The 72,089-nt window shown below is 40.9% G+C and overlaps 1 protein-coding gene across 3 annotated transcripts; it reads left to right on the plus strand.

The window, feature by feature from the left end:
- Positions 1-5,262: 5,262 nt before the first annotated feature.
- On the plus strand, positions 5,263-55,235 carry mlec (malectin). Of its 3 annotated transcripts, none has more exons than XM_041202872.1 (6): positions 5,566-5,704; positions 12,016-12,108; positions 14,371-14,549; positions 33,585-33,764; positions 42,429-42,486; positions 49,487-55,235. In XM_041202872.1, exons 3-6 carry the CDS (start codon positions 14,385-14,387, stop codon positions 49,711-49,713), a joined length of 630 nt encoding a protein of 209 aa, XP_041058806.1. In that variant the 5' UTR covers positions 5,566-5,704; positions 12,016-12,108; positions 14,371-14,384; the 3' UTR covers positions 49,714-55,235. The 3 variants fall into 3 exon arrangements, with proteins under 3 accessions (XP_041058805.1, XP_041058806.1, XP_041058807.1); XM_041202873.1 differs by lacking the exon at positions 5,566-5,704 and adding an exon at positions 11,817-11,834; XM_041202871.1 differs by lacking the exon at positions 12,016-12,108 and having other exon boundaries at positions 5,263-5,704.
- The last annotated feature ends 16,854 nt before the right edge of the window (positions 55,236-72,089 follow it).

The raw sequence follows: 72,089 nt of genomic DNA on the forward strand, positions 1-72,089 counted from the left end.
TAACTTTGGAACTCTCTGCCTCAGAAGGTGGTGGAGGTGGGGCCATTGAATACTTTTAAGGCAGAGGTAGTTAGATTCTTGTTAGGCAAGGGAATCAAAGGTTATTGGGGTTAGATGGGAATGTAGAAATTGAAACACAAGAAGATCAACCATGATCTTATTGAATGGTCTACTCCTGTTCCTATTTCTTGTGTTATGATCATAAAAAAATAGCATTTTTTGGGAAAAATAAACACACTGTTTCTGAACTTCATCTGGCTAGATGACACATTTCACCCCTCCTTTGAAAACAATCTAGTCTGGTTTATTCAAAAATGCAAATGTTCTTTTACACCTTACATTCTAAACTTCCCCCATGTTTACCATATTTACATCAAAACCCTCAGACCAGCTACCTTTAATCCAATTAAGTCTCACATATACACACAGACACAGATACCATTATTTTACGACGACTGCAGTTGTTATGGTGTAGGTACCCGCACAGTACTGCTAGGTAGATAGTTAGGATTTTGACCCAAGGCAGGGTGATGTGTGAGTGTGACTTCGAGGGGAACAAGGAGACTATGGTGCTCCCATGTGCCTAATGCCCTTGTCCTTCTAGATGGTAGACTTTGCAGGTTTAGGTGTTTGCTAATGATTGCACAGTGTTCAGTACAATTCACAATTCCTCATGATTTGGGCCCTAATTTCCCTTGAGAAGGTGGTGGTGAGCAAGTAAGGATGGACAATAAACGCTGGCCTAGCCAGCAATGCGGACAACCTAAAATGAATAAAAAAAATTAACTGGGTAGTGGCGAGCCTTTTCTGGGATCAAGGACCTGGGGGAATTAAGTGCTAGGAGCACTTAATTCAGCGGGCCATCCCAAAAGGTGATGCAGAGATCTTGCAGCAGGAGTTCTTCAGCCGGCGAGTGAGACTGCTGTCGCCACTATTAAATTCCGCCTGATGTTCCTATTGAAGCCGTGCCCAAGCAATCCAATAACACCAAAAGCACAGACAGTAAAGTGTACCCCACAACATCTATAATTAATCCCCTGCTTCAGTCTTCAGAATTAACTTTTTTTTTGCATAGGGAAGAAGAGTTTGGATCAGAAACTTGTAGAGAGTGTTTTGTTTTGGATAAAATTAGATATTATGCACTGAGAAAACATTTACTTCTGAATTTATGGTCAGTTCTAAGACAAAAGGTTTGCACAAGAATTAAATCATTCTGGTACTAAAATGAGCTGAAAGGCTTTTACAATCTCTGCAAGCAATCATGCATAATTCTTTTATGGCACGGAAACGTAAGTTTTATTTTTTTTTACAGAATTTGGGCTTACTATGCTTTTAGCATTAGCAAACATATGAATGCATAGAACTGTGAAAGACCACTCAGACGATTTACTCAGTCCCAGTGTCCTATCCCATGCTATCTCTTTTACCCTTCAAAAACGTTTTCTTCAGATACTTATCCAAATCTATCTTGAATTTCCTGTCAAAATCAGCTCCTGCCACCTTCCTTAAATTTGCAAACCTCCCTGGAAAATAGTTAAAGAATTGTGTGCAAAGCAGTCACGATAATCATCAGGGTCTGCAGCGTCGTTTGGAAAAGAGGAAAGGCATAGTTTTTATCTGTTTGCTCAGGAATGCCCACACCAATTTATAACAGGGCAGGTTTAGCATCATATGAACAAGCTGTCTTTTTGGAAAATTCTCACACACATCTGCTCTTAAAACCTTTGTGGTAAAATGTGACAACAAGATGTGGCATGAAGCCATCTTGTAAAAAACACTATAAAATTCAGCAGAGTTCCCAGAAGGAATGGCAATGAATTTAGTGGGTCACAGCAGGAATTTGGAACAGCCAGGGAATGAACAGATGGCTCCTTGAGAAGGGTCACACTGTAGCAGGATTTTTTTTTTATTTGCACAACCACTTCCCTCCCTCCACAAAATATACTTTCGTATTGATTACTATTTCATTTCTTTCTCTGGTGTTCCATTATGGATATCATTTGAGAGTGGTGTGAGGCAACAGAATCTCTACACCATTGGCACCAGACCCTTCTGTAGTCAGAAAAGAAACAGAACATGGTGATTTAAAAGCTCAGAACTCCATTAATCGATGTCTGAATGCCTGGAAAAATTCCAAAGGTTAGCATCGAACCAATGGGGAAGGCCAATGAGAGGCCATACCTATCAGGGAAGACTGAACAGGCTGGGGCTCTTTACTATCAAAGGGATGAACTAACACTGGTCTTTAAAATTATGAAGGCGTTTAAAAGTGTACATATAGAGAGATGTTTTTACATGTGGGGGAGTCCACAACTAAGATTAACTAATTTCTCCTGTACTATTTCTTTACAAAAGCTAATTTCCTTAAATTCCTTATTTTCACTAGATCCTGGGTTCCGCACTAAGTCCAGTGTTTTTTGTATCTTCCACCATGAAGACCAATACAAAGTATGCATTTAATGTCTCCACCATTTCTTTATTTGCCATTGTAATTTCTCCTATCTCACCCTCTAAGGAACCCTTGTTTTCTCTCGTGAATCTCTTCCTTTTTGTATACCTGTTACAATCTGTTTTTAAAGTCTTTAGCTAGTTTACTTTCAGAATCCTATTTTCTTTCTTTATCAATTTCTTAGTTATCCTTCACTGAATTTTAAAATCGTCCCAATACCCAGGCTTACTTCTCTTTTTGACAACAGTGCTAGCCACGGTTCTATTCTGACCTTGATGAAGTCCTCACCGCTATCTCAAAAGATCATCCTTCTGAGGAATTTTAATGCTAGGGTTGGCTGTGATTCTGATAACTGGAACTGAACCATTGGGAAAGACTGAGTGGGAAAAGCCAATCCAAAGTGTGCTTAGCACGGCCTCATGATAACAAATACTTTCTTCAACCAGAAGGACAAATACAAAATCACATGGAGGCATCCTAGATCAAAGCACTGGCACCTCCTGGACTATGTCATTGTTCAGATCCTGAAGAGACATCATCCTTGAATTGAGGGATAGCCTACGATATTTCCAAGTCAGGATGGTATGGTACTTGGAGGAACTTGCAGGTGATGGCGTTTCCATGAAACTATGGCCTTTGTTCTTCTAGGCGATGGGTTTGGAAAGGGCTGTTGAAGGAGCCTGGCATGTTGCTGCAGTGCATCTTTGGATGGTACCCACTGCTGCCATTGTGTATCAGTCATGGAGGGTGTGAATGTTTAAGATGGTGGACAGGGTATCAATCAAGCAGGCTGCTTTGTCCTGGAGGGTGTCAAGCTTCTTGGACGTTGTTGGAGCTGCACTCAAGCTGGCAAGTGGAGAGTATTCCATCACACTCCTGATTTCTGTCTTGTAGATGTAGAAGGAAACAAATAAATTGGTTATATAAAAGCAAAACACTGCAGATGTTGGAAATGTAAAATAAAAGACCAGGAAATGCTGGAAATACTCAGCAGGTCTGGCAGTATCTTACAATTGAGGAGGATTAATTTGCAAAATAATGGAGAAAAGCTGGAGTGTGGGGTTAAATTGCTCTTTCAAAGAACTGCTATAGGCATGATCAGCCAAATGGCCTCCTTCTATGTGTTAAGATTGCATGATTTACATCTGTGGGCAGAGAAACAGAATTAACTTAAGGTCAATAACCTTTCATCATAACTGGCTGATGAAAAGTCACAGACATGAAACATAGGCTCATGACGTCCACGCTCCCCAGCGTCAGATTTGGGGGTACCCCAAAGATGTGCAGGGGAATCCCTCTGGGAAGTTCCCAGGTAAGGGTTCGCATGGCAATTGCTCAGAAGTGCACACTTTCTCTGGGCAATTGCTCTGTGCTGGGAACCATCCAAAAATTAGGTTTAAATTGCTAACTTTGGATGGTTCTGCAGGAGTTATGCCAATAGTTACTCAGATAAAGTTAGAAGAATTAGAACATCTAACTTCTGAGTAACTTTTAAAGGCCCAGACTGACCCCACGGGACTGACCCCACAGGGACTCCCCCCACTTGTCCTTGACAATCCCCACCCCAGACCTCTTGCACTCCTCCCCGACCTCTGACACACCCCACCCCCCCGACACTCCTCCATCCAGACCTCTGACCTCCGACTGACCACTCCCAGAACTCTGACCAACTCCCCCCTCAACACCCATGGACTTCTGACCAACCCTCCCCCCCTCCCCCACCCCCCCCCAACCATCTCCAGACCTCCCACCAGCACCCGTAGACTGCCCCCAGACACCCTCACCCCACAAATCCTATGCACATGCCTTAGACATTTACCTTCTCCCTGGCCTGTCAATTTCCTTTGCCCTTTAAAACGTTAAAAACGACTCACAGGAAGATTCAATGAGGCATTCAAAAGGAACTAAACTGTTATTTGAAAAGGAACAATGTGCAGGGTTATGGGGATAAGGTGGGCGAATGGCACTGCGCAGTAAATGTTCTGTGATTCTTTGGAACGGTTCCGAAGGAGTCATATTGGACTCGAAACGTTAACTGTTTCTCTCTTGACATTTGCTGCCAGACCTGCTGAGTTTTTCCAGCACTTTCTGGTTTTATTGCAGATGTCCAGCATCCGCAGTGTTTTATTTTTATTCTAATTAGCAACTTCCGCAGCTGAATTTGCATTAACAATGTAACCCTATTTATTTGACAACTGAAAGCAAAAACAGGCCGATTTGTTGCAATAGGTTTTCACCCAGCCTGTCCCAGTGGTGCTGCGGAGACAATGCAGCCAGCGGGCCCTGTATCCATTGGACCTCGCAGCAGCAGCCAATCCCGCCCTCGCCCGCCGATAGCCCACCTTTCATTCATTCGCTCCAGCTCCCACACTGCACCGCGACAAGTGTGCGTTGGATGGCTCTGATTGGTGAATGGCGATCGATTCATTTCAGGCAGAGGGGGAAGAGTCTTTACCACATATATATTAAGCTCTGCGTGCAATGTCATGGAGCTACTTCAATATGATAAAACGAATATTTAAAATAAAATATCACCTACTTTCGAAACAAGTCATCTTTAGCAGAAGAAGTTCTAAGAGAAGCATTGCTTAAATCCCCCTCCCCCCTTTCCACCAATGGAACCGGTTAACCTACTTCCGCATTCGGTTGGCACTTGCCACCTGAACAGGCTCGCGCTCCCACACAACCGAACTTGACTAGCTCAAGACCCGCCCCCCAAGGCGTCGATTGGTCGCTCTTCCCCGGCTAGCCGTGTAACGTTCAAGGGATCACGCGTCCTATTGGTGAATCGCCTTGTCAATCTCCCGACCCTGGCTTCCATCAGGTTAGGTTGACGCTGGCCTTCTTCCCCCCCCCCTCCTCCGGGTGCTCTGCGAAGAGGGAGAAGGTTTATTTTTAAATTTAATCTTCGAGGGGGGGAGGGCTTTGCTTCTTTTAACAAAAAAAGGGGTAAATGTGAAGATTTGTTTTTCTGAAGTGAAAGTGGATTTTGTTTGATTTTTGGATGGTGGTGGAGGCCGCGCGGTCCAGTTTGTGGAGCCAGTGAGTGTGAGATGAGGAGAGGGAAGCCGTGCGCCGGCAGCCCGCACTGCCTCTGGTTACTGACGGCGGCCTTGGTGACGGCCCGCTGCTGCGGCGCTGTCGGCGGCCAGGGCGACAAGGTGATCTGGGCCATCAACGCCGGCGGGGAGGCTCACACCGACATCCACGGCATCCACTTCAAGAGGGACCCGCTGGAAGGCAAAATAGGCAGGGGTAAGCCTTGAGGGGGAGGGATCAAGTATTTCAGTCTATTTAATGTATGTGTATCATTCGCTTAAATCAGTGTTCAAAATACCGTAGACTGTGTCGGGGCCCGAGCAAAAAAGAACTTGGCTAAAAAAAAACTTACTTTCACCAACATAATTTGGTATGGGGGTAAGGCATGATAGTCAAGGGTAAGACAACTTCCATTTGCACAGATGGGTGGCCAGTCACGTTTTTTTCTTTCCCACCGACTGCTGGAGCACATGTAGGAATGAGTTGGTTGTTTAAATATAAGTTAGTCAGAAGACACATGGATGTTCTGCTCTTGCCCTACACCTCCCCCCGCCCACACTCTCACCCACACACACACTCTCACTCTCTCGCACACCCACACACACCAAGTGTGATCAAGTTACCCAAAGGTTACCACATTTTTGTCTTTTACAAAAATTCTGGATGCCACCTGACTGCACCCTTCCATATTGAGCATGGGCACATTATTGCCTTAACAGCAGCTATCTACGAACCACAGAGGTGCATCTGATCTGATATGGGATTACTTGATGCTACCATGGTTGCAGGGTAAAATGTTTCATCAAAGAAAAGTGCCATCTCGGCTCATTGAATTACTTATTTTAACTCTATTATGAAACATTTGTACACCATAGCTGTTCTGTAGTGTGTCTTTCCCTTCTCCCAGTGAAGCATGGCATATCTGAATGGAATGTAGGTAGGTGACTTGCTCTCACACCTGTGGTATTTTACCACCTGCACATGAGCATTGCGCAAGAGGAGTGGATTAACATATTTTGGCATCCACTTTTCTTTCTCCCTCATGTGAGGAATCGCATCTCCATGGAGCAAACGTCAGGAACTTGGCAGTGGGGATTTGTGATATGAACTTGGGGCTCAGTGCTTCACAGTACATTAGTACATTTTTGTGTGTTTGTTTGGACATGTACATAGAATTACAAATCTTCATAGATTGCTAGTTATTTGAGTTTGATCTGGACTATAAATTCATCAAAAGGCCAGTGCCAAATCACTGTGTTAACATATCTCAGTTATGGTGTTACTACATTTGATCTTCAGCCTTGTTTGGAGGGCAGTAGGGAGGAGGCCACTACAGTGACCAATGGTTGGAGTATGTATGTTTTTGTGAAAGTTTTACTGATAACAGGATCAGTCTTGGCTCTTGAGTTGCTTGCCAACATTCACTCACTGTCTGGGTTGATATGTAAAGATTGGATGCTTGAGTGAGTTAGTTGCACCTGTGAATCCATATTCAGTATGAGTTAGCACCATGTGGGCCAAATTGGAGGGAAATAAGTGGCTTATTTTTGGCTCACTTGTTAATTACAAACGTTTGGCAAATTATAACTTTGAAAAAGAGAAGAAAGGCAGACTTGCCTTTATATCGTACCTTTCACAATCAGAAGACATCACAAAGCACTTAACAGATAATGCATCTCTTTTGAAGTCTGGTTACTGATGTAATATGGAACTAATGTGTGGTCAGACCAGGAAGAGGAATGGCTTTAGTTTAATTTTACTGAGTACATGGCGCAGATAAATGTTTGTCAAACAAGACATTTCTACTGTAACATAGTTGGGTTAGGGTAACCTGAAGAATTACATAGAGGTGAGATTGTGCTGTGAAGAGAGACTGAATTAAAGGCCTCATTATTTGGATCTTAATATGATATTACATTTGTTAACAGTTTTTGTGTGAAAAATTTTATGTCACTCTAATAATGCACATCAAGAAAAACTCTGGATTAATAAACCTCTTTTCATCTCTCATGAGTGGCCACAGGGATACTTAACAATTCAATCTGTTTGCACATTGAAGTTCGCAGTCTTGAATGTGTGTTTTAAGGAGAGTATTTGCTGCAGGAAAATAAACTTTTTAATTTTTGATGCATCTGTTTGAGCAAAGGCATATCCAAATAACATGTGTATTTGATTTAGCTGACTGCTCACTGCTCTCTTTTTTTCCCCTTCTACTTTTGTATCCACTTTATTCATGGCTGTTGATATAATTTCTCTGGCCAAATATGTCTGCTTAGCTTGAAGTTAATGGGGTGACAGCAGTTTTTCATTGAGGGTATGGAGCATGCTCTATTTTCATTATGTTTGGGCTATCCTTCTTTGAAATGCAAACGTGATGCATTCATGATCTTTTCACAGTCAGTTAAATTGGAATGGCCCAAAATATTTGTTACTAATAACAAAATAATACTTCCATTTAAAGATAGCAATGTGGAATAGCATTGCATGGGAACTGAATTGCTGGTGCTTTTTTAACCAGACTCCTGGTGGAAATGTCCTTGATACAAAAAGTAACTAGGTTAAATTCTGTGTTTGAGCTATTCAGGGCATTACCAGTTCATAGATTATTTGTTAAAGCTTTTGTCACAAAATTTTATATTTCTGTGAGGGAGAGTTAGTTGAGGGATGTTGGTGTTAGATAATAGAACAATTTTCTACTTCAAGTAACAAGTATGCATATAAAATGCTTTTAGATTGGATATGGCACATTCAGCTGAAGAGTAAAGATCCATCTGCCCTGCTTGACCCCAGTCTCAAAAGATTCCCAATTAGTGCACTAGTGTGACATTTCCCACTTACTGCAACAACCATATTGGAATGAAATTGCTAATTTGGGCACTTGTGTTGAAGGTCTGTGGCCACTATGAACTTGGTTGAGACTAACCCAAACTCATTTCACATTAGATTCCTCAGGTGGAGGAGACATTTATACCGTTATTGACATTGGATTAGAACCCAAGTCCTAGAGATGCCAGGAGGATGTTAGAGTTTCACTGTGCAACCTAGTATCTCTCTCTGTATTTACGTTTGATTGGACAAGTACAGGCAGCTGATGTTTGTCACCCACGTTACATTTCGATCAAGTTAGGGACGCAGCTACAATTCAAGCCTGTTTAGTGATTATGAACAGGACCTTGGAAAAGTCCTGGGGATAGAAAAGCTGATTAGATCTCCCTTGTTACTGTACAAAAATACATTTTTTTCTCCTTTTGCACAACAGGTAAAGCTACTTGAAAAGAAATGTAACTCTAAAGAGGATACATCATTTGAAATTTGGATGTCCAACGCTGCAGTTTTTTGTGATCAGAACACTTTGTATTTTACTTTCAAAAACTCAGTTCCTTCCTTGCAAATTTTGTTTTCAGTATTGAAAAGACTGCATTGAGTAGGCAACCCTCTGATCCACCAAAATATATTGAACATTATGTATCACCTAGTACATACAATAAAGAATAAGTTTATTTCCCTGCAAGATACACTATAATAAAATTTTACAACTCGCCAGTTCAAATCATGTGGTTCAATTCCAGGAACCTGCTATCCCATCAGTGAAATTAAAAGCCGTTCCCCCAAATTGAGCTATATATTAGTAATGCAGATTTTATCTTGAAAGCCCACCTAATGGTTCGCAGATAAAGGTGCCACAATGTCTGAGCTATACAGACTTTAATTCCAGTTTATGGCCCAGGTTCAATCTTGGTGTGTGAGTTATCTGATTTTTGGCTGGTGCAAAGATTGGCCACAGAGTACTTGGATTAGCAACTGGAAAAATTAGCCAGGGTTCCCAGCATTGCTGGAAATGCATGTTTGTTGGGCCAAGACAGAATTAGACTCTGTGAAGTAAAGAGTACTTGGGTAAATAGCCTCTGACTCTCACTGTCACTTCAGTATTGGCTACTTATGTCAGGTACAAGATGTCAGCCAATGGAAATTACTGCAATTAAGCATATACCTATCTCTTGAGGATGTGACAAATAGAAATGATGCAGCTAATTGCTGCATCTGAATTCCAGGATGTTATTGCCTTGTAATATTCAGCTATATGTCTTTTACAGATGAAAGAATAAAAAAAACAGATTAGTATATAGCAGTATCAGGCAACAATTGACTACATGACATGAATTTTAATTTTCGTACTGTTTTAACTTCCCTAAAAGGATGTTTAATGTAACACATTGGATAAAGTTCTAGAAATAACTTAAAATGGAACCTGAGCTGGTTCCATATTTTCATTAAGCTTTATTTGTTGGTATGTTAATATCATGACACTGTGGGTGAATATTGAACTTTTGCAAAAACGCTTTAATGTTGTGATATGCATCTTGCGTAACAATTTTAATTCATCCTCTCAAGTGTTCTCACCACAATTATGACAGACCAAAATCAGGAGTACACAACCAATCTCCAGATTGCAGGATGTTTCCCCACAGGTTTAGAGACAAACATTTCTCCCATCCACCATGATTTCCTCCGACAAATGGATTGGTAACCAGACTTTGCAAATTTAAAATAACTGGCAAAAGAATTATAGGGGAAATTGGAAAAATTTGCTTTTATACAGTGGTGGAACCATTTGGAACGCACACTTGAAAGGGTGGTGGAAACTGATTCCATAGGAACTTTCAAAAGGCAACTGTATATTGTTTGAAGAGAATTAATTTGCAAGGTTGTGGGGAAAAACTGGGCTGTGGAATTTAATTGCACTACTCTTTCAAAGAACTGGCACAGGATGATGGGTGGAATGGTCTTCTTCTATGCTGTAAGATTCTATGATTTGCATTTATTGAAATCCTCGTAAAAAGGTGCCTACGTGGCGCTATGTAGAAGTATGTTTACTATTGTGCTTTGTTGGAATCAATGGCAAAGCATTTATCAGTTTATAGCCCATAATCTGTCGCAGGTCTGGTTAGTTACTAGTTGAGTATGGCAACTGATTTTTCAGTCAAACTGAAAACATTCAGAATCTATTGATTTCACACCATTTTGCGTGTCCCTTTGCAGACTTGTGCTTTAACCTTATTTTTCAAAAATGTGAAAATTGTGCACTTACACTTAAATCCTGTAGGAAATTGGAAAAAAATAGTCACTTATAGCACCTAAGACCGCTACTTTTTTGTATGGGTGGTGGGGGTTGATGATGTTGACTCAACTTTTCTTGATTAATCTCACCATTCATTTTGGGATTCTGGCAGATCTTTCTTGTTCGTCATCTTATAACTGTCAAAACTTCTTGCTGGAGGCACCAATTGCTGTTTTTCGTCCTTCGCTTTCAAAATGCACTACCACTTCCCCTTTACTTAGCAGTTAAGACAATATTTCTTTAAATACATATATTCCAAAAAAATTGCTTGTGGGTGTTGTGCAGTATAACCCCTGAATATCTGAAATGGGAGCAACAACCAGTAATGTGATTTCAAAACCTGCTCCACAGGTTTGGAAGTTAATTGTGTGATATCGCTCTCCCTCCCTGTTTCATTGCAAAAGATTCTTCCATCATTGTATCTACTTTCATAACATGGACTGTTTGGTTCTCAAATGATTAAGGTTCATTGCTGGACATTTGAGTGAATTTTACTTTGTTCTAATGTGAAGTGCAGTTTTAAGATTTCAGTATTTGCATATTATGGTGCTAATATTTTAGAGGGAGTTCTCTTTTAGTTCCACATAAATATAAATGCAAGTTAACCTTTTTTATGCAAATAAAAACCCTCTTGTTTGTTTTCCTTTCTGGTTCCTTTTTTAATTTTTTTTATTGATCGCCCTCACCTTTTCAATGTGCTGATTCTTGCTGGAGTTGGCTTATACCTACTAACTGTCTGCCAATTCACCGAAATGGCTGCTTTTTATGCACCAGTGTTGGCTATTCTACTTATTGGGGTAGGGGGACACCAAATCTATCTTCAGCAATCTTATACATGATTTTTTAAGTGGGGCCACTGTATAGTGCTCAGGAGAGAGAATCCTGTTGGAGGCTACTTTTAGTGTCCTCATCATTGTCTTGGCAGAAATCGGGAGCAAACCTATCTTCAGGGTTAGCAACATATATGTTGTATTTTTTTATTTATTTGTTCATGGGATATAGGCATTGCTGGCTAGGCCAACATTTATTGCTCATCCCTAATTGTCCTTGTGAAATTGGTGGTGAGCTGCCTTTTTGAACTGCTGCTTACAGAACCTTCAGGGAGTTGGCAATTATAGTTGTGAAAATCAAGTTGTCTTTGCACACTAAGAAAACATTGAAGGATGAATTGGGCATTTGTGAAAGATGCCCTAGTTAGCTAATGGTTTAGTAGGTTAACTCTGAAAGGTATACCTAGTAGTTTATCTTTTGTTGAATATTAAGTGTGCTGGAAGCATATTAAAATGTAATAATTTTGGTAGAAGCTCTAGGTCTGCAATGAATATTTGGATATTCAAATATTCATTTGTTTGAGGAAGTACTTCAATAACATTGCCTCTGAATGTTTTGTCTCTTGGCTTTGATCCAGACTCGGCTCCATATAAATTCTGTAGAGGATACACATCGGGGACGAGTGGTTTACCGAAAGTGGAGTGGCGCCGGTTGCACAGGCATGACTGAGGTATGGCGGCTGCAACACGAGTGGTTTATTTTCTGTAAACCACATTGTCCCCAGTGTGTATTCTGTTTATGCAACATGTATAGTGCACATTTATACAGCCAATGAATGTTTATTTGGTATTTGAACTTAATATATATTCGAATGGATTTAAGCAGGTTCAGTTATTTCTTCTCTTCAATTCCTGAAGGCACTGACTTATACTGAGGTATTATTCCACATGTACCCTCTGGGTACCTGAGCCAAGCGGCTATTATTCGTTTGCGGGTTCAGATAAAGGCAGACTCTCCTGTTATCTGTCTGGGCCTGTTGATTTACCGCTGAGTAGCGGAAAATTGGGGGGAAGAATTGCATACCATGGAGGGAGCCGGTCCAATCTAGATCCATTAACTTGAATGGACATAAAATGAGATGGGCTGAGGAGAGACATGCAATCCTCCCCATATGATAGCTCTGACTGCTCAGATGGTCCAATACACCCAGTCACAGGAGAGTATACTTTCCCCAGTGACTGCCTCACCACAGATAAGCAACGCCTAAAATTTATATCGCCTCCCCTAATGGACCTTAGGCTGCTTTGTTCTTCAATTGTAAATATTTGGTTGTGATAAACAGACTTCTTGAAAGACAGGAGCTTATTGCTATAATGTTGAGAGAACACAAGATTATTCTGGTGTTTCACAAAGCGCTGTAACTAATGTTTTTAATATTTACAGTTCATGTTACACACTGTAGTCAGAACCCTGAAAATCACAACAGATCAAACATAGTTATCATTAACTCGGCGCCATCAATGGCAATGATGCTGGTCTGGTGGCAGCTTCATGGAATCATCAACCAGTACCTTACACAAAACGTGTGCCATATAAAATGATTTTTTTATTTGCTCATGGGATGGGGGCATTGCTGGTAAGGCCAGCATTTATTGCCCATCCCTAATTGCCCTTGAGAACCGAACGACTTACTAGGTCATTTCAGAGGGCATTTAAGGGTCAACCACATTGCGGTGGCTCTGAAGTCACATGTAGGCCAGACCAGGTAAGGAAAACAGATTTCCCTTCCCTAAAGGACATTAATGCACCGATGGGTTTTTACAACAATTGACAATGATTTCATGGTCATCATTAGACTTTTAATTCCAGATTTTTTTTTTATTGAATTCAAATTCCACCATGGCAGATGGGAAACCTGGGTCCCCAGAGCATTACATTGGGTCTCTGGAATACTAGTCCAGTGACAATACCACTACACCACCACCTCTCCTAAGGGAACTTGTGCTCCCTTGTTCTTCAGTTGTAAATATTTGATTGTGATGAACAGACTCCTTGAAAGACAGGAGTTTATTGTTGTAACATTGAGAGAACACAAAATTGTTCTGGTGTTTCACAAAGCACTATAACTTTAATTTTGTGAAATTTACAACTCAATTGCATCTAAATTGTAAACAGAGGAGGATATTTGCCTTGTCTCGCCTCCTTCCCAATTTTTATTGCTGCGGCAAAGCATGGTCCTTTTCAGGGTTTCAGTTTTCTTCCTATTTCTTAAAACCGGATTTAGAACAATTGCCCAAAAAAATTTGGTATTGCTTTTTCTACTGGGAGGTGTATGTATAATGCTAGCCATTGCTTGGTGATAGCCCTCTCTCCTCTAAACCAGATTATTGTGGGTTCAAATCTTGCTCCAGAAACTTGAGCAAATAATCGACGCTCACACTTCCATACAGTGGTGCTGTCTTTTGGATGGTACATTAAACTGAGGCCCCTTCTATCCTTACGGGGTGTGGGAAGTGGGGTCTGGGGGGTGGCGGGGGCTGGTGCGTAAAAGATCCCATTGCATCATTTGAATGTCAATATTTTCCTCATAACCAGCATCATTGAAAGATTATCTGATCATTATCTCACTTTGGTTGCAAATTTGTTGCTCCTGCATTTCCTAAATTACAACAGTGATGACCGTTCAAAAACGTACTCAATTGGCTACAAAATGCTTTGGGAGGTCCTGAAGTCGTGAAAGGCACTATATAACTGCAAGTTTTTTCCTTGACCATGCCTACTATTGGTTGCCTAATTGAGCTGATTTGGAACCTCTTTTAGATTTTGTTATTAATTAGATGCCATAAAACTCAAGTTCACATCTGAAGGAAGAGGAAATCAATGTCTCAAACAGCTGCTTAACAGGTAGTAAGCTAAAACCTGGTGAATATTTCCCCGAACTTAATGTAACTTGCTGCGTTTTTCTCTCTCTCTCTCTCTCTCTGTTTTCAAGCATCGGACTATGGAATGAGGTTGCCTATTTTTCGGTCAGTGCCTGAGGATCAAGTTTTGTATCAAACTGAACGCTACAATGAAGAAACCTTTGGATATGATATTCCAATTAAAGAGGAAGGCGACTATGTGTTGGTTCTGAAGTTCGCTGAAGTATATTTTGCTCAGTCTCAACAGAAGGTACTTTTAGTGAATTTCTTTTGGATGGGGGTGAAGTTTAGGTGTTCTGCTTCCAGGAAGTTTCAAAATAGTTTTAAAATAAATGTATCCCAATACTAAAATCAGCAGCACATCTGCTCTCTAGCAGTTAGTATTTTGACTCCCCTCATCCCTAGCCTTTCTTCACTGAAGGAACTGATGCATGCTCTGTGCCTCCAGTGGTACTCTTTTGGTACCTAATCTAAGTGACTGTTCTTAATGTGTGAACCAAGACCACTGATACCTGTAAATTATTCAACTGCTGGGTAGTTTCACGACTAACCCTGATCCTCAAGTGCCATCCATATATTTATCAGCAAGAGTCACTGCATGGTGATGACAGCTATAGCTGACTTTTCCTTAAACGCTGGCAAGATATTTATGATGGGGAATTTTGTAAGATGAGATCAGTGCATTGTACCTTCATTGTACTTTAATGGCCTGGATTGAAGGTTTATGCACTGGTATGTAAAATAAATAATGACATGGCTTTTCGCTGTAGAAGTAATTTGTGTTGTAAGCTTGTATCCAAAGGGAAGCAGTGCATCATTCAGTCATGTATGATCTTTCCAGCCAGCAGAAAAAAGACTTTCAATCATTAGTCTGAGCCAGTTTTGAACTGAGTTCCCAGCTGTAGTCTCCTATGTTACATAGCTCATCTTTTGCAGAGATTAAAGTAGAATTGAATTATGCCAAATTAATTTTTTAAACATTGTAATGTGTAGTAGAAAGTTGCAGAGTGGTGATTGGCACAACCATTTGAAAGCTGTGCAGTCAAAAGAAAACTTGTATAATAGAATCAGAAAATGCTGCAAACACTGGAGTCAGACAGCATCTGCAGAGAGAGAAACAGAATTAACATTTCAGGTTGATGATGTTTCAGCAGATAAAATTTTTACTGGCCAATGGAAAGGGTGTTTCAGGCATTTTAATTGTGTAGTTTGTGTGTGCAGCGTTCCTCCTCCTGTTACTTTTATCACTGGGTATTTCCCTTGTGTAGGAAACTAACTCACTGCATTTACTTGGCTGAAATCAGCAGCACCCTCTACCACGGAATCCTTACACCCACATCTTCTTCATGAGTCTACAGTTCCTTCGTGTCTCTGAGTACGGGGGCATTTCCACCACACAGTACAGCTGAGGCAGGGAGTTCTGCAGGTCCGCTGTCAAGTCTCCATTCTTATAATGCAAGAGCACATTTTCTTGTTCAGTAGCAGTGGGAGTCAGTCATATGCAAACTATATGAAATTAAATTAGATTGGCTTTCTTTTTTGGCTCACTGTGACCGTTGAAGAGCAACAGCTGGCAAAAGAGAGGCTCAAATCTAAAAATTCCTGACTTCTGGCCTACTGATTATAATTTGCAGATCAAATGCTCCTCAGCAGAGAGAATTATGTCTTTTGGATTGTATCACTCCAAAAAAAACTATTTTTCTAGTGTCTTTTTAAGGAATGCTAGATGAGAGCAGTCATCCAACATCCATTTGATTTCTATCAAAAGTCTTCAGCAGTGATTGGAAATTACAAATTTTTAAACCAGTACTCACTCCCTGAAAAAGCCATTTCCAAATTTTTCTCAGAATAACCTTGGGTTATCTATGGACATTAATAAGTTGTGGCTTATGTAACATTTCAAATATTACATTAAATTCACATTTTGTCATTTCTGGCAAAATCATACATTTTATTACAGACACATACCATTTGAATTATGCTATAGATGACTGAGAAGATTGTGGTAGACAATCAGAGCCAGCAACAGGTTTTTTAATTTATTTAATTAAACGCAGAGTTTGTGGCTCAAGATTTATTTTTGGTCGATCTAATGCAAGCCATCTGTAACAGATTTCAGGTGATGTAGCACAGAAGCTCCTCATTTGTAGGGGTTTGCTCGTTGTGAACCAGTGTAGTTTTGTTGCTTTTTCTTTTTTAAAACCCGGCCCTTCCAGTAGCTGTCCTTGACACATCTGAAAAGTTAGAGTTGGCAGTGCTTTTAATAAATTTTCAAAAAAATCTTAACTCCTTGGAGGTGCTATTAAAAATAAAACATTCAGTGGCCGCTATTGAACATAAATGCCAAATGGCTAACATAATAATTGGGAGCGTTTATGGTGTCACTCTAACCTGGTCGTAATGCAGTGCAGTTACCATCAAACTTGGTATAGAGGCATGGGCCACAAAACTTGGTTTCATAGTGCTGGTGGTTTTGATGCTCCGAAAGCTTGGAGTTCAAAAAAAAGCCCAGGACCTGCTCCCATCAATCTCTGATGAGGCCCATCCCCATCACCATTTTAGGAAGGGTGATACCATGGGCATCCGTGTGCGCGCTGAAGCATGCAGGTTGGGCAGATAGTTACTGCATATAATGCTCACTTGACACCTGACTTGCTAATTTCAAGCTCATAGACCCTGTTAGAGTTCTTTCTTACACATGCACGGTTGAAGATGCATTCAATGCATAAGGGACCCACCACTAGTGTTATTTAAAAAGATTACCGTAGAACTTGCAGGTGAGGTGCTTTTTATTGTCCTATTGCTGCTGCTGAGATAGTGGAAGTGCAGCTTACTGTGTTGTTGGAGGAACTCTCACAAGCTCTTTGAGTCAGAGGAGAGTGGTGCTGAACCATTGCAAGCAGAGTGGATTTGAAAGGCCTCTGAGAAGAAAACTTGCTCTCAGTCATGAGGGCCATATTTGCAGATTCTCTTGAGCTGCAGCATGATTTGGCGATGGACACCTTGACAAAGTCAGACCCTATCCTCCTACTTAAAGATAGAAGACACTGAAGTCCCCATGCCTCGCAAACAGGGCTTCAATTACCTCTCATTTGCAGGGGTGCAGTGAACTGAGAAATGTTGGCAATGTCACCAGCTCCAGCCTGGAAGATCCTGAGGTGTAGAAATTGAGAGCAACGGTGACCCTAAAGGCACTGGCAGCATCATATTCATCCTGCTCTGTGGCCACAGGTCAGTTGGAAATGTTAGCACAGTTCAACAACCACCTTGTTAATGTAGCACAGCTGTCGCAGAGAGGGGAAGCTAGATGCAGATGGAGGAGGAGGAGGAGGGAGGTTCTCAAGAGAAAGCCGTACTTGGATTTTGTGAGAACATTTCCACCGCCACCTCAATCAGTATCTGAGACAGCTGTGCTACATTAAGAAGGTGGTTGTTGAACTGTGCTAACATTTCCAACTGACCTGTGGCCATAGAGCAGAGTGAATATGATGCTGCCAGTGCCTTTAGGGTCACCGTTGCTCTCAATTTCTACATCACAGGATCTTCCAGGCTGGAGCTGGTGACATTGCCAACATTTCTCAGTTCACTGTATCCCTGCAAATGAGAGGTAATTGAAGCCCTGTATGCAAGGCATGGGGACTTCAGTGTCTTCTATCTTTAAGTAGGAGGATTGGGTCTGACTTTGTCAAGGTATCCAGCTTTCCAATGGTGCATGGCTGCTGAAGAATGGCTCTGTGAATATCAGAACTCCTTGAATATGCTTGATTTGGTGAATGCCTGTTATCTTGGTGACTTTTACCCATTGCCAGTCAACCATTCCCACCATCTTCAAACCACCATGTCAAAACCAGAAGGTGGCTGATTGGTAATAAGGCTTGCACCAGCTCTGGGAATGACCAGTGCTTATTCCCATGTCTTCTCCCCGTAACCCTGCGCATTCATCCATTTCAGATAAGTCTAATTCCCTTTTTGAATGTCTCAATTAAGCCCATCTCAACGACACTGTCAGGCAGTGCATTCCAGACCTTAACCAATCACTGCATGGAATTTTTTTCCCTACAAAAACTTCAATGAGTTTATGAAAAATTGCCACCTTCATCCATTATGTGCACTTTCTAGGCCATGATCTGCTTATGTGATGCCTTGCAGAGTTGACTAACCCACCAGTGTTTATTGTCTCATTTCACACATGAAGAATGCTATTTGTGTCAAGTAGCTAAGGGGCTGCTGGGATTTTGGGATCATATTTGAGCACAAGCTGACACTTCTGAGAGAGGAGTGTGAGAAAACATGGTGCGTGTCTGGAGAGTATGTAACCACATTTTTTTTTCCGGTAACATCGCTGGAGAGAGAATTATAGTTATGTTTCAACACAATGACCTTTCGTCTGAATAATCTGATGAAAAGTCACCGGGTTGAAACGTCAACTCTGTTTCTCTCTCCACAGCTGCTGCTTAAACTGCTGAGTATTTCCAGCATTTTCCATGTTTTTCTGATTTTCCTGCGTCCACAGTATTTTGTTTTTGTTATTTCTTAGGTCTGTCTGACTGGACTTGTGTCTGAGCTTTCCACTTGGTTCAAAGTAGAATGTTGTCCTGGTTTTCTGAATTCACTTTCAGCCAGCATTACACCTTTTCCATTTCTTTTTGGTCACTTACACTAACTGTACTCCTGCTCGCTGGTTGATTGTTTTCTAAAGAGTCTTGGAATGTTTTGCAAATTGTTGTTTTGCTGTCATCATCCACAGAAATGGAAAGTAGAGAGAAATCCTAATTTACTTCAGCAGTTGGCCTGCAGTCTGCATTACTCTAGCATAGCCTGCCATTTGTTCCCTGAGCCTTCCATCACTCACTGCCTGCAGTTGCTGCTCTGACCCTTGGTCCCCGCCTGTCATTTGCACCCTGTCTTCAGCAACCTGCCTTCCTCTTAATCCTGGACTTTTGACCTTTTGAAAGGTGTACTATTAAGTTTTAAAAAAAAAATGTTAAAAGTAAAAACAATAATTTTAAAATGTGGAAGATTGCAAAATTGGCTTAATGAGGCTTTGGTGCTTAGATGGTTTCTGACACACAGAAGTGAAATATTCAGTATCACTTCCCCTACCTGCCCTCACCACCTTCCCCTGGTCTCCCCAAGGGGGTTTCCTGATTTTATTGCTGTTGGCAAAGAAACAACGAGCAGTAGCCGTTCACTTTGACACAGCAGGACAAGGTAAGATGCTCCAGGCATCTCTAGTAAACTTTGTGACAGCTGGTTATGAAGGGACACTGTTAGAGGCTTGGGAATACATTGTCATACTGGCATTTCTGACCTGGAGTAAAGTACAACGTGGGGCGAAAAGGCAAGTTAAGAAGCAAGTTAAATGAGAAGTTATTTATTGTGAAGTTGTATTATTGAACATAGTCAACTCTGTTTCTGGCTGGTCTTGTGCCTTACTGGAGTGTTTTATCAACCACCCTTATTGGATGGTCTCATGTCTAAACAAGCTACTTATTTTTTAGTAAGTTAACTGCACTTGCATGAATATGTTTTCATGCATGACAGTTGTTGCTGTTGAGTGTGGAATACTTGTGGCTTGTGTTAATTCCCTATAGACTAACAGATGTTTCCTTTAGCAAGCGGTCAGCAGACTGTTTTGTTCACAAATTTTAAATACTTCCAGACATTACCAAGTTTTCAAAAAAGTGACTGTTCCAATTTCTGAAATGCTTGATTTAAAATTATTTAACAAAGAGCTGAAATGTATGTTTGCTTAATGCTTTTTAAAAATATATATAATTTAATGAATTATATTTCTATATAGTACTATTTAGTGTTTTATCAGCGCAGCTGCCTCATGGAACTAGCTCTGTATTAAGTTATTTAACCAAAGTATGGTCTGATTAAAATCTCCAACTATTTGGATGGTATTCTATTGATGGAGTTTGATTATCACTAAAGACTCAAGTTAAAGGATACTAAAACTAATTAAGATTCAAACACTTGGTTTGCAAGAAGTCTAAAGTAGATATGCTGTTGTATTCTTTTTGCTTCTGTGTAATTATAAGTCTTGTAAATAAATTTGACTAATTTTAGCCTAAATATATATTGTTTGATAGCAAGCTGTTTTCACCTGGAGGTCATAGGTGTGTTTGTTGGGCAGCCCATGTATAATAAGTCTGAGGGTAACTGGTAATACTGTTATAGATTACTTCCGTCATGGCACACACAAGATTGTATGTTTCAATCATAAAGGATGTATAAGAAAATACAATTACATTGCTGTTTGTGGGAGTTTGCTGTGCACATATTAACTGCAGCATTTCCTACATTACAAGTGACTACAGTTCAAAAGTACTTCATTGGCTGTAAAATGCTTTGAGAGGTCCAGTGATTGTAAAAAGCTACTTTAAATACAAGTCGTCTTAATCCCAATGCTAAAATGAAATGAGAGGACAAACTCATTGAACATTTGTGGACAGTACTCTATATTTCAAAATCATCAGAAAATATGAGGCTACTTAACAGTTTCATTTTTCCATCCTATAGGTAGCACCACTATCTGCCATGCTTCAGCCATTTTCACTCCCAACCAGGAATTTCTGTGCCAACTCAAACATGTTTTATTTGAGGGAAGTCCTCTGCATATATATGGCTTGAGTAATTGGTGACCTATCAGACTTGGTATTCAGGAGGCTCAATTCTTCCCAAGGAAAAGATTTTGGGCTGGGGATTTTTTCAGATCTTGTCTTCTGCACATCTACAATGTTTGTATTAACAGTTAAGTGCCACAGCTTTTGTGCTAGACATTTTCTTAGGTTCAGCAACAACATCATTTTTCACATCAAGGAATGCAAGGAAGTTGATTGTGAGAAATAATTCACTAAATTCTCTGAATATACTCTCCCCTCTTCTAAGTAAGCTTTATTAGCTAAACTAGTTCAGACTTTCAAAGCACACAGCTCTTTGCTGCTGCTGCAAAATCACAACTACCCATTGACTTGAGAGAATTTCTGTGGATATCCTTTTCCTTAAGTCTGAGATGAGGCGTTTGGCTCAATGAGCAGTCAATCAGTGTTTCTGCTCTGGCTGCTTAGCCTTTTGGTGTGAGAGTAGAAAACTCTTCAGCATTTTTCTAGCTAAAGCCCATGCTGTGTGAATGGAATTAAACGATACCTTGACTCTGGTGTCTTTTCACAGAGGCTCAAAACGTTTGTAGTTTTTTTTAATTTAATCTATTGAATGATTAACTAAAGCTTAACCAGGTTCCAAGCTGCTAGCTTATTGTTGTGATAAAATGCTGAATACAATATCAATGAAATATTGTCAGGTAGAGAATTCAGTTCAGGTAACAGGCAAAATCTAATTTACCATATTAAAACTGCTGAAAGATGGTATCATTGGAAAGCACACTGTATTTATTACTGATTCCAGGTGTCAGATTGTGTCACAGCTTTATGATCCAGTATTCAGGTAGCTGATGGGTTGCCTTTAGGAAGAGCATTTTTGAAGAATGCAATCTGTTATAATTTTGGATTTATCCCAAACCTTTTTATTAATTCTTACAGATGAACTACACTTCTGATAAAATGCGAGTTTTTAACCTTTGCTGTGTTCAGATTGGTGTGGCCATGTAACCTTGTAGAACAGTAAATCACTGGTGAACAGCCATTTGTCGCTTTAGAACAGTGTTGCCCGATAGAAATTGCTGACTTGCCATGTGTGAGACTACAGTGACACTGCTTTAGCCACATGCATTAATTTTTGTTTAGCAATTAGAAATACAACTCACCACCTCCTGTATTCCCAGTTAGCCCCATCTGTCTGATGTGTTGGACAACAGTCAAATAATATGCCACTAGGCTGTGTACAGGATAGACTTACTAGTCAGGCATATATGTGTGAAACAGGTATTAGAAAAACGTGGCAAAATGCCACGGGACTTAATCAGATTTATACAGATATGAAGTATTCTAACTGTCTAAAACTCTGAAAGACACTAGTCAGAAATCCTTGTACTCTTCTGCACAAGTTCTTAGAGACACAGTTTCTAAACATATGATACATGGGAAGATTCCTTATGGAGGGAATTATTTGCTTTTGGCAGATATTACTGACCAGGATAAAAAAGGAACTAAAGCCCCTGAGAGGGTCCGTAACTTAGCTTAGTTAATATGAATCTCCCATTTAAAGTTCAATTAATACAAAACTATGTCTAAGGTTTAACTAATGCTAATTTCATGTTGAAGGCAGTTACAGATTCAAGTCCCATTTCTAGATTTAAGCATGTAATATAGGCTGACACTTTTAAGGTATTGAAGGACTGTGGAATTGTTGGAGATGCTGCCCTTCAAATGACACTGAAGCCCTATTTTTACCTGTTCTGGTGGAAGTATATGAAAACTTCCATGATGTTATTTGAAGAAGAACAAATAGTTCTCCTGGTCTCTTGCCCAGCATTCTTTTCTAAACCGATACCACAGGTCATTTAAGTGTATTTCACAGTCATTCATTTTATGTCAAATGTGTCGAGATATTTTCGAGAGACATGACATGGTGCCATAGGAACACAAGTTTGCTGTTTTCTTTCAAGTTTTACAGTTAATGTATTTCATAACAAGCGCAAAGTTTAATGATTCAGGAAATATTAATTTGCCTGCTTCTTGATTCCAAAGTATAATTTAGACTGACTCCTACAAGGTACTTGAGAAACTACTGAATAGTTGAGGATGCTGCCTTTTGATTCAGTGACTATATACCAACTTTATCACAAGGCAAAATAAAGTCAACCCAGATTGGTAGCCATTTTAAAAAATATAGATATACTTCAACTGTCTAAATCACAAGGGAAAAAGAAATCCACATTTCTAACATCAAGTACTTTGGAAACCTTTGCCATTTTTATAGTCCCTCTAGTGCCTCCCATTGAGATGAACAGGCAAACCTTTATTCCCTCCCAGCTGTTTATTGAAAAACAATTAATTGAAATACACTGAAAGGTGCCCTATTTGTAACTGAGTATTAGAAGTGAGCACTAAGTCCCCCATCTATATATTCATTAATTGTATACATTTGACTCTAAGCAGCATAATCACTTACTGGGCTTCATAGCTTGCATGGTGCATGATATTCTAGAGCAATCCCAAGGCTTAAATATTGAGCAAGTACTTAATTTGGTATTTATAATGAAGGCCACAGTTGTAGTTAAATAATAATGGATAGGCTGACTATAATGTACCAGGGAACTGAGATCCTATTGAAGGTTGAGACCACACAATTAAGCCATTTGGAATGCAGCATCCCCAGTTGCTGTTATTGAATTTAGGATCTCATATTCTGGAATTATTAAATGGATCTTTTAGAAAAATTGGTCTTTTGTTTAGGAGTGAATATTTTGGTGAAAGTAAATTTTCCTAATTTTTTGAAAGCAAATTACTGCAGATGCTGTAAATCTGAAAAACAAACATAACATGCTGAAATATTCACCAGACCAGAGAGTATGTTCTGTTTATATTTCAAGTTTCCAGCACCTGCAGTGTTTTGCCTTTGTAAGTAAGTAGACTCGGGGAAAGTGAAGGAGATGAGAGATAAGGGTGAAGGCAGGAGTGATTTAATAAACAGCAGAATCATTAGCATCACCTGCGGTCTAAAAATAGGGAAGCAGCAACAGATATGCTCGCAAAATGTTGAACTCCAATGTTCCTCGAGCTCCTGCTGAATTTTATTTGAAAACAGTGTAAGAGGCCAGAGAGAGAGAGAGAGATTGAAATGGGTTGAAGAATTAAAATGAAAGGTGATTGGAAGCTTGGGGTTCCAGTTGTGACCTGAATAGAGATATTCAACAAAGTAATTACCTAATCAGTGTGTGGTCTCCCCAATGTAGAGGAGAATGCATGGTGAGCAGCCAATACAGTACATTAAACTCTTCCGTCACAGCGGGTTATGGAGATACACAGTTGCTTGCCCTGTTCACTCGGATCTTGGATGTCCAACCACACTGCAATGCTTTCAGCTCACGCTTTCAGCAACTCGCAGTGCAAACTATCGTTATTATATATGCAAGGGCAATCGTAGCTAAATGGTGGATGCTGTTTGCCCTGCTACAGCAATTTATGGCCCATTAAGATTTAAGGTTTGTGAAATAAGTAGAAGGATTGTCAGATCAGGTGAAGAAATAAGGAGAGGGAAACAAAAGGTTGGATTAAGAGAGAAGGAATAACAATAAAGGAAAAGTGAGATTTTTTTTAAAAAGTTGTAACATTTCTTTAAATACACTAAAACAATTCGCAGCCTGAAGGACTGAGACTTCACTCTTAATGGTTAATTTTGAGTGCCAGAGAGGTGATTGACAGTAATTAATAATTGTCACATCGTTAAAAGGTACTTGTGCTTGTGTTTATCAGCTGTAACTCTTATAGAGAAGTTTGCTGTATTAACAGCAGCACATGGGAGGATGTTGCTCAATGGCACACATTTCGGTTTATATGTACACCACTTTTTTGTTTCAAACTATTTTTGCAACTAAGAGAGGAACATTAAATTCCCTTTAGGAAGGGAACTTAGCCACAGGCTCCAGCGAGAGTTGGAACTCATGACCCCTGGTTTACGAGACCAGCGTTCTGACCACTGAGCTGTGGAGCCAATTGAACCATGGGATCAATCATATCTATTGTTCAAGCCACACCAGTATTGAAATGAGTGTTTGATCTCCTCCAATACAGACCACCTTGTGTGTCTTTCCCATTTTAGAGTACCAATGGATGGGACATAATTAATCTGGTAAGCTATAGAAACTTTCCTCAAGAAAAAAAAACTTTCATTTTGACAATGACTGTTATGTCCTCAGGAAGTTCCAAAGCACTTCACAGCCAGAGAATCATTTTTGAAGTAATGTTCTGTTTTTGTTGAGACAAATGAGGCAGTTAGTGTAAGCAAGGAGACCCACAAACAGCACATGAGATGAATAGCTAATTGATCGGTTTCAATGGTGTTGGTTGAGGGATGAAAGTGATTGAATCATGAAAAACAATTCCCTGTGCTAGACAGGTATGTAATGGGATTGTTGACATACACCTGAATAGGCAGGCAGGGTCGTAATGGTTCATTTAAAAAAACAGCATCTTCAATAATGCAGAGGCTTGGCCTAAATAGCCAAGTGGTTATGGTGCTGGGTTTGTAACCCCAAGATCAAGAGATCAAATCTCACAATGGCAAACTATGAATCAAGAGATCAAGAGTTCAAATCTCACAATGGCAAACTATGAAACAATGTAACTTCATCTGAATAGGAACAGATGGAAATGTGTTTGTACTCAAAAGAGTTACAATCACAGGGGGCTGTGCTGTCTGGTGCTTGTAATAAACAGGTACAGTGGGTAATACCTTTCAATAATGCAGAGGCTTGGCCTAAATGGCCAAGTGGTTATGGTACTGGGCTTGTAACCCCAAGATCAAGAGTTCAAATCTCACAATGGCAAACTGAAACAATGTAACTTCATCTGAAACAGATGGAAACAGGTTTGTACTCGAAAGAGTTACAAAAAGAAAGAGATGCTAAACCACGAAAATCACATCAAGAGTTCAATAATGCAGCATGCTTGGCCTAAATAGCCAAGTGGTTATGGTACTGGGTTTGTAACCCCAAGATCAAGAGTTCAAATCTCACCATGGCAAACTATGAAACAATGTAACTTCAATAATGCAGCATATCAGGTTCTGCACTGAAGTGTTCATCCTGGAGTGTGTCTTAAACCCACAGTATTCTGATTCAGTAGCAAGATTTCTACCAGTTGAGCAAAGCTAACTAAATAGAATTGTATTTTTAAGCAAACCTTCATAAAAAAAGATCAATTTAAAAGTCCAATCTTTCTAAAGTTCAATTTTATACTGTAAGTGTGGAGGGTACTTTTAATACTATTGATGATAATTACCAGAAGATAGCTTTCACTTTACAGAGCTGCAAATGCTACAATCACAAGTGAACCCTCAATTCCATGAATCTAGATGTCCCAATCTCTTTTAATGTATACAGTTCCATTAACCACTTTATACAGCTGCATACTTCCAACCCGCACAGTTTCTCAGGTAGTTGGTAACATTACCAAATGTAAAATAATCTCATATAAACTGTGTGGTGAAACCTCTTTTTTCCTTGCATGTTTAACATTGTGTTTCACAAATATGAGAAATCCATTTGTTGGGAGAATAGAATTCATTGTTTGTTTGTCTAATTTACTGAAAATAAACAAAAGATTATTGGTTTCTGATCTGAAGGTGGTTGTTTAAGAGAATATGTACATTATAAAGTCATAGAGGTCTACAGCACAGAAAAAGACCCTTCGGCCTATCGAGTCTGCGCCAGTTAAACAAGTACCTAACTATTCTAATCCCATTTTCCAGCACTAAGCCCATAGCCTTGTAAGCCATGGCATCACAAGTGCACATCCAAATACTTCTTAAATGTTATGAGGGTTTCTGCCTCTACCATCCTTTCAGGCAGTGAGTTCCAGATTCCCACCACCCTCTGGGTGAAAAAATTCTTCCCCTCATCCCCTCTAAACCTCCTGCCCCCAACCTTAAATCTATGCCCCCTGGTTATTGATCCCTCCACCAAGAGGAAGAGTTCTTTCCTGTCTACCCTATCTATGCCACTCATAATTTTATACATCTCAAGATGTCCCCCTTCTCTCTCCTCTGCTCCGGGGAAAATAACCCCAGTCTATCCACACTCTCATAACTAAAACTCTCCAGCCCAGGCAACATCCTGGTAAATCTCCTCTGCACTCTCTCTAGTGCAATTACATCCTTCCTATAATGCGGATTCCAGAACTGCATGCAATACTCTAGCTGTGGCCTAACCAGGGTTTTATACAGTTCCAGCGTAGCCTCCCTGCTCTTATATTCTGTGCCTCGGCTAATAAAGGCAAGTATCCCATATGCCTTCTTAACCACCTTCTTTACATGCCCCGCTACCTTAAGGGACCAGTGGACACGCACACCAAGGTCTTTCTGATCCTTGGTACTTCCCAGGGTCCTATCATTCATTGTGTATTCCCGTGCCTTGTTTGTCCTGCCCAAGTGCATCACCTCACTCACTTATCTGGATTAAATTCCATTTGCTACTGATCAGCCCATCTGACCAACCCATCTATATCCTCCTGTAATCTAAGACCACCCTCCTCACTATTTACCACCCCACCAATTTTCGTCTCATCCGTGAACTTACTGATCAACCCTCCTACATTCAAATCTAAATCATTTATATATACCACAAACAGCAAGGGAACAACACCGATCCCTGTGGAACCCCACTGGACATAGGCATCGAGTCACAAAAACACCCCTCGACCATCACCCTCTGCTTCCTGCCACTCAGCCAATTCTGCATCCAAGTTGCCAAATTGCCTTGGATCCCATGGGCTCTTACCTTCGTTATCAGTCTCCCATGCGGGACCTTATCGAAAGCTTTGCTGAAGCCCAAGTAGACTACGTCAAGTGCATTGTCCTCATCTACACACCTGGCCACATCTTTGAAAAATTCAATCAAGTTGGTCAGACATGATCTCCCCTTAACAAAACCATGCTGAATGTCCTTGATTAATCCCTGCTTTTCCAAGTGTAGATTAATTCTGCCCCTCAGAATTGCCTCCAATAGTTTCCCACCACTGAGGTTAGACTGACTGGCTTGTAGTTCCCTGGTTTATCCCTTCCTCCCTTCTTGAATAACAGTACCACATTGGATGTCCTCTAGTCCTCTGGAACCTCTCATGTGGCCAGAGAGGTATTGAAAATTGCCAGCGCCCCTGCTATCTCCTCCCTTGCCTCACTCAGCAACCTGGGATACATTTCGTCTGGGCCTGGAGATTTATCTACCTTTAAGCCAGACCACTTAGAACATCCTCCCTTTCTATGCTAATTTATGTAATTATATCTCAGTCCTTCTGCCTGATTTCCATGCCCACGTCGTCCCCCTCACTTGTGAACACCGACACAAAGTATTCATTTAGAACCCTACCTACATCTTCTGGCTCCACACAAAAATTACCACAGTGGTCCTTAATGGGCCCTACTCTTTCCCTAGTTATCCTCTTACTCTTAATGTACTTGTAAAATAACTTTGGATTTTCCTTTATTTTACCTGCCAGTGTTTTTTCATGCCCCTTTTTGCTCTACTAATTCCCTTTTTAAGTCTCCACCACCCCCCCCCCCCCCCCCCCTCAACACACACACACACACACACTCACTCACTCACTCGGCAACCGCCCCCCCCCCCCCCCCCCCCATTCTATACTCCTCTAGGGCTTCTGCTGTTTTGAGCCCTTGTTATCTGCCATAAGCCTCCCTTTTTCCTTATCCGATCCTGTATATCCCTTGACATCCAGGCTTCCTTGGATTTGTTGGTCCTACCTTTTATCTAACTGGAATATGTTGGCCCTGTACTCTCCCTATTTCCTTCTTGAATGAGTCCTACTGCTCTGATGCAGATTTACCTAAAAGTAGCTGCTGCCAATCCACTCTGGACAAATCATATCTGATCTTATTAAAATCGGCCTTCCCCCAATTTAGAACTCTGATTTCTGGCCCATCCTTGTCCTTTTCCATAACAACCTTCAATCTAACAGAGTTATGACCACTATCTGCAAAATGTTACCCCACTGATACCTCTACTACTTGCCCAGCTTCATTCCTTAAAACTGAGTCCAGGACAGCCACTTGTCTTGTAGGACCTTCTATATACTGGCTTAAAAAGCTCTCCTGGATGCATTTTAAGAATTCTGCTTCCTCTACACCTGTCACACTATTACTAACCCAGTTAATGTTGGGGAAGTTGAAATCCCCCACTATTACTACCCTGTTATTTTTACACTTCTCTGAAATTTGCCTACATATCTGCTCTTCTTTTTCTCTCTGACTGTTTGGGGACCTATAGTACACTCCCAGCAATGTGATTGTTCCTTTTTTGCGTTTCAGTTCTACCCATATGGCTTCATTTGAGGAGCCTTCTAAGACGCCATCCCTCCTTACTGCTGTAATTGATTCCTAGATCAATATTGTGATACCCCCTCCTCTTTTACCTGCTTTCCTGTCTTGCCTGAAGACCGTTATGTACAGTACAGGCAGTTTTAATGTTTTTGTTGGACTAGTAATCCGGAGAACCAGGCTAATGTTCTGGGGACATAGGTTCAAATCCCAGCTGGTGGAATTTGAATTCAGTTAATAAATCTGGAATACATGAAACTGGAATGCATGAAACTATCTTCGATTGTCGCAAAAAACCATTTGGTTCACTAATGTCCTTTAGGGAAGGAAATCTGCCATCCTTACTCCAGACCCACAGCAACATGGTTGACTCTTAACTGTCCTCTGAAATGACCTAGCAAGGACAGTTAGGGATAGGCAACAAATGCTGATCATGCCACACCCCATGAAAAAGATGTAAAAAAAAAACTTTTGAGATGTGATGCCCCCAACAGTTGAATGGCCTGGCTATTCTCACTTTTGATGAACAATGACCATTTGGATGAGTTAGTACAGCATGTTTGACAGCATGGGACTGAACAGCAAAAGTTAATGCCTTCAGGGGAGAAAAAAAATTGGTGAGGGTCAAAAGAGGAAATCAGCAGATGTGCATTGTATGTCTGGCAAAATGTGCCCCAAGATCCAGGTTAATGTGCTTACTAACTACTGAGGGATCTGAAGCACACGACTGCTATAAGGTCAATGTCCAGATTGAAACTGCATCATCAACAGGTTGATACTCAAATGTAGCAGTAGGATTGATTATTACATTGTTCGATTCGAGAATTAAACAGTACTTCATCTGTCAGATGGTGGAGCGATAACTTGTTTTGTGTTACCAAGGCACTGTGGACTAATCTGTTCACAGAAAATACATTTGGCACTTTAGTGTTAGTGTTTTTCATTAACTTGGAACTTTATTATTATCATTTGTACATGTCTGAACAAATTACAAAAACTTTTGACAGATCAGATCTTTACATATGAATGTTAGGAGAGCATTTATCATTGGTGTGTAATGTGGCTTTCTCAGGGAACACCATATAGAGGATAAACCTTGAAACCTTATTGGAAAGGAGGTTTTCAATTTGTCCTTTTGAAGGTTGTCCTATTTTGTCCCCAACATTGCTGTTCTTGGAACGGAGATGTTTGCAGATAGATTAACAATTACCTGGGGGTGGTGGTTACTGCCAGCCCTTTGATTGTTGAAAGTCCTTAGTGGTTCCCATTAGTCACCTGAATGCTGCATAACCTTTTGTGGAGTAACAATCTTTTTTTTGCCTTTGTATTAAACATTTACAGAGAGGTACAGTATTGTGAAAGAAAACCAGGATTTGTTTGATGCAATAGCTTTGCAATCAAGAGAACCTATTTTTAATAAAATGGATTTCTGTATTGTGAACAGTAAAATAATCAGTTTTAAGGGATTTTTTTTTTAAGCTACCCCCCTCCTCCCCCAGTTCCTTTCCCTGGGTTACTCATTCATGGTAGGGTGCAGTTTCGTGGGTGCTAGTGGCCCTCTAGTACCTTGTAGTTTTCATATGAGCCTTGCCATTGAGTGTGGCAGACTTTTCAACCATGGGAGACTTCACAGTTAATCTAATTATCAACCAGTATCATGCATGCACTTTTTCACTGGGGTCACACTGCAGCGATCATAAGTGGGAAGTCAGGCTGGTTTTATTTCTTGCTCTGTCTAAAACATTGCAGCCATTGCCCTCACTAATGTGCAGGACTATCTCCACTAACTCAGCACAAACCTGAACCAGGGACTGAACCTGAAACTTAACAGTTATATCTTCAGTTGCGTTTACCTCCTGAGCAATCAGGAAATCCATTTCTCACCCCTGCCATCTCACCTCCCCAACTTGTTTCTCCTTTTAACTCTCCTGAAGAGGCTGACTCAAGTTGGGTTATGGCACTGCAAGGACCATCATTTATCTGGGACTTCTCCTAAGTGACTATTCAGCATGTGGGAACCAAAACAATTAAGTGTCAACAATTTATTTTACAGTGGGTTTCAACCATTGGCAGTCCTAATCCTGACCTCGCCTTGCACTCTCCTGCACGCTCCCTCAAGGACCTAGCAACAAGAGTTTACTAATTCTTCCTCTCAATTGTAGAAGGACTTTGAAGATAGTTGTGTTCCAATTATTCCCCAGGTACAAACTTCTCTCTCACACACAATCAAGGCCACTTTAAGAGTGAGATAGATATGATGAGTAAAGTGCCAGTAAGAAAATTATGGTACCAATCAGCAGGGCTAAAGAATAGCTAAAGCTCCATGGAAGGTGATTTGGCCTTTGACTAGTGATTTGACTAGTGATCAAGCCATTTATAGCTGATGACTATTTGGAGACCATTAGAGAGAACATTGGTGAGAACAAAGAGAATATTGTTGAGGAGGAAATTTGGCTTTGATTAAATCAAATTTACAATTTGAAAGTATAAGTTTTTGGGGAAAACAGTGGTGAGGTTGCATCCATTGTCCAGACATGAAACAATTCTGTCAATAAAATTTTACATAACTTTACTGTTTGCATAAAATAAAGAAACTCCCATTTAACTGCCTCAGTATTTCAAGTAGGCTTGTTTTAAATATTATTTGAGATAGTCCATTTTCCATGTTATATTTTGTTCTGTCCACAGACAGTGTTATGACACAGTTACACGACAGGTTTCATCAGCAATGCATAACAATAGTATCACTTGGGAGAGGCCAAACCCAAGGCATATCTCATTTTGAAGTGTCAGATCACTTCAACAGAGTGATCGTCCACTGTGCTGTAACTGCATCAGGTGCAAAGAAAATTTCAGGAAGTTCTGAACCTGATTTTTAACTTAGTATCTTCACCTCTTTTCTAATGTCAAAGATGTAAGCAACATTTGGATGCTAATATGTGGAGCTCTGCACAGACATGTAAATACACATTCACAGATTTCTGCATGCATGTGAATACGCATTCATAGAAAGTATGTCTCAGGGTTATTGACTGTGCTATTAGTAACAATTTATGTTTTCATTTAAATCTCCTTATCTAGTCAATGTTAAGCAATTTTTAATGAGCCAAGTCTTAATCATCAGCAGTTTCTGTGACAGTAGAAAAAAAATCTCGGGCTGGCCTGGAATCATGTGGCACTGATGTATCCTCCAAATACACTGTCAGGAAGGGATATTAATGTATATAATGCTATTGGAAATTATTTTTTAAAAATAGGGATTTAGCCTGTGTGTGTTAATTGGGTTAAGTCCAGCTAGTCTGTGTGCTTTGATGTATAATAGTTTTGAGGTGTAAACAGTAGGTAGAGGGTACATTTGCATTTTGTTGAATAGTGCATTCAAGAGTGGGAGTGAAATCTTGCAGCTAGCTAGGAGACACCAAGCAATGTTTATATTATTAATAAAATTGGTACGATGAAAGGGGTTTTATTGTTAGAAGAGGTGGAGCTCAAAGGGCCTGGTGAATACCATGAAAATTTGCATTCAGAGGGAAGGCTAGGTATAATCCTGAGAGGAGTTTGGGTGTACAGGTCAGAGGCATGTAAGATCTAAGCCTGTAAGCCAAAACTGTCTACAAAGGAACCTCCTTTTGAATTTGTAAGGTGAAAAATGCTTTGCCTGATGTCTAAGTGTATTGGTTATTGTTGCCTTGGTGGAGATTAAATTGGGAATTTATTAAAAATTATGATAGCCGTAATTTGTAGCCGTGTGTATGTGTTTAATTTGTTGTAAATTAATAAATGTTTCATTCAGTTTGATAGCAAAACCTCTCGAAAACTGGTGGTCTTATTCCTGAATTTAGAGCTGCAACTCAAAACATACCAAATGAAAATATAGGTTATGACAGTTGTTTAAAATTTCCCTCTGGGATTTTAAATAACTCAGCCTTTACCAAACTGCTGTGTCATAACAGCGCCCTTTCATCTACTTCTTGAGAAAGAACCTTGGGCTTAAATTCAGCAATGTTTCAGAAATTTTTGCAATCGTGCCATTATGGGAGCATTCATAGGGTGTGTAGATTGTGGTGTGGTTGTGCCTGAATAGGAATGTTATATTATTAATGAGTAATGAAAATAGTCTACCTATAAGTTGTAACCTTACCCACTTTGGTAACTCACATAGAAGCTGCTTTCCCAAAAGCAAAGAAAATTGTTTTAAGTTGGGGTGTGGCCCATTTGTGTGATATACATGTTTCCATCTTAGCATGGCTGTGCAGGTGTCAATATGATAACTGGGCCTTCAGAAGCCTGTGTTACTTGTTTTGTGGTTTGCTTTTTACCCCTTTAGGTCTTTGATGTGAGACTAAATGGACAGCACGTAGTAGTGAAAGATTTGGACATATTTGAAAAAGTGGGACACAGCACAGCACACGATGAACTGGTATCTTTCACTATTAGAAAAGGAAAACTCAGCGTTCAAGGAGAAGTGTCTACATTCAATGGGAAACTACTCGTAGAATTTGTCAAGGTAAAGAAACATTCTAATGTTAATTGAACAATTTTTTTTCAGCTACCTGGAGCAACAGTTTTCCGGTGTCTTGGGCTAACCAATCTTTAAAAAAATTAATATTTAACTCAATACTAATTTGAGGATTGGTGCCGTGAAATTGGCTTTTGTATATGTGGGCTGCTTAGATAAGTACCTCAAGAGTAAAACCTCAAGAGCCACATATAAATCAATGTTTTACTTAATTTCTATTTACCTCAAGTGACTGATGCTCACAGGTCTTGGTGTTCTGTTTTACAACATAGCATCAATAAGGCAACACTATTAAGAACAGCCCTTTCCAAACCTACAGGCCTAAAATTTCAAACAGGAAAAGGCAGTGATTAGAAATAAGTACAAATGGGCCTGCTTTGCATGGACTTCAAAGAGCATGTTGTCAAAGTCGAGGTAGTATTTGACATAGTTTTCACTTGGAACTTCCTGTTGTATAGGTGCTATTGAGAGTTTGGGATCATGGCATGTTTTTGGGGTAGGGTTGAGGAAACTTTACTTTGTATCTAATGGCTGTACCTGAGCTAAGATTGCTTGATGCTGACACTGAATTGTGAAGAGTAAAGCTTTCTATTCCCAACCCTCACCTCCCTCATTTTGACAAATACAGTTTTCTGCGACCTACAGAATTGATCTATAGTTCTGGAATTGTTCCATTGCTAGCGAGTGCATTGATAACTTGGTGCCACTGGTGCAGTCCCACCCACTTATTTCAAACTGGCTTTTGTCAGTATTACATTTGCGTCAACCAAAAGAAATGATACCATTGACTGCGTGGCTCTCCCTCAGTACTGCACTGTTATGGGCTCAAGTCCTGGACTGGGGCTTCAAACCACAACCCTCTAACTCAGAGGCAAGACTACTCTCAACTGAGATGAAGGTGGAAAGAGCCCTCTCCACTCTTCTGCTATCTCCCTGTGTCTGTTGAGGGTCCTGGCATATTCTTTGGCACAATTCTGTGGGTGCCAGTAGCTGCTTAGTGCTTTCTCCAAGTAGCCACTTTTTATGTTTGAGATCAGACGAAAGTATCAGACGCCTATTGAATGATTTGGAACAGCAAAGCTGAGGCCAATTCTGCCCTTCCCAAAAGCCAACAAGTTCAGTTTTCAGCAGGTTACAGTCAATCATGATCAGAGTAACCTTGGGAAGTCTTGGAACAAGTTTAACCGTCATATTTGCTTTGCAGACTTCCTAGACTAAGAAATTTAAGGCAAAATATAAACTGGTTAAAATTGTAAATAATTGACTAGCAACATTTCACGGTCTTGTGATAATGTTGAACTGTTTATTCCTGCAGACTTTGTAACTTATTTATCTTTTCACGCTGCTGGAAATATGCTGAATACATAGTATATTTGTATAATATGAGATAAAGTTCCATTATCACCATAACCGATATAAAATCCATAGCTTTTTACCCAGAGCTACAAATTGGATATCCTAATGTTTTCACCCTGCGATATATGAGGAGACATAAGTGGGCCACAAGAGCCATTACACATTTGAGTCATCACATGGACTGCAGCGGTTCAAGGAGGTGGCTCACCACTACCACCTCGAGCAGTTAGAGATGGGCAATAAATACTGGCCCAGCCAGCGATGCCCATGCCCCAGGAAAGAATAAAAAAAAAAGCACTAACTATATTGCCAATATAAAGATAAACCAGCCCATAATGAAGACAACATGTTAAAAGCAACATCAAAAGCTGTAAAAACAGACTGTTGTGTAATAAGAATTAAAGAAGTATTTTATTGTACTTCCAAGGGTGAACGATAACTTGTTTGATAAAATTTTGTCATTAGTAGATGATAAAGCATTAACCTATGTTAATAGGTTATATTTATATTTTGCAGTAATCAGTTAGTTGACATTCAGACTGTCAAATTCCTCAATGCTTTTTCTAAAATAGTCTTTTTTAAAATGTATCACTGAGCAAGCAAACAGCAAAACAGGTCTTAAAGTTTAATAACAACTCAGGCTTAAAAAAATCTCTTTCTGCAATGCTTTGTACTATGCTAAATAAGTGGCTAACTTCAGTAAAACAAGGAGCTGGTTTCTGAAACAAAAACAGAATTACCTGGAAAAACTCAGCAGGTCTGGCAGCATCGGCGGAGAAGAAAAGAGTTGACGTTTCGAGTCCTCATGACCCTTCGACAGAACTTGAGTTCGAGTCCAAGAGAAAGTTGAAATATATGCTGGTTTAAGGTGTGTGGGGGGGGGGGGCGGAGAGAGAGAGAAGTGGAGGGGGGGGCTGTGGTTGTAGGGACAAACAAGCAGTGATAGAAGCAGATCATCAAAAGATGTCAACAACAATAGAACAAAAGAACACATAGGTGTTAAAGTTGGTGATATTATCTAAACGAATGTGCTAATTAAGAATGGATGGAAGGGCACTCAAGGTATAGCTCTAGTGGGGGTGGGGAGAGCATAAAAGATTTTAAGATATTTAAAAATAATGGAAATAGGTGGGAAAAGAAAAATCTATATAATTTATTGGAAAAAAAAAGGAAGGGGGAAACAGAAAGGGGGTGGGGATGGGGGAGGGAGCTCATGACTTAAAGTTGTTGAATTCAGTATTCAGTCCGGAAGGCTGTAAAGTGCCTAGTCGGAAGATGAGGTGTTGTTCCTCCAGTTTGCGTTGGGCTTCACTGGAACAATGCAGCAAGCCAAGGACAAACATGTGGGCAAGAGAGCAGGATGGAGTGTTAAAATGGCAAGCGACAGGGAGGTTTGGGTCATTCTTGCGGACAGACAGCAGGTGTTCTGCAAAGCGGTCGCCCAGTTTACGTTTGGTCTCTCCAATGTAGAGGAGACCACATTGGGAGCAACGAATGCAGTAGACTAAGTTGGGGGAAATGCAAGTGAAATGCTGCTTCACTTGAAAGGAGTATTTGGGCCCTTGGACGGTGAGGAGAGATGAAGTGAAGGGGCAGGTGTTGCATCTTTTGCGTGGGCATGGGGTGGTGCCATAGGAGGGGGTTGAGGAGTAGGGGGTGATGGAGGAGTGGACCAGGGTGTCCCGGAGGGAGCGATCCCTACGGAATGCCGATAGGAGGAGTGAAGGGAAGATGTGTTAGGTGGTGGCATCATGCTGGAGTTGGCAGAAATGGCGGAGGATGATCCTTTGAATGCGGAGGCTGGTGGGGTGATAAGTGAGGACAAGGGGGACCCTATCATGTTTCTGGGAGGGAGGAGAAAGCGTGAGGGCGGATGCGTGGGAGATGGGCCGGACATGGTTGAGGGCCCTGTCAACGACCGTGGGTGGAAAACCTCGGTTAAGGAAGAAGGAGGACATGTCAGAGGAACTGTTTTTGAAGGTGGCATCATCGGAACAGATGCGACGGAGGCGAAGGAACTGAGAGAATGGGATGGAGTCCTTACAGGAAGCGGGGTGTGAGGAGCTGTAGTCGAGGTAGCTGTGGGAGTCGGTGGGTTTGTAATGGATATTGCTGGACAGTCTATCACCAGAGATTGAGAAAGAGAGGTCAAGGAAGGGAAGGGAAGTGTCAGAGATGGACTACGTGAAAATGATGGAGGGGTGGAGTTTGGAAGCAAAATTAATAAATTTTTCCAAGTCCCGACGAGAGCATGAAGCAGCACCGCAGTAATCATTGATGTACCGGAGAAAGAGTTGTGGAAGGGGGCCGGAGTAGGACTGGAACAAGGAATGTTCCACATACCCCATAAAGAGACAGGCATAGGTGGGGCCCATGCGGGTACCCATAGCCACACCTTTTATTTGGAGGAAGTGAGAGGAGTTGAAGGAGAAATTGTTCAGTGTGAGAACAAGTTCAGCCAGACGGAGGAGAGTAGTGGTGGATGGGGATTGTTCGGGCCTCTGTTCGAGGAAGAAGCTAAGGGCCCTCAGACCATCCTGGTGGGGGATGGAGGTGTAGAGGGATTGGACGTCCATGGTGAAGAGGAAGCAGTTGGGGCCAGGGAACTGGAAATTGTTGATGTGACGTAAGGTGTCAGAGGAATCACGGATGTAGGTGGGAAGAGGCTGGACAAGGGGAGAGAGAAGGGAGTCAAGATAACGAGAAATGAGTTCTGTGGGGCAGGAGCAAGCTGAGACGATCAGTCTACCGGGACAGTTCTGTTTGTGGATTTTGGGTAGGAGATAGAAGCGGGCTGTCCGAGGTTGGGCGACTATCAGGTTGGAAGCTGTGGGAGGAAGATCCCCAGAGGAGATGAGGTCAGTGACAGTCCTGGAAACAATGGCTTGATGTTCAGTGGTGGGGTCATGGTCCAGGGAGAGGTAGGAGGAAGTGTCTGCGAGTTGACGCTCAGCCTCCGCGAGGTAGAGGTCAGTGCGCCAGATAACAACAGCGCCACCCTTGTCAGCGGGTTTGATGACAATGTCAGGGTTGGACCTGAGAGAATGGAGTGCAGTAAGTTCAGAGAGAGACAGGTTAGAATGGATGAGAGGAGCAGAGAAATTGAGACGACTAATGTCGCGCCAACAGTTCTCAATGAAAAGATCAAGAGAAGGTAAGAATCCAGAGGGAGGGGTCCAGGTGGAGGGAGAATATTGGAGATGGGTAAAAGGATCCGTTGAACTGGGAGAGGACTCCTGCCCAAGGAAGTGAGCCCGGAGACGAAGACGGCGGAAGAAGAGTTCAGTATCGTGCCGAGCCCGAAATTCATTGAGGTGAGGGCGTAAGGGTATGAAACTAAGTCCTTTGCTGAGCACTGAACGTTCAGCATCGGAAAGGGGAAGGTCAGGGGGCATAGTGAATACACGGCTGGGGTTGGGATTGGAAGGTGGGGTGGGGATGGAGGGACGGGCAGGGGTGGAGGGTCCTAGATGGGTGTTGGTGTCGATGAGTTGTTGGAGCTTGCGTTCCTTAGCACTTGAGAGAAAGAGAAAAAATTTCTTGTTGAGGCGTCGGATGAGCCGAAGAATAAAATGAAACTGGGGGCACGCGCAGCTTTGAAAAAGGGTACGGCGGTGCTGCTGGAGGGAGAGGTCGAGTGTGTTCATATGGCGGCGCATGGCACTGAGTGTGGATTTCAGAATGTGACGGGAACAGCAGTCCGAGAAACGTTTTATGTCCCGGAACTTACTGCACTCCATTCTCTCAGGTCCAACCCTGACATTGTCATCAAACCTGCTGACAAGGGTGGTGCTGTTGTTGTCTGGCACACTGACCTCTACCTCGCGGACGCTGAGCGTCAACTCGCAGACACTTCCTCCTACCTCTCCCTGGACCATGACCCCACCACTGAACATCAAGCCATTGTTTCCAGGACTGTCACTGACCTCATCTCCTCTGGGGATCTTCCTCCCACTGCTTCCAACCTGATAGTCGCCCAACCTCGGACGGCCCGCTTCTATCTCCTACCCAAAATCCACAAACAGAACTGCCCCGGTAGACTGATCGTCTCAGCTTGCTCCTGCCCCACAGAACTCATTTCTCGTTATCTTGACTCCCTTCTCTCTCCCCTTGTCCAGCCCCTTCCCACCTACATCCGTGATTCCTCTGACACCTTACGTCACATCAACAATTTCCAGTTCCCTGGCCCCAACTGCTTCCTCTTCACCATGGACGTCCAATCCCTCTACACCTCCATCCCCCACCAGGATGGTCTGAGGGCCCTTAGCTTCTTCCTCGAACAGAGGCCCGAACAATCCCCATCCACCACTACTCTCCTCCGTCTGGCTGAACTTGTTCTCACACTGAACAATTTCTCCTTCAACTCCTCTCACTTCCTCCAAATAAAAGGTGTGGCTATGGGTACCCGCATGGGCCGCAGCTATGCCTGTCTCTTTATGGGGTATGTGGAACATTCCTTGTTCCAGTCCTACTCCGGCCCCCTTCCACAACTCTTTCTCCGGTACATCAATGATTACTGCGGTGCCGCTTCATGCTCTCGTCGGGACTTGGAAAAATTTATTAATTTTGCTTCCAAACTCCACCCCTCCATCATTTTCACGTGGTCCATCTCTGACACTTCCCTTCCCTTCCTTGACCTCTCTTTCTCAATCTCTGGTGATAGACTGTCCAGCAATATCCATTACAAACCCACCGACTCCCACAGCTACCTCGACTACAGCTCCTCACACCCCGCTTCCTGTAAGGACTCCATCCCATTCTCTCAGTTCCTTCGCCTCCGTCGCATCTGTTCCGATGATGCCACCTTCAAAAACAGTTCCTCTGACATGTCCTCCTTCTTCCTTAACCGAGGTTTTCCACCCACGGTCGTTGACAGGGCCCTCAACCATGTCCGGCCCATCTCCCACGCATCCGCCCTCACGCTTTCTCCTCCCTCCCAGAAACATGATAGGGTCCCCCTTGTCCTCACTTATCACCCCACCAGCCTCCGCATTCAAAGGATCATCCTCCGCCATTTCTGCCAACTCCATCATGATGCCACCACCTAACACATCTTCCCTTCACTCCTCCTATCGGCATTCCGTGGGGATCGCTCCCTCCGGGACACCCTGGTCCACTCCTCCATCACCCCCTACTCCTCAACCCCCTCCTATGGCACCACCCCATGCCCACGCAAAAGATGCAGCACCTGCCCCTTCACTTCCTCTCTCCTCACCGTCCAAGGGCCCAAACACTCCTTTCAAGTGAAGCAGCATTTCACTTGCATTTCCCCCAACTTATTCTTCTGCATTCGTTGCTCCCAATGTGGTCTCCTCTACATTGGAGAGACTGAACGTAAACTGGGCGACCGCTTTGCAGAACACCTGCTGTCTGTCCGCAAGAATGACCCAAACCTCCCTGTCGCTTGCCATTTTAACACTCCACCCTGCTCTCTTGCCCACATGTCTGTCCTTGGCTTGCTGCATTGTTCCAGTGAAGCCCAACGCAAACTGGAGGAACAACACCTCATCTTCCGACTAGGCACTTTACAGCCTTCCGGACTGAATATTGAATTCAACAACTTTAGGTCATGAGCTCCCTCCCCCATCTCCACCCCCTTTCTGTTTCCCCCTTCCTTTTTTTTCCAATAAATTATATAGATTTTTCTTTTCCCACCTATTTCCATTATTTTTAAATATCTTAAAATCTTTTATGCTCTCCCCACCCCCACTAGAGCTATACCTTGAGTGCCCTACCATCCATTCTTAATTAGCACATTCGTTTAGATAATATCACCAACTTTAACTTTAACACCTATGTGTTCTTTTGTTCTATTGTTGTTGACATCTTTTGATGATCTGCTTCTATCACTGCTTGTTTGTCCACACAACCACACCCCCCTCCACTTCGCTCTCTCTCTCTCTCTCTCTCTCTCTCTCTCCCCGCACCCCCCCACACACCTTAAACCAGCTTATATTTCAATTCTTTCTTGGACTCGAACTCAAGTTCTGTCAAAGGGTCATGAGGACTCGAAACGTCAACTCTTCTCCGCCGATGCTGCCAGACCTGCTGAGTTTTTCCAGGTAATTCTGTTTTTGTTTTGGATTTCCAGCATCCGCAGTTGTTTTGTTTTTATTTTTGAGCTAGTTTCTGAGCTGTTCTTATCTGAGTGGGTCTATTATGTTTAATAAAGTCTTTGTGTGGCATAATCTGAATGTTCTTGCAGATTGTGGAATGTCTTCATAATTTTCTTAAAATAAATTTAATGTGTTCTTCAGCCCAAAGACTTCTTCTTTATAAAAATAAGTTTTAAACAGCTGTTTCTAACTACATATTTTTTGTTCTCACTGCCTGTGTCCCTGTTCACTTTGTATAGCTGTATGCCTTAACTTGCTGTGAGAAACAGAGTATTGGGCATCAACACCCTTGACTACAGCTATGCTGTCCTCAATTTTGGCCAGTTTCCTCCCTTTTTTGTTTGTCTCTTGTTTTGCAGGTGATTAGTTCCTGCCTGAGGTACAGTTTATCCATACCGATTGCCTCCTGGTACCTCAACTCATTTTGCCTTTCTTCATGTGTGAACCATAATGTTAATGGGCTATTTGGTTTTGGAGAGAAGCATTAAGTCCAATCCTGCACTAATCCCAATGTCTACATGCAACTGCAGGAGCAGGATCTGGGTGATTCCCTCAAAACCTAGAGGACTGAAGCCAGTTGTGGCAACTCTGTTGCTATCCTGCAGGTTATCACCAATGTTAACGCAGAATAGGAATAGTATAATAGGACCTTCCTTTTCTGAATGGCTCAGCTAAATTTACTGGCGGCCCAAAATGAATCTTGATGGCAAGTTTAACTGTTTTGGGGTAGATAACATACTAGTTTGCGATTCTAATTCAGCACTCAGCACTGAAGTTAACTGAGCAAAGCAGAGATTTTGCTTTGTGTTCCCAGGCCGTGCTGCAACACAGGTTAGCCTGTGGAGTTATGATAACAAGGGTAAGAAACCTCAGGTGGAATTGCAGATCCTAATATATGGTGCAGCTGTTGGTGGTGAAGGAAGAAAAATACAGTTACAAATGAAAGTTTAAATTCTCAGTTCACATTGCAGAAACAAACCTTATGCCCCTTCTCAGAAAAATGATGTGTATTGATTGTGCTTTGATTGTTGCCATTATGGTTTGGAATTGAATTAAATAAGAAAACTGAGTATATTATAATTGTGCATGAACTGTATATTGAGCCCACCAGAGTTTGGTGAAAACACTGAAATACTAATGTTAATTAACAATTTTGTCTTTGTTGGTTCTACCTTTTTAGGGTTACTATGACAACCCTAAAGTCTGTGCCATATGCATCATAAAGGGAACAGTGGAGGGTAAGTTAAATATTGAAAATAGTCTCAACTGTTTCAGACATTTCTGGTTGCTTTTGTTGATTTTTACCAATATATCTGACATGTTCCTCAATTTTAATGGTTTATTTAGAAAACAATTAGATGCCTTGAGAACAACATTACTAATTTAATATAATGTTGCAATTGATTTTGAATGTTTAATATGTGAATTGATCAGTTATTTTGTTGCTTAGCTTGCATGTGTTTTACCTGGATTACACTGTTAGATGCATAAAATAAATCTTTTACATTGGAAAGAAAGTGAAGTACAAAGTATCTTAAAGGATTTGTGGATGGCATATTTGTGCTTTAATAAAGCAGTGGGGATAAAGAAAAATTCAGTTTGGAAGCTATTTTCAGGGAGCTTTCCTTCGCTTAAATTAAATCTCTGTTCAATTAACAAAGCTATGGAGAAAGGGCTGAAGAAAGATTGTATTATTTGTGTTGCTTCAACTCTTCAGTAAGTCTTGATATCAGCGCTTGTCACTTAAACAAAAAATATAAAAAATCAACAGGGGTAAGGATACTAAAGGTGAAAAAAGATGTTGCATTATTTTTAACTGATGGTGACACTCAAGTGTATGTTATAAGTGCAGGCGAATTTCCAAAGAAATCTTTTGTACAAAAATGTTTCATGCTGGGGAATTAACATTTTTCCATAAAGTTTTCCTTAGCTACAGAGTGTAGACTACTGAATGGATGATGTAGGAGGTAGAGTTCCTCTATTTTTGTCCCAGCATTTTGCCTTAACTCCTAACCATGGTTCTATATATCTCCTTCCTTGAGTCCCTCAGGCGTCCAATGGGTGGTGGTGGTGGTGGTGGTTGTGGTGGGGGGGGGCGGGGTAAGAATGAGAATTTGCATCATACACTCCATTAGCAATTGTCTGTATGCCTTTGATTTTGTGTTTTCCTGGCAATTTTCTTTCCTCCTAGGCCTCCTATCCTCTTGCTGTAGTACCCTTCTACAGATGCTAGCAGCCCTCTGCCAACTTGCCCAAAAGGGCACTCCTCTTGTAATTGGTGCATGTCAGCATCCTATTTGATTGTGGGCTGGGTTGGTGGGCTGTGAAATTTCAAATTTCTGACCTTTAGCCAATATCTATAGATTGTTCATTCTTTGAAATGAAGAGGAGATTGTTATTAGTTATGATAGTGAAACAAAAATTAAAAGAGCGCATTTATGGGCTAAATTTTGCGGGGGGGGAAAGGGGCAGTCCAAACCCGCAGGCAGAAATGCACTAGTCTATTATTACTCCAGTGTTATAAATCTGCCCACAGTGTAATAGGGCAAATGAAAACCTTGGAGTATTTCAGAACTGCTTCTACGCCAAACAGCTCGGTGATATAAATATAACGTAAGTTTGCTGAATGGTTTCAAACTGTATACTTTACAAATTTAGTGGAAACCTTTGTCTTCAGCTAGATTTTTAAATATTCACACTTTCAGAATCAGTTGAGTGCCCCGTATATTCATTCAGCATTCAACATAGTTCCCATTGCCTGATTACGAGTAGTTTCAGATGCTGTAGATTTTTGATAGAAGTCACTTGGAACTTGAAGAATGATGTGTTGTGGCAAGCTGTCGGGTACAAAGAGAGAGATAACTAATGGCTACCAAAACCAGTGATGACTTAGACTATCGAGTTAATTTTTGTATCCAAAATTATGCATTAGTTAAGGATAATTTAAGAGGTAAAAATGGGTATCGTAGTGATCTTTTTTAACCTTCCTACAGCATCTTCTAACTCTGTACATTAAAATATACACAAACAATTAATAAAATGAAGAGGAAGAAGTTTTGTATCCGTTCAGGGTCATTGTACTAATTATCAATGAATATAGGTGCAACTGAAGGATATTTCTTGAATTCTGTCATTAATTTTCTGGACAACTAACAATTTTAATTGAATTCAAAGTTAGAATGATGCAGAAATAATTATCATTTTACTTTCCCCCTCTGAAGGTATTGACTAAAACATCCACACAGGAGTAGTCAGAATTTATCCTGAGAAGGGCTCATTGGATTAGAAGCACTGGTGTTTTTTATTTCCCTTTTCCCTCTGCTTCCTAACCAGGATATTGAGGCCAGTTACTGATCCAATTCACTTAGATTAAACCAGGTATCTTTCTGGTTCATCCAGACATTGAATAAAGTTGTTGATCTGAATAATCTGAACCTATGATACAATTTCTGCAATGGATCCCTGATAGGCCTTATGGGAACATAGGTCTTTGGGAGCAAAAGTAGGTCATTCAGCCCTTGGAGCCTGCTCCGCCATTTGATAAGATCATGGCTGGTCTGGTTGTAGTCTCAACTCCACTGTCTGTCCCCTATAACTCTTGACTCCCTTGTCTATCAAAGATCTATCGAACTCAAGTGTTGAATAAATTCAATGACCCAGTCTCCACTGCTTTCCGGGGAAGAGAACTCCATTGACTAATAACTGTCTTGAGAAAAAAAAATCTCCTCGTCTTTGTCTAAAGGGAGAACTCTTATTTTTAAATTGTGTCCCCTAGTCCTAGTCTCCCCAACAAGAGGAAACATTCTCCTGTCTGCCCTATCAAGTCCCCTCAGGATTTTATGTTTCAATAAGATCATCTCTCATTTTTCTGAACTCTGATCGACATTATTAATGCCCAATCATCCAAGCTTAGAATATTACTCTATATTTGAAGTGACTTCTCTCTCTTTCAGTTCTATAAAGGATGAAAGAAAAGCAGTGCCCTAATTGCTGGCCTGGCTGAGATCTGCTAATTTGGCACAGACCAGAAATAGAAGCTGTACTTTTTATGGTTTAGTTCTACACTAGGAATGTGCTTAACAACTGAACCATGAATGAGCTTGCAAATCATTTTTTTAACTGCCTTTGCTGTAATTTTTGTAACATGTTCTGAGTTTGTGACCCAATTTTCATTTGGATAAAGCATGAAAAAGAGTTGTGGTGAAGGAAAACAATTACAGATTGTTAAATCTTGAAAGTGCTATGTTCAAACTTACTTATAGAATTAAACTGGCCAACATAATGAATCTGGGATTCCTTGAAATAAAGTAGCTTTTTACAGGCAGACTCGGGAAGTGAAGGCGTGGCCCGGGTTTTAAAAAGAAGCTCTTGCTTATAATGGGCTGTAATTATTTCTTGTTGCAGTAAGTTGTCTGGTAATAATTACCCTGATCACTGCCTGCAGTTCAATGACATTTTGCTATGCTGACCTCAAATGATGAGCCCATTAAGACCGTTACTCAATAATTAAGTAATAGATGTTCATTAAGCCCTGGCAGTCATACTTGGGTAAGCCAGCGATTTGTTTTCTCTCCCCTTTTGCTCTCACTGAACTATACTTGCTATTTTGATAGCATTTTTTAAAAAAATAACTTTTTAAAATTTACTTTCACTGAATATACAAAGCTGAGTTGCCCAAGTATTTTGTGAGCTATGTGTGAGTTTAACTTTTTAACATTTTGAAAAGGGGGTCAAGGAATGGAGGAGTGGTGAGGTTTCCTGCGTTCAGATGTGGTTAGGGGACAGGTTCTATCGGTCACTGACACTTCACCTACTTACCAGTACTGGCAGATTAGTATCTGTAGGATAAGTATCTCATTGTGGGGAAAACAACAAATCCATCTTGTCCCTGTGTGAATTGCCTCTTGTTAGTTGATCTACGAAGCAACTCCAGTCATGGAACTCCATTGTGCTTGTCCATAATGGAAACCTGCTGAGTAAATGAAAATGGGCATTTTAAAATAAATTAAAATCCCAGTAGTCAAGTGGTACCCTGATTCTGAGATCACAAAGGTATAGAAAAGTTGTACCAGGTTGCCACAATGCAAGCCAGCAATTACTTCTAGCCTAATACATGCTCCAGTGAACTTATTCTGTGCTATGCATTCATTCTCCCTTAATCAAATCCAGTGATGTAGTGTTTTGAATGTTTCGTGTTTTACATCATTTGTAAACTGCCCTAAACTGTCAGGCTGCCTTTAAATTAATCATTCGAACTTTCTAAATAGAAATTCTTTTTTAGGTAAAGCTTGGTTCCTGTGTACTTGCTGTAAAATAAATTGCACAAACCAAACTCTTCTCATCGTATCTGCACCAGCCAACAAAGGACCATCAAGCCTAATTCCACTTCCAACTCTTGGTCTGTACCTTAGTAGGTTGCAACACTTCAAGTGCATATTCAAATACTCTTTAAAAGTTATGAGGGTTTCTGCCTCTACCACACTTAGGCAGTGAGTTCCAGATCCTTACCACTTCCTTGAATCCCCTCTAAGACCTCTGGCCACTTACCCTAAATCCCCTATCACCCCTCTAAGCAGAGAGGCTGTGGCACAATAGGATTTTACTTGAAACATGTATGAAATTGCGGGTATATCCAACTACCAAATTTCACAGTGAACCACATCTTGAGGAATTATAGGCTCTACAGCTTATTTCCTTTTGTAGGCTTGTACCTGAGACAAGTTTATAAGCCATTGGATAAAATCAGTGATCAGCTCTGTCGGAACATGCTATAATGAGGCTGTGTTAGCACAGAAAGGACCAACAACTTTAAACTATTTCCAGTTGTGCAGTGGAGAGTGCAGCTTGTGTTAGTATTTATTTATTTATTTATTCCTACATATTGGGCTTCTTAGCAAAATTGAGGCCCATTGTATAAAAGGGGCAGTAGCATCATGGATACAAAATTAGCTAAGGGATAGCAAACAGTTGTGAATGGTTGTCAAGTGTCATTAATCCTAGTAAATTTCTGTTTCCTGGCAAACACTGACACATTGGCAAAGGTGAATATTTGTAAATAGATTTTATCTTTACAGTACTGTTATAATTGAAAGAAATTTGATGCTTCCTATAACTTTCAATTAAACACGTCCTACAGAATGTAAAACTTACTTTTCTAGATAGCTTCATATCATGCCCACATGTTACCAAATACTGGATAAGTCAGTATCTCATTCAGGATTTAGTAAGAAACTGCTTATTCTTTATACTTATGTATGTCATGAAGCTATTAATGTATATAATACTTTGGAAAATGTTTTTCTTTTAAAATAGAGGTTTCGTCTGCGGGTGTGTCTTAAATGGAGTAAAGCCAGCTAGCCTGGGTGCTCTGATGGTACTAGTTTTGATATGTAAGAGAGCATGCATTTGCATTTTTTTTGAATAGAGCATTGAAGAAGTGGGGTGAAAACCTGACGCCTATCTAGCAGATACCAAGCCATATGTTTATATTACTAATAAAATTGGTGCTATGAAAGGGGCTTCATTGTTAAAAGATGGAGTTCAAAGCGGTCGTTGATACAATGAGAATTAACATTCAATAGGGCTGGTAGGTATAACTTCAGTTTTCGGGTGTGCAGAGCAGGGGCAACGTGAGACCAAAAGGCAGCTGCAAGCCTCCAACTGGCTCCACAGTGAAAAGAACCTCATTCTGAATTTGTACGGTGAAAATACTTTGCCTGGTGTTCAGTTAAGTCTATGGATTGCTGTTGCCTTAATGGAGATTAGTTTGGGAATTTGTTAAAAGTTATGATGCTAGTAATTTGTAGCCATGTGTATATATTTTAACCTGGGATTTTTAAATAACTCTGCTTCACCAATTCATCGATGATAACAATGCAGTCAATAGTAACTCAAAATAAAGGTAATTATGATTGCCGCAGCCAAAGTTGCAAATTTGTGACACAGTCACACCCACTCAAAACTGTTACTTCTCATTTATCCATAGTCTGTTCAACACTTAAGGGTTTAACCATGAAAATCATCTTGATGCAAAGGTTGTAATGTTTGTTTTTTGAAACACTTTTTTGTTAGCTCTAAACTTTAATACATTATGTTTCAAGGGAGTTGGAGTCTAAAAGTAGGAAAGTCTTGATACAACTGAATTGGTGTGACTACATCTACAGTAAAATGTGTATAGATTTAGTCAGTTTACTTAAGGAGGGTCATAGTGGCCTTGGAAGCAGTTCAGAGAAGGTTAACTAGGCTGATTCCTGGGATGAAAGGTTTGTCTTATGAGGAAAGATTCAACAGGTTGGGCCTATACTCATTGGAGTTGAGAAGAACTAGATCTTATTGAAACATATAAGATTCTGAGGGGGTTTGACAGGATTCTGAGGGGGTTTGACAGGATAGATGCTGAGAGGATATTTCCGCTCATGGGGGAATCTAGAAATAGGGGTCACAGTTTCCATAAAAGGGTCTCCCATTTAAGATGGAGATGAGGAGAAATTTCTTCTCTCAAAGGGTTGTTAGTCTATGGAATTCTCTTCCCCAGCAAACAGTGGAAGCTGGGTCATTGAGTATATTCAGGACTGAGTTAGACAGATTTTTGATCAACAAGATTTATGGGGGGCAGGCGGGAAAGTGGAGTTAAGGCCACAATTGGTTCAGCCATGATTTTATTGAATGGTGGAACAGGCTCAAGGTGCAAAATGGCCTACTCCTCCTCCTAGGATACCCAATGTAAAATCTTCAACACAGCATTCTTTAGACCCTTTCAACCTGAAATAAAGTTGTTGCAGGTCGTCTCTTTTCTGTCCTCTTCCATTTGTTGGCTGTGATGTCCAGAGACCTGGCTAATATATTTGCTCACCATTAAAGTATGTGAAGTGTTGTTCAAAGTACACTTTTTAATTTTTCTTCCTTTTGTTCAGGTTAGATATTTACATTCCTCTTTGCTACTGAAATGTTGAATTGACAACTAGGAACAGCTGCTTTTCGATATTGAGCTAGTTAGGGGGAGAAGGAATGGCTGGGCTGAACCTGACTACCAAATAGTACCTCCTGTTGGGTTGGTCATCAATAGAAATCAAGTCTATGGACTTTTCTGTCTTGCTCTTCCTAATAATGACAAAATTATTGTCCTGGAAGGGTGGAAATGTGTAAATGAGAAATGTGCAAATCTAATTTGAGGTTTTTGCCCTCATCTTCAAATTGCCTTTCAATTTTTAACAATAGTTAACTTTTACTTAATTATAGATGTTCCCAAACTCCTGCCTCATCCTGGTCTAGAAAAAAAGGAAGAAGAAGAAGAAGAGGAAGATTATGAAGAGGGTAATGAGAAGAAGACGTTAAGCAAAAAGAAGGTGAAGTCGGGACCTCGAACTCCAGACCCATACGCCTCAGACAACAGCAGCCTAATGTTTCCCATTTTAGTTGCCTTTGGGGTCTTCATTCCCACCTTGTTTTGTCTCTGTCGATTATGAAGGATACACTTCGCATGTACCGTGGTGCTTGTGGGTGAGGAGCTTTGTCACAGCGTGAGGGCAGTCTGTTTAAAGCAGTTTGTTTCTGTTCCCTCTATTTTCAGAAACGAGGAGGGAAAGGAAGAGAAGTGGTTTGTATCGACGTTTGAAGGCTTGAATTGCAATAAGTTTTTTTTGTTCATAGATATTTGTTCCCATTTTTTTGTTTTTGAAAACTCCTGCAATAATTCTCAAGTATAAAATTGAAAGCCCCAAATAGCTGAATGCCTGAAGCCAGTAGCTGGAACAAAACTGTTTCTGTTGCATTTTAGCTACGATTAAGGTATAATTTAAAGGACTTGTAGGTTAGACTGGGGAAAAAATGTACCAATTGTCTGAACGTAGTCTATACGTATATGAACTATTTACCGTTAACAGTTTAAGGAAACCCACAAGTCCACTGGTAAAACTTGAATGGAGAATTTTAAGTGAAATAGGTACTATAGGCAAATTAATTGCGATTGACCCGTATGTATTTTTGTTTTGAATCGTTCCACCCCCTCCTTTGCTGTACCATGTCTATCTACACTTGGGCATTGGCATGAAGGATTTTTTTCTTGAATAATGAACTGTCAGTGTATTAAAGCAATCGGATTTAACTGGTATCTCAGCTGCTTAGAGAATGGGATGCGTACAAGGTTTTGAAAGTTTGTGAAAAAGACAATGTTCATTTCACAAGCGTCTTGTGGTTTCACCCAGTGGTTTGGTACAGTGTTCAAAGATAATTCCACAATGATTTTAAGGAATGGTGTCCCTTTTGTTGACCTACTTTGCTGGACTATAATAACAAATTTTCTTAATTTCAAAAATATAAACAATATATAGCAATTCTGTCAGCACCTGAAAAAAACAAAATGTTTTAGACTTGGGTACTTAGAACTGAATTAATCCATATTCTTTCTTAAGTATTGATGGGCCTGCTGTATATTTCCAGTATCCCCTGTTTTTATTCCAGATTTTCAGCATTTACAGTTCTTAAATTCTTCCTCATTTTATTTCCATTCTCGAGTTTTTGAAATGGATTGTATGATAAGAACAGTAAAATTTGACATTCCAAAACTCTAATTCATACAAAAATAAAATACTACAGATGCTGGAAACCTGAGGCACAAGCAGAAACAACTCGAAATACACAGACATCGGCCAGCATCATCTCCCCCCCTCTCTCTCTCTCTCTCTCTCCCTCTCAAAACGGCATTTAATGTTTTCTGCTGACTTACTGAATAGATCTTTAACAAGGCCCATCTGAGTGATCATATACCAGTTATGATTACACAGCTGTTCTCTGGCAGTGTTTTCCTAAACCTTTCAGAAGTGGCACATGTAGTCTGCTGCCAGCTGTATTGAAAAATTTGAGTCACTTACTTGAAAAAATATGTACACCCAAAAAAAAAAATTGTCGATTTGATATCTGTATCTGGTTTACGTCCAGGTCCATTAATGGTGACTGCACAGGAGCAGTGAAGCCTAGTGTCACACCAGAAGCGCACAGAACCATAGCGTGGGTTTATTCTCACTCCACTCAGTACCTAATATGAGTTGTGCTAATTGGGGGTTGTGCTGAGTGGAAATTGCAATGTCTCCGTAAAAAGGAGAACCAGAGGGTAGAGTCGAGCTGGATCATTCTTGGCAGCTGACTACAGTGGGTAGTGTTTGTGCTTTTGAAGAAAGGATTTTACCTGTGCTCTTGGCAACAGAGATACCAAGGCCAAACAGACCCAAAAATGGGAAATCATCTCCAAGTTGTTTTATAATTGTATCTTCCTGCTCCCCACCCCCCACCCCTCCAGGGGCTGGTATTCCTAGCCTCTTTACCACTCTGGTGCCTACTTCCATTTTATTAGAATGGGTTTTTGCATTGGCTCATTATAAGGACAGGGTACTTTGCTGCCAAATCAGGCTTTGACACCCACACAAAGCAGTGGCCTCAAATTTTAGTCACTTCGGATATCCAACAAATTGTAAATTATGTAAAATGCTGCCTGAGCTGAAATTTGGAGCCTGTAACCAACATGAACAACTTAAGAGGGGAGAGTTTGGGGTTTTTAGATCTTTCAAAAGTTTAGATTACACGTCAGGTGAAGCAACAAAGAAGGGATATTGCAGATATTTGGCATTTCAGTTTTAAAACTAGGTCCTGTGGTACCTACAGAACAGCATCTGAGCACTCCCCCCAAAAAATCATTCATTGTGAAGTGTTTCAAGTCAGTTTTATATAAATGCTCATTTTTTTAATATAAAAGATTCCCACAAACAGAAGACGCTTTGCTTTTTGAAAAGAACTCAGAAGAAATTCTTTTGAAGTGGTGGGGGGGTGGGGAAAGAATGCAATTCCTGAAAGAAAAACAATCACTAGTCCACATGTGGTATATGATGAAAGGAGAAACCTTGTAGCAGTTTTAATGATGGTTTATGATATGGAAAAAAATTACTATTTTTTTCCCTAAATTATTTCAAGTATCATGCATAGCTTGAACCTGTGTGTTTGCAAGGAGGCTTTATCTATTTCTTTTCCGTGTAGAAAGAGAGAGAACGGGGGTTGGTGAGGGTGGGGGGAGGGAGTAGAGGAAAAAAAGTGCTTGAAGCTTAGAGTTGCTTTTCCCAAAGAGAAAACAGCTGTTTAACTTTGGGGTTCAATAAATTAGATTTGTTTATTTGCTAATCTAAATCCTAAAAGGTGTAGGTAGGATCTGTGCTTAAGGTGTGTATAAACATTTTTTTTTGTAGCTTGGCTTTTATTTGGAGCTCTCAGGAACTTGGGTTGAGGGTATGTTTGTATTAATTTGCACTCTCTGGTGGTTTTAATCAGCAGTTTATAACGAGAAGGGGGAAGATAAAAGATATTTTTATGTCATATGTATCCAGATGCGTGAAAGGCTACATTATAGGCCCTGGATAACAGTACATGTAACGTACTTAACCTGTCAAAGCAGGGTTTTCTGCCTTTGTTCAGAAATATTTGTGTGCTGTGCACCGACTACAGTGTGCTTTAATTTCTTTCTGGAATTTTCCTTCCTTTTTAGTTTTTTTTTGATGAATTGTGTTTGTGCCAATGCAGCAGTGACCATATTGCCAACTTCACCAGACGAACTCACCTATTAACATAACCTACAGCGGTGGGACAGACTATCCCAGGGAACAAAGCTTGCCAGTAGAATTGGGTGAACTGCCACCTTCATTCAACCACCGACCCCCCCCCAAAACCCCCAAGAGGCGTGACTTCAGTTAGCCAAGATCAATATTACATAGTTTTAAAATGTTTAATTTGAATAGGTTAGTTATTAAACCTATTTTTAAAAAATATTGGTGTGATTAGTAATTTAACATCACAAAAATTGATGATGAAAAGATATTGAGGTTTTAATAGTAAGTGAACCTTTAGAATTTACTTTACCTTATTCCTAATGGTAGCTCTTAGTTACACAAAAAGCTTAGAAAATTGCCCTTCTTTACAAATTTTTCTTTCAAAAACTTCATCTTTTTTTCCAGTACTGAATTCAGCTTCACCTTCATCAGAGTTCACCTTCACTTTGTGACTAGCTCTGATTGGGGAGGGGTGGGTGGTCATCCTGAAGTTGGAAGTCTCCAGACCTACTGGTAAGCCTCATTTCTGTAAAAACAATCGTGGAACTCTGAGATCCATAAACTTGTGCATAGTGTGGTGTCTGCGAATGGTTTATGCAATTATTGCACAAAAAACACATTGTATTGAGCCCACCTGCTTAGAGCAACTGTTATCGAATGTCTGGAAATCTCCACGTTCACCAAATAGCAACAAATTCTGCTCTGTTGCCATTACTTTTTCTGCAGTTTGGAAATAAAACTTCATTGAAAGCTGTTTCATTACCCACCCCCTTTGTGATATGCCTTCTGTAGGGAATTAAGTACTTATTTTGGTGATTCATAATATTTAACATTCAGTATTAGCTGTTGATTTTGCAGGTTATCTCCTCTGGGTAAATTGGACGAAAGGACAATTTGGTCCTTTTCATGACCTTGGACCCAAATAAATCAGGGCGAAGTCAGCTGTCTTTTCTAGGTTAACAATTACATTGTAACCAGGAACCTTTAGAGTTGATCAAGGAATAAATGAAACTGATTGAAGTAAGAAATGCACGCAAACGGTCTGCAAGAAATGGAATGGTTAGCATCTCATCCCGTAGAATTCCAGGTGCTGTCTGTGCTTGTCACAGATGCAGAACATATGGTCTGTGTCAATGCTCCCTGCATCATGCAGCTATTAGCGTTGGTGCTGAACACAGTGGTAAACCAACATTGAGATTTCGAAGCTATAACACTGTTTTTAGAATTGATTTTTCAGTGGCGATTATCAGGTTTAATGCTAAAATCAGACATAGGAACAAGGGTAGGCAATTCAGCCCCTCGGACCTGTTCTACCATTCGATTTGATTCGACTGATCTGCACTTCGCTCTATTTAACTGCCTTTGCCCTGTCCCTTGATGCCTTTACCTAACAAAAGCCTATTGATCTCGATCTTGAAAGCCCAAATTGACCTAGCATTCACAGTCTTTTGAGGGAGAGAATTCCAGATTTCCACTAACCTTTATGTTAAAAAGTGTTTCCAAATTTTGAGAATGTTTAGCTGTGTGGGATAATGGTTTAATCTGTAGGAATGTATTACTTATATATTCGACATGTATTTCAGTCGATTGGCAACTTTGGAAAGTATTATCTTTTATGGCTTAAAACCAATTAGACTTGGATTGAAATCTTTAGTACAGTCTGATGCAACGTTAGATTGCCTCCAGCTCTTCCCCCAGTTCTAATGTGGTGTCCTGTTGCCAAAAAGGTGTCTGAATTTGAAAGATCTGCCTGTTATATATGAAAAAGAGTGTCAACAAAGCATGTTCATAATTAAGTTTGCAAAACAAAAAGCTTTCTACTCCGGTATCTGTTGAGCAGTGTTTTCTGCCTGCTCTTTGCCAAGGGTGTTGGATGATTCATACAGATGGACAACTCCACTGGTGTTTGCAGTTCCCTGCTGTCTGCCTCAAGTGGCTGAAGTTTTGACACAAACTTTAACATTGGCTGTGACGTCTTATCCTCAAAATGCCTGTTGACAATCAAAGTTACAGAACTTTATGGCAGGGGTTACAAGATAACCAGCAGGAGTGAGAATTGTGGTTGACTTTTTCTGCCCTGTCCTCTGTGGCTCAGGCATGCTGCCACTATTTACAGCACTGGAATCAAATCTGACACGTGGCTCTGTAATGCAACATGTGGATTTATTCACTGAACCATTGGGAGAGATCTGCCGAGTAGGATTTTAATTCCTGTCCTGAATAAAAAGGTGTGTCTTTCACCATGTGGCTAAAAGTAAGGATCCCTGATCCAAGTACTGTATCTTACTCCAGTGTACTTTCACAACATGTTTCTGGGTGGATTTACATTGTGACTACAATGACAAAGAATTCAGAACTTTAAACATTAAATATCCTCAGCCTTTGGCATTCTTCCATCATATAAAGTTATTGTATTTTCTCCAAAATTACACTGACACTGACAGTATAAATCAATTTTTTGTTTTTGCTACCACGTTACACAATAAGTACTCGCAAGTAATACCCGACTTTAAAAGAACTGCAAGCTGTTATCGGTAATAGTTCCAACTCTGCCAAAAGTACAACAAAAAAGCAAATTAGAAACCATGGGCTGTCCTGGACTGCCTGTTTTGTCTTTTGTCCCATCTTCCCGTCACCTGTCTCTAGACCGGCTTCCCATTTAAAGTGTAATAAATAAAGGACATTTGTTACAAAGACAGACTGGAGACACTTGGACTTTTTCGCCTTGAAGAGAGGTATCTGAAAAGTGCACTAATAGAAGTTTATAAACTACTAAACAATAAGGAAAAGGTAAATGCAGTTTGAATAATGTGAGACAACAAAGGGGCACGTACAAATAGTGATAGATAGGAAATTTGCCATATACGTAGTGACCTGTACATGGAATGGATTCCCAGATAAAGCAGTGGAGATGAAAACCCAGGAGTCATTTTATCAATTAAATGCTGCAAAGGGGCGACTTGAGTCTTTCTGGGTGGTTGAACTAAGGCAGGTCAAATGATCTCATGTGTAATTATCTTGTGATTTCAGTTAAAGGCTCATGTTAAGGCTCAGTGTTAATAATTCAACAGGACTGTAGAGCATAAGCCTACAGTAAAACACTGCCTGTATATTGGCCTGCCTTAATTGAGACATTCTTACAGCTGGAGCGCAATGATTTCAAATTGTTTCGGGGATATGAGAATTGCTGGCATAGCAGGTATTTATTGCCCAACCCTGGCTGCCCTTGAGAAGATGGTGGTGAGTTGTTTTGAATTGCTGCACTTCATGTGGCTAAGTGTTCCCACAGTGCTGTTATGTGGGAAGTTTGAGGATTTAGATTTGGCAATGACAAAGGGACAACAACTATATGGGATGGGGTGTGGAGCTTGAGTTGATGCTGTTTCCATGGACTCACTACCCTTGTCTTTCATGGTGGTAAAGGTCACAAATTTAGGAGGTTCTATTAAAAAAAACCTTGGCAAAGTGCTGCTGTGCATCCTGCAAATAGCATATGCCACAGCTACAGTGCACAATCCTTGATTGGGGTGCATGTTTAAGGTGGTGGGTGTTTTGCCAATCAAGTAAAGTCCTTCGTACTCAATGGGTATCAAGCTTTTTGAGTGTTGTACCTGCACCCATCCAGCCAAGCGGAGAGCAATCACATTTCTGACTTGTGCCTCATAAATCTCAGAGAGGCGTTGGGGATGGAGGAAAACAAAATGTCACACCGTGTTTCAGTGGATGGCTCTTCTGAGGTGGGATATAAGCAATGTTGTTTAGGACAAGTGGAGGGTCTTTTCTATTGGCTTATTTTGCATTATACCAAACCTGGGAGTGCTTGATATCAGCAATTGAGAGTGACTACCTGGAATCCACCAAGTTTGACTTCCCCAGTGCTAACATCTAGATGAACATTTTTTTTGTTAAAAGCTATTACTTGTGAGTTAAAGTGGAGAGAAGGGTATGTAGCAGCAACAACTTACATAGAATCTTTAAGTTGCATCAGAAGTGTAAACAGAAAAGTGGTCTCTGGGAGATTGGGAGAATGCCCTGGACTTTTTCCGCAAATATTCTTCATGGACATTTCAGACCAGGAGAAAAGAATTTCAATATTGGTACAAGATGAAACCTTTTAGGAGCAGGAATGACAGATTAACCTGTTCCTTTTTCTCCAATCAACTGTTTTCTCATCGTTTTTGCCTCTTCCAGGAGGTTACGTGGCTGTAGAGATGGGGTGAAAATGGGTTTAGTCATGATGCACCAACGATCATAATGTTTAGGGCAAGCTTGATGGAACAGCTGTTTTTTTTCTTCCCTATTTTGTATGTTTGCATACTGCTTGAAGACTTTCCAGAAGTGTACCAAATGGTCTTTTTGAACCCAGATACTGTGCTTCAAAAACCTTCTCTGGCGACCTTCCACAGCTCTATTAACCTGACGCATGTTTGACAAGTATTGCAACCTAACTGATGGAGGATATTAAATGGATCTGTTTCTAATTCAAGCACAGCAGCAACTTAATCTGTCTGGAAGGAGAAACAGTGTAGTGAAGCTTGAATGCTGGTTGTGTGTGGTTAATTTATGTGACAGTAAGTTTTATGGACTTCCGCACCAATTACAGCCAAGGGATGTGTGGTATTCTGACTTTTTGAATGGGTAATACCTTATCAGGGAAAGAGGAAGATCCAGAACTGTCAGACCTGATTTTCAGCTCTTGTTGGCAGTAGTATCATCACGTTTTCATAGAATAATACAGCACAGGAGGAGACCACTTAGACCATCGAGTCTGTGCCAGATGATATGAATTATTCCAGTGAAGCAAGAGCCTTGTGACAATATAATAAAAGGTTTGCCTCTATACCTCTAATCATAAAGCCCAGGATCCCATTTGCCTTTTTAACCACTGTCGTTGGCACCGATATAGACCACGACCTTTGGTTGTTCACAATCTTTCTCCCGTACAGCTGAGTAAGCTGTGAGACATGGACTTGGCTCTGTCGGCACTCCCAAGAGCCACCATCTTCATGAACACTCAGAACTGAATGTGATATTAAACGTTTGGCACTGCTGTGGTAGTGGTACATTACATAGGACAAAGGTTGGGGGCAGAGGAGGGGGGTTTGATTGCAGTTGGAAAGTTTTGTTCTTATTCATGGGATGTGAGAGTTGCTGTCTATCTCTAACTGACTTCCAGTTAACTAGCTAAGCCATTTTGGAGGGCAATTAAGAGTCAACCACATTGATGTAGGCCTGCTGTCACATAGGCCAGACCAGGTAAGGACTGCAGATTTCTTTCACTAAAAGGCATTAGTGAATCAGATGGGTTTTTTACAACAATCCGGTAGTTTCATGGTCACTGTTACTGAGAATAACTTTTTATTTCAGATTTATTTAACAATTTAAACTCCCCAGCTCCCATGGTGGGGTTTGAACTTATGTTTCTGGATCATTAATCCAGGCCTTGGGTTTACTAGTCCATTAATATAATCTCTATGCAACCATACGCCCAGATATCGAAGGATTTTGGTTCCTGCTCTTGCCTACTAAAAGTGCTCACTGCATTCCAGGATCATCCTGGAATAAAGATAACCCCCAGCTTCTTTTCAATACTGCAAACTATCATCTTAATCCCCTGTCCCCTCCACCCTCATCTCCGCCAACAAGCACAAGGAGCCCATGGACTTCTTTGTCACTGGGTTGAGGCAATCTGATCAGCTGCTCATCTGGCCAAACTTCCTTTAATGTTCCTTCCTTGCCCTAGCCCTGACCTCGCATCTTTGTCTAGTTTCTCTCCAATCTCCCCTCATGCACTCTCAATCCATCTTGTCCATGAGACCCACCTCCTGTTCCTACTAAACTGCTGATAATCCAACTCACCCTCCTGGCCCCCATATTAGTCGATGTCGTCAACAGTTCTCTCTCTTCAGGTGTTGATCAGTTCTCCTTTACACCTGCCATCATCACCCTTCTTAAAAAATTACCCTTATCCCACCATCCTTGCAAACTAATGTCCCAATTCCCACATTCCTTTCCTCTCCAAAGCCCTTGAATGTGTCGCCTCCCAAATCCCTTTCCATCTTTCCTGGAACTCTATATTTGAATCTCCAATCAGATATCCGTCCTTGCCACATTATCGAAATGGCTCTTTTCAAAGTCACAGATGGCATTTTTTGTGACTATGACAAAGGTAAACTTTCCCTTCTTGCCCTTCTCAATCTATCTGCAGCCTTTGACATGTTTGACTACACTACCCTGATCCAACATCTCTCCACTATTTGGATAATGTGGACGCTGAATATGACTGCTCTCATTGGTTCCATTCCTATCTATCTATTCATAACCAGGGAACTCCTAGGAATGACTTCCCTTCCTGCTCCCACACTATTATCTCTGATTCTCCACGAGAATCTATCCCTTGTCCCTTTCCTATTTCTCATCAACATGCTGCCCCTCACTGACATCATCTGAAGACAGTGTTCGTTTTCACATGTACACTGATGACACCCAGCTCTACCTCATCACCACCCCTCTGGACTCCCACTGTTGCAAAATTATCAGACGGCTTATCAGACATCCAATACTGGATAAGCAGAAATTCCCTCCCATTAAATATTGGGAAGATTGAAACCATTATTCCAGCTCCCCACACCAAACTCTGTTCCCTAGCTACTAATCTATCCCTCTCCGTGGCAACACTCTGAGTTCAAGCCAGTCTGTTCATGACCTTGGTGTTACATTTGTTTCTGAAATGAGCTTCTGACCACATATTTGTGCCATCGCTAAGACCATCTATTTCCACCTCAGTAACATTGCCCAACTTCGGCCCTCTTAGCTCACATGCTGCTGAAACCTCATTCATGTTTTTGTTGCCTTTAGACTTGACTATTCTAATGCACTTCTGGCTGGTCTCCCACACTCTGCCTTTTCTAAACTTGAGGTCATTAACAATTCTGTTGCCCGTGTCTTAACTCACAGCCAGCCCTGTTCCCCTTTCAACCCTGAGCTTGCTGATCTACTTTGGCTCCTGGTCTATCAATATCTTGATTTTAAGAATGTTCATCTTTGTTTTCAAGTTATGCCTTGGTCTTGCTCCTCCCTATCACTGTAATCCCCTTCAGACCCACAAACCTCCAAGATATCTACGCTCCTCTAATTCTGGCCTCTTGCACATCCCCAATTATAATTGCTGTACCATTGGTGACTTTTCTTTGGTAGGCTTGGCCTCAAGGTCTAGAACACCCTCCGTACACCTCTCCAGCTCAATACCTCCCTTAAGACACTCCTTAAAACATACCTCTTTAACCAAGCTTTTGGTCACCTGACCTAATATCTCCTTAAGTGGCTCAGTGTCATACTTTGTTTCATAGTGCTCCTGTGAAGCAACTTGGAATGTTTCATTACTTGAATGATGCTATGTAAATATAAATTGTTGCTATGCAGGTGTCAAGGGATAAGCTTTAGAAGGAACTTTTCTAGTGGGCAACTAGCTTGCCAACCGTCATGAAGGTTTCTGATTTGAATATGGTATTAGAGTGTAGCTGGTGCCTCTATTCCAACAGGCAAGGAAGTGAGCAAAATCAAGAAAATAAATTAGTAATAACACTTGGATGTACAGATGAGATGTCCATTTCTATATACAGTGGCTCCCTTTACAGTTGTTGTTCCACTGCTTTTGGTAGCTATGTTGCTTTCTGTGCATTCTTGTCACCCATTCATGTCTGACATAAATAAGATTGTTTTCAATTTTCCTTCTACAGTGGAACAGGAGTCATGGTCTTCCTCAACCATTCTTCACAATATGGATTTGCTGCATTTTTTCTTTACAGAGACTGGACGGTCACTGTGTCCACATATCTGGAAAAATACCTTTTTATACCTACTGTGCTTTACATAATCTCAATTTGAGTTATATGTAAACTGAGTTATTACCTGAGCAATATCTTGCTCTCTTGATACCATACCAGTCTTTCGCAAATGACTGTAACATTGTTTGTGGTTAAGGTTGGAGCACGAGTTCTTTGAGAACCGAGGTCTCTCTTCAAATGGAGATAAGTAGTACAAATGGCACAAATAGAAATAAATGGTTTAGACCTTAAATTCCTATTACAGAGACAGTTACAAGGTGACCAAGGTTAGGATATAAATATTCCAGGTACACAATATTTAAAGACATGCAGAATGGAAAAAAGACAAGGAGTAGGCCTAATAAAGGATGACAAAAGGAGATCAGTGAGGAAGGATCTTTGCTCAGAAGATCAGGAAGTAGAATTAGTGTGGGTGAGATTAGGAGAAATCACTGATGGGAGTAGTTAATAGACCAAAAAGCAGCTAAACTATTGAGCAGCACATTAAGCAAGAAATAATTGAAGCTTGTAACAAAGGCAATGTAATAATCGTGGGGCTTTAATCATATAGACAGGACAGAACAATCATAAAAGGTAATCTTGAAGATGAGTTTGTGGACTGCTTTTGCAACAGTTTCCTGGACTGATACATGCGGAACCAACTAGGGATAAAGCTATTTTAGTACTAGTATTGTGCAATCCGCTACAGCAAAAGATCCCCTGGGGGAAAAGGTGATCATAATACAATTGAATTCCATATTAAGTTTGAGAGTGACACACTCCAGTCCTAAACATGAACCTTAAACAAATCAATTACATAGGGAGAGCTGTTTGAGATTCTTTGGGTTAATAGACCAATGGGTATGGTAGTAAATATATGGTGATTAACATTTAAATAAATGATTCAAAATGTTAAACAAAAATACATTCCATGAAAAAGCAAAAACTCAGCAAGATAGATCCATCCATAGCTTATTAGGAAACTTAAGAATATTATTAGATTGAAAGAAGAGGCTGGTAATGTTGCGAAGAATAGCAGTAAGTCTGAGCACTGGAAGAGCAGTTGTTTGGTAGTACAGAACTTGAGTATTGCTGAAAAAAAGAGACATGAAGCTTGTTGTCCCACACTGAAGTGTCCTGATGAGTGCAAAATGAAAAGCTTTGACATGTCCCCTTTTTTCAGCAACACTGGAAGAGTTTTAGAAACCAGCAAAGGGTGGCCAAAAAGTTGATAAAAAGGGGAAAAAATAGAAATGAAAGTAAAGCTAGCCAGGATTTTAAAAACATGAGCTTCCACAAATATATAAAAAGGAGGAAAGTAGATAAAGTAAATTTTGGCCCCTTAGAAGCAGAGACAGGAGAAATTATCAAAGGGAATGAGGAAATGGCAGAGGCATTGAACAAATATTCTGTGTTTGTCTCCACAATAGAACACACATTACATACCAGAAATGGAGGATACCCTAGGGGATAATAATGAGGAAATTAAGGTAATTTTGAAGGGGCTTGACAGGATGGACACAGAGGTAGATTCCCTTGGCTGGGAAATTTAGAACTTTGGGAGGAAGACCTGCCTCAGAGCTGCCTGTTATCTGATTGGCTGGCAGCTTTATATTCACAGCAGTGCAGCTGGGAGCATTGGCCACTGCCAGGATTATAAACAGTCCACATAGACAATCTGTTCTCTGCCATAAATTAGTCTGAATTATTTTTATTATTTGTATCTAGTTTTATTCTGTTCTGGGTAAGTCTTGTGGTTCATTCCAGGACTTGATGGCCAAGAAAGGTACATTCATAATGCAGCCAAACAGGGTTGAGTATCAACTTGTAAATCCTTCCAACCTGCCAATGGCAGGTGATAAGAGTGGGAGATTCCTGGTCAGCCATGTGATAGAAAGAAAATTGGAGCCTGTAACATCACACTCCATAGCTCTGGACTATAACATGTATGTAAAAGTACAAGCAAAAAGTGTATGTTGCCACACAACTCAGACACCTTGGGGGGCTAGATGGTTCATTTGGCTGGATGACTGGTGTGAATCAGATTGGCGCCAACAGCACAGGGTTTGATCCCTGTTCTGGCTGGGGTGGACTTGAGACTTGCTTCCTTGTCTTACCTGTGGCAGAAGTCATGCCACTGTTGGTTGTAACCCCCTTTGGGCAGAGAACTGAGGAAGAAGTTGTCTTTTTTTTTTCTTTTTCTACACATGAACTTGCATGAAGCAGTGGCCAAAAAAATTGAATACCCACCGCCTCAAGCTTCCATGACAGGTATTGGAGGTTTTAAAACAAAGGAGCATCATCTCCCTCTGCATCAAATTCCCAACTTTAGCACACTGCATTCTTTTCATAGTCACTTGGTGCTACCACTTTATCAGGCATGGCTTACTTATTTAGACTTTTATGAGTCACACCCAAATTAAAATTGCAAATTCAGCTTCCTGCTTACAGTCTGCCATTGGGACTAGTTCTGGAGATTATGGGACTTGTACAGATCAGACAAGTTGCACCTCAACAGTGCCAGCATTAATATCCTGGCAGGAAAGTTTGCTGGTGCTATTGGCAGAGGAATGGAAACCTGAGTGTAGATTCAGAAGAGAGAAGCAAAGCTGAAAAGGGACAGAAAATCAGTAAGTGAGTATGGAAGGCAAAGTAAACAAAGGCTAGAAAATAAAGGAGTTGGACAACGATTACGGAATTTACTTCAATGTAAGGTGTGTAGTAAGGCAGATGATTTGAGAGCACAGATGGACATTTGGAAGATGATATAAGTATTACTGAAAAATGGCTTAAAAGAAGGGAAGAATAGTTGCTCAACATTTCTGGTTAAAAGGGTTTTCAGACAGGATAGAGATTGGTTAAAAAGGGAAGGGTCCCAATATTGGTTAAAGAAACAATCCTAGCAGGGTGGAATGATGATATTCTAGAAGGATCTTCAAATGGGGTTGAACTGACAAACAAAAAAATGGGTAATCACGCTATTGTTCTATACTTCAGACTTCCAGTCAGAAGAAATTAAAAGGGCAAAAGGGTAAACTAGCCAAAAATATAAAAGAAGATTGCAAGAGTTTTTTTTAGATATATAAAGGGTAAGAAAGAGGCAAAAGTGGACATTGGGCCACTGGAGAATGACGCTGGAGACGTAGTAGTGGGGAACAAAGAAATGGCGGAGGAACTGAATAGGTACTTTACGCCAGTCTTCACAGTGGAAGACAGGAGTGACATCCCCAAAGTTCAAGAGAGTCGGGGGGCAGAGGTGAGTATGGTGGCCATTACCAAGGAGAAGGTGCTAGGAAAACTGAAAGGTCTGAAGGTGGATAAATCACCTGGACCAGATGGATTACACCCCAGAGTTCTGAAGGAGATAGCTGAAGAGATAGTGGAGGCGTTAGTGGTGATCTTCCAAGAATCACTGGAATCAGGGAGGGTCCCAGAGGACTGGAAAATCGCTAATGTAACCCCCCTGTTTAAGAAGGGAGTGAGGCAAAAGATGTGAAATTACAGGCCGATTAGCCTGACCTTGGTCGTTGGTAAGATTTTAGAGTCCATTATTAAGGATGAGATTTCAGAATACTTGGAAGTGCATGGTAAAACCGGCAAAGTCCGCATGGTTTCATCAAGGGGAGGTCATGCCTGACAAAGCTGTTAGAATTCTTTCAGGAGATAATGAGTAGGTTAGACAAAGATGAGCCAATGGATGTTATCTACTTGGACTCCCAGAAGGCCTTTGACAAGGTGCCGCACAGGAGGCTGCTCAGTAAGATAAGAGCCTATGGTGTTAGAGGCAAGGTACTAGCAGGAGGCAAGAGTGTGGAGATAAGGGGGTCCTTCTCAGGATGACGGCCGGTGACTAATGGAGTTCCGCAGGGGTCATTGTTGGGACCACAACTTTTTACTTTATACATTAATGATCTAGATGAAAGAACTGAGGGCATCCTGGCCAAGTTTGCAGATGATACAAGGATTGGTGGAGGGACAGGTTGTATTGAGGAGGCGGGGAGGCTGCAGAAGGATTTGGACAGGTTAGGAGAATGGGCAAAGAAGTGGCAGATGGAATACAATGTGGGGAAGTGTGAGGTCATGTACTTTGGTAGGAAGAATAGAGGCATAGGCTATTTTCTAAATGAGGAGAGAATTCAGAAATCTGGAGTTCAAAGGGACTTGGGAGTCCTGGTCCAGGATTCTCTTAAGGTTAACTTGCAGGTTGAGCCAGTAGTCAGGAAGGCAAATGCAATGTTGGCATTTATTTTGAGAGGACTAGAATATAAAAGCAGGGGTGTGCTGCTAAGGCTTTATAAGGCTCTGGTCAGACCACATTTAGAATATTGTGAGCAATTTTGGGCCCCGTATCTCAGGAAGGATGTGGAGAGGGTCCAGAGGAGGTTCATGAGAATGATCCCAGGAATGAAAGGCTTAACATATGAAGAACGTTTGAGGACTCTGGGTCTATACTCGATGGAGTTTAGAAGGATGAGGGGGGATCTGATTGAAACTTACAGAATACTGAAAACCCTGGATAGAGTGGACGTGGGGAAGATGTTTCCATTAGTAAGAGAGACCAGGACCCGAGGGCACAGCCTCAGAGTAAAGGGAAGACCATTTAGAACAGGGATGAGGAGAAACTTCTTAAGCCAGAGAGTGGTGAATCTATGGAATTCATTGCCACAGAGGCTGTGGAGGCCAGGTCATAGAGTGTATTTAAGATCGAGATAGATAGGTCCTTGATTGGTAAGGGGATCAAAGGTTACAGGGAGAAGGCGGGAGAATGAGGTTGAGAAACTTTATCAGCCATGATTGAATGGCAGAGCAGACTTGATGGGCTGAATGGCCTAATTTCTGCTTCTATGTCATATGATCTAAATATGTAAGCAAATTGCTGTTAAGTGCAGAAATAAATCGGGTAGAAATAGGGGATTTTGGCTATCCTCATATTAACTGGGGTAAATTCAGCAGAAAAGTTATAAAGGGTGCAGAATTCTTTGTGTACTCAAAAGAATTTTTTTACCCAGTATATAGCAAACTGAACAAAAGAATGGACAGTTCTGGATTTAGTTTTAGGAATTGAAGCTGGGCATTTGAAAGCGGTATAAGTGGGATAGCATTTTAGTGGTATTGATCATAACTCAGTTAAATTTAGAGTAATTATAGAAAAGGACAAAGACAGGCCAAGAGTACAAGTTTTAAGTAGGGGAAAGGCCAACATTACTAAGCAGAGATGTGATATTGCAAAAGTGGATGAGAAACAACTACTTGAAGGTAAATCAGTGTCAGAGAAGTAGGAGGCTTCCTAGGAGGACCTAGGATTCAGAAGAAATATATCCCCAGAAAGGAAAAAAGGTTGGAACTCTCAAATGTAGACGCTGCAGATATCAAAAGAATACACGGTAGGCTATGGTAAAAAGGGAAAGCTCATGTCAGACACCAAGAGCTCAATACTGCAGAAATCCTAGACTATAGGAAGTGCAAGGGTAAAATTAAAAGGTAAATTTGGAAAGCAAAGAGAGGGCATGAAAAAATATTGGCACATAAAATGAAAGAAAATCCAAAGATATTTTATAAATTGTTATGATCCTTATGGAGAAACCGTGAACCAAAACAACTGTTAGATCCTTGTCACTAGTTTAGTTGGACTAAGGGATCCGGGTTGCACACTTGTTTCAGGATGACAGAGTTGGTACCATAGACAGAGCAGACGGTTCTTATGTAGATAATATAATCTATTTATTTACAAAGAAACTCAGCAGCTACACTTGTATACTTACAACTAAAACCCTGTCTCTACATTACAGACTCTTACTCTAGGCTACTGACTACAGACTACTAAGGTAGCCTGTGCTATTCTGTCATTGGATAATAAGATCATGTGATCTATTAAAACATTCTTCTTAAAGGCATATTACACATCAGATCACTACATTCCTCCCCCTTTACTCAGAAATATATTTTAGTTAGTTGCAATTCCAAAATGTCATAATTATTTATACAAATAAGCAATTTACAAATTTAATCTTTCTGAGGGTTTCCTTATGCATGTAGAACGTCTCAGCTCTACAGTTTCAGATGTTCTGTCAGGAACCTCCTTTTCTGGTGTCTGAACATCAGGTTCTTAAGTGGGCACCTGCAAATCTGTTTCCTCAACTCTTGCAGGTACAGTCAGTCCTTCAAACACATCTGTACTCAGTTGAATTCTTTCAACAGGAGATGTTGACGAGGTCGTGAACACTGGGGAATCATTTCCTGATACTTTGTTTCTCTCCTTATATGATCCAAATGTCTCCGTATGATTAGGTCTTCTGCTTTCACATGGTAAGAAAGAAGTCCAGTGACTGCACTTATTTTGACCGATAACCACTTAAGTCCTTCAATAAAATTTTTCACCTCGCCTGTCACGACTATGCCAATCATTTACAATTTTCTGACTTCCCCAATTCCTTTCCACCTTCCTTCCTAAATTTGGCATTCCAAAACTCAATCTTGTTCTGAGACGGCAATTCATCAACAATTATGCAGATGTGACACCTGTTGTCGTGTGAGGGGTGATTCCATAATGGAAAAGAAAACGTGCTAACTTGGTCGCTATGGAGTTTCCAGTTAATTTCTTCATACCATTTTTGAATGCTTGACCTGCTCGCTCGGCCAGTCCATTCGAAGGAGGGTGGTATGGTGAAGTTTTTACATGGATAATGCCGTTGAGGCTGATAAACTGTTGAAACTCAGCACTCATAAATGCTGTGCCGTTGTCTAATACGACCTCTTCTGGTAGTCCGTTGATGACGAAACTTTGTCGTAGCTTGACGATTATTGTAGATGTTGTCGCTGACTTTACCTCTTATATGTCCATCCATTTTGAGTGAACATCAACAATAAGGAGAAACATTGTTCCCATAAAAGGTCCCAACATAGTCAATATGCAATCGCACCCATGACCTTCTTGGCCACTCCCACGGGTGTAACGGAGCTGTTGGAAGTAACTTTTGCACTTGCTGACACTACATACAACTTTTCACTAAGCTCTCTATTTCTCCATCCATTCCAGGCCACCATAGATAGCTGTGTGCTATGGTCTTCCTTCAGAAATTACCTGGGTGTGCACTATGTAATTTAGTTAACAAAGGCTTTCGTCTTTTTGGAGGAACAATCACTCTAGCTGCCCACAATAAGATACCATCCTGGCTGATTCTCTCATATCTTCTGTCAAAATATAATTTCATTTAGCCAGATTCCTGTTCTTGTGACCAACAGTGAAGAACTTGTTCTTGTACTATAGAAAAGACTGGGTCTCGACTTGTCTGATCTCTAATCTGTCTAGCACATACCAGCGATGAATTTAAGTTCAATAATAAAACGAGTTGTTGAGGAATTGGAACATCTTCATCATTTTCTTTCAAAGGCAAATGACTAAGTGCATCAGCGTTTGCACACTGATTTCCAAGCCTGTGGATGAAAGTATACTCATATGCTGCCAAAATCAATGCCCATCTCTGTATTCTTGCTGAGGCTATGGGTGGTATAGCCTCATCCTCACTGAATGATCCTAGCAAAGGCTTGTGGTCCAAAGCGATAGTAAAATGACGACCATGTGCCTACTGGTGAAATTTCTTGACACCCAAGATGATTGACAAGTCTTCTTTTTCAATCTGAGAGTATCCCTTTTTCCGCCATGTTCAGCATTCTTGATACATACCCAATAGGTTGTTCCGAGTCATCGTCCATTCGATGGGGAGCACTGCTCCCATTGCATAATGAGATCCGTCACATGTCAGAACTAACTCTTTTCTTTGGTCAAAATGTACTAATAGGATGGAGGAATGCAACAGCTGTTTCATTTTCATGAAAGCTTCTTTCTGTGGTGTTTGCCAAGACCAACGTTGGTTTTTCTTGAGTAGGTAATACAAGGGTGCCAGTTCTGTCGACAAATGAGGCAAAAAGCATCCACAGTAATTGATCATCTCCAAGAATGAATGATTTTAGCTCAGAGGGGTTCCTTGGCGCTGGTGCCTCTCCAATGGCTCTCATTTTTTCTTCAACTGAGTTGAGGCCCTGTGCACCTACCCTGTGACTGAGTTAGATTATCTCGCAAGACGTAGGAGCAGAAGTAGGCCATTTGGCCCATCGAGTCTGTTCCGCCATTCAATGAGATCATTGCTGATCTGATAATCCTCAACTCCACTTTCCTGCCTTTTCCCCATAACCCTTGATTCCCTTACTGATTAAAAATCTGTCTATCTCAGCCTTGAATATATTTAACAACCAACCCCCACAGCCCTCTGCAGTAAAGAATTCCACAGATTGACTACCTTCTGAGAGACGAAATTCCTCCTCATCTCTGTTTTAAGTGGGTGGCCCCTTTCTCTGCGATTATGCCCTCTGGTCCTAGACTCTCCCACAAGGGGAAACAACCTCTCAGCATCTACCCTGTCAAGCCCCCTCCATCCCTGGGATCAACCTAGTGAACCTTCTCTGGGCTGCCTCCAATGCCAGTATATCCTTCCTTAGATAAGGAGACCAAAACTGTTCACAGTATGCTAGGTGTGATTTAACTAGTGCCTTGTAAAGTTTTAGCAAGACTTCCCTATTTTTACACCCCATTCCCTTTGAAATAAAGACCAACATTCCATTTGCCTTCCCTATTACCTGCTGAACTTGTATGCTAGCTTTTTGGGATTCTTGCACAAGGACCCCCAAATCCCTCTGTGCTGCAACTTTCTTCAGTCTTTCTCCATTTAAGTCATATTCAGCTCCTCTATTCTCCCTGCCAAAGTGCATAACCTCACACTTTCCCACATTATATTCCATCTGCCATGTTTTTGCCCACTCACTTAACCTGTCTATATCCCTCTATAGACTTTGTCATCCTTGCCATTTGCCTTCCTATCTATTTTTGTGTCATCCGCAACGTGCACCTTTCTTTTGTTAAACGCATTCACACTTGTGAAAAACTCTTCAAAACCTCCAAGTTTTCCAAATGCTCCTTTTTAGTGAGTCCTGTCACTAGAATGTCATCTAAATAAACTATAACATGAGGCAATCCTGGCAGTAAATTTTCCATTGTCCTCTGGAATATGGCACATTCAGAGGATACATCAAAAGGCAAATGGGTATAATGATATAACCCTTTGTGCGTTTTAATTGTGACAAACTTCTGGGAGGCCTTCTCTAACTCCAATTGTTGAGAAGCATGGCTCAAGGCTTCGTGTAGACGGACCCACCTGTCAACTTAGCATACAAATCTGTATGTTCAACTTAGCCATTTTATTGACAGTCAATTTGTAGTCTCCAAAAATTTGAACACTTTGGTCAGGCTCAAGTACAGGGGCTGTTGGTGCTACCCATTTCGAGAACTGCACAGATTGTATCACTCCAGTTTCTCTAATCTATCTAATTTGGCATCTACCTTTCCCGTATTGCCTTCATAAATCGGAGTTTGGGGGGGGTAAAGTCTGGATCAACATGAATTTTTGCTTGTAGCCTTTGGATCTTCCCGAGTTCATCTTGGAAAACCGAGGTGTATTTTTGTAGTAGCTCAGGTAACCCAGTGGCTCTCAATTGGAAGATCTCAGTCCAATCCAATTTAATTTCTTCTTTCAACCAGTTTCATCCAAGGAGACTTGGCCCCTCACCAGCTACCACCATCAGGGGTAATTTTACTGATTGACTTCCATACTGTACAGTAACCCTACTTATGCCTTTAATCTTGACATCTTCTCCTGTGTAAGTTTTCAATTTGGCATCCGTTTCTTCCAAATTTAATTTACTTTCCCCATGATTTAGGTATTTAAAAGTATGCTCACCCATCGCCATAGTGGAAACTCCTGTATCTACCTCCATTCTGATGGGCTTATTATTAACCTTCACTGTTACATAGATTAGTTCTGTTCTTCCTACCTTTAAATTATACAATGAATAAATATCTGAATCTGTTATTTCAGGCTCTATGTTATGAATCTCATTGGTTTTTTTTGATTGAAAGTCTGCCTGATTCTATCCTTACAATGACTCAGGAGGTGTCTGTTTCGATGATGGTAAAAATATTTGATTTTTTTTTAACTTTGATTCATGACAAGGTTGTCTGCTTCCACCTCTGTTACCATTAATCCATGTTTTTACTGCAAAAGTAATTTATTTTTATTTGTCTGAAAGCTGTGGCTGCTTCCCGCTTCACATCTGAGCTGTACATTTTCGCACCCTTTTTGGCTGGGGCTCCTCGCCCAACATGGAAGACTGCCATTTTGCGCTCCCTGTATGGATTTCAAGTCCCTCACTGTGCCTTCCATTGCCAGTGCTATTTCCTGCACCTTCTGGAAATCCAAATTTTGTTTCAGACAGTAATCTCTTCTGAATCGAATCTTCATTTATACCACACACCAAACGATCTCTAAGTACTTCGTTTACAGACGTACCAAACTCGCAATATTCTGTTAACGGTTTTCAACTTGCGACATAACAAGCAACTGTCTCCCCTGGGGCTTTATTTTTTGAATTAAATTTGAACTGGTGCATGGGCTGGTAATGATTCTTCACAAGGTTCACTAAATCATCAAAACTTTGAATCTGGGGCAGTGGGTGCCATTAAACTTTGCTTCAGTCCATAACTCTTACTCCCACATGTGGATATGAGAATCACTCACCTCTTCTCCTCCCCTGTAATGTCACCAGCTTGGAAGAAGAATGCGAGGCGTTCAAAATAATGAGACCAATTGTCCATCGTTGGGTCGAAAGGATCAACCCTTCCAAACTGCAGCATGCTTCAAGGGCACTGCTTTGATAATTAGGACAGAAGTTCTACTTACAATTACCATGCGAGGTACAGCCCGATTTCAGTTTGTTTGATTTCCTTCCTCACTTTTTGTTTTGCTTTTTTCACCTTGTCACCAGCTTGTTGGAGCCTTGTCACTAGTTTAGTTGGACGAATGGATCCGAGTTGCACTGGGTTGTTTCAGGATAACTGAGTTGGTACCATAGACAGAGCAGATCAGCAGACGGCCCTTATGTACAACACATCCTATTTATTTACAAAGGAACTCAGCAGCTACATGTGTGTACTTACAACTGTAAAGTCTCTACACTACAGACTCTTACTCTAGACTACTCACTAACCACAGACTACTAAGGTAGCCCACACTACTCTGTCATTGCATAATTAAATCATAGAACCATAGAAAAGTTACAGCACAGAAGGAGGCCATTCAGCCCATCTTGTCCATGCCAGCCCGAGGACACCCAGGTGCCCTTTCTAATCCCACCTTCCTGCACCCAGCTCATAGCCCTGCAGCTTGCAGCACTTTAGGTGCAGATCCAGGTACTTTTTAAAAGAGTTTCGAGTTTCTGCCTCTACCATCAACTTAGGCAGCGAATTCCAGACACCCACTACCCTCTACCTAAAAAAGTTCTTCCTCATGTTCCTCCTACATCTTCTGCCACTTATCT

The sequence above is a fragment of the Carcharodon carcharias genome, chromosome 13, assembly GCF_017639515.1.
Source record: "Carcharodon carcharias isolate sCarCar2 chromosome 13, sCarCar2.pri, whole genome shotgun sequence".
Classification (NCBI taxonomy): Eukaryota; Metazoa; Chordata; class Chondrichthyes; order Lamniformes; family Lamnidae; genus Carcharodon; species Carcharodon carcharias.

What these genes read in the sequence shown, in the direction of transcription:
- mlec (XM_041202871.1), top strand. Translation starts at nt 5,503, where the DNA reads ATGAGGAGAGGGAAGCCGTGCGCCGGCAGCCCGCACTGCCTCTGGTTA. An exon ending in TACTCGTAGAATTTGTCAAG is followed by an intron (nt 33,765 to 42,428) that starts GTAAAGAAACAT and finishes CTACCTTTTTAG; the next exon opens with GGTTACTATGACAACCCTAA. An exon ending in CATAAAGGGAACAGTGGAGG is followed by an intron (nt 42,487 to 49,486) that starts GTAAGTTAAATA and finishes ACTTAATTATAG; the next exon opens with ATGTTCCCAAACTCCTGCCT.